Source organism: Eutrema salsugineum, unplaced genomic scaffold (genome assembly GCF_000478725.1).
Source record: "Eutrema salsugineum unplaced genomic scaffold, Eutsalg1_0 scaffold_4, whole genome shotgun sequence".
NCBI lineage: Eukaryota > Viridiplantae > Streptophyta > Magnoliopsida > Brassicales > Brassicaceae > Eutrema > Eutrema salsugineum.
Genome location: NW_006256686.1, coordinates 5014517 through 5086605, shown reverse-complemented (window position 1 = coordinate 5086605; position 72089 = coordinate 5014517). Strand labels below are relative to the sequence as shown.

Sequence of the window (72089 nt, the reverse complement as noted above, 5' to 3'; positions counted from 1 at the left end):
CTCTCTCACCTAGGAACCTCGCAATGCTATGGCGCTGGTTACGGTTTTACAGGTGAATCTCGAATAGAAGCGAGAGCAAGAGAGAGAGCGACGTGAGAGCAAAAAAAAGAGAGGAAAAAGTGCCTTTTTGTAAAATTATACGTCTCAGATGTTTAGTACTTTTACCGGTTTAATGTTGTTCTTCCGCATGATTTAATTATTTAATTTTCGTAATCTGTATGAAAATTATCTCCAACTACTTTTACATAACTCTACCTAGAAATTCAATAATATAGTTAGGGATAGGAACCAAAAACGTTAACCGAGAAACCCAAACCGAACCAAATTGAAACTGAACCAGCAACAGTTTTTAGTATTACCAAATTGAACCGTACCGAATAAACTGAACTTATCAACAGTTTATTTTATTTTTATATTTTATATATGTAAAATAGATAAAATTTATTAAATAAATGATTATTTGTTTGTACTTTCAATATTTTTTTTTTTTGACAAAAACCGAATAAAACGTTAAATCTGATTTGCATCAAACTTGAACTAAATTACAAATGGCCTTACATGGATTCACTTTTTATAGAACTGAAACCAAATCTAACCATAAACCGGTTAGGTTCTTGTCAAAGATCTCTCTAATGCGGTGGTTAGATTTTTTTCGTTGTAGTTTGTACGATCTGAACTAAAATTCGTCTCTCTACAAAATATTATATAGTTTGTTAAAACAAAAAAAAAAAAAAAAAGAACCCATTCTTGGCCATTTTGATACTCCTCAACTTTTCTACGTACAGATTCTTAAACAACAAAAAAAGCAGGAAAAGGAAGAAAGAAACCTGTCTAGATTATTTTGAGCATCTATTTTGGTTAAGGTTGCTTAAGTTGACAAAAAAAAAAAAATAACAAAACAAAATGTATCGGTTCATCTGTACCGATCTAAACCGGCATCTTCAGTACGAGCTGACCCTCCATAACACTGCAACGAATAGTAAAACACATCAACAACATTGCCAAATCCCTAACTAATCGTTACAACAAATTTAATCATTTATGCATTAGGCTCACAAAGTCAGAATAAATCGATTACCTTTTGACATAGTAGTAGCAGAAGTCGGCAAGGATGAAGGTTTGAACGATTTCGGCTATTAGAGCCACCGGGAACCAAAAGTAACCAGCCCCGATAAGCCATAGGTAATGTCCACGAGTCTCAAAGACCTACATTTTTAGACCATTAGTGTCTTGAACTTAACAACCATAAAAGCTTAATGATTGATAATAAGGAAGAAGAACTTTACCTGGATAAGCCAATGAGCGCATGCCAAGAACCTAGCAATTCCCAGCGCAAACACGTAATGAGCTGTGAAAGGCTCTATGATCTGAAATGATTGTTCAAGAAAATGTTAAACTTGTTTTTCTAAGATCGAACACAAGGAAAGAAAAAATAGCGGATTTCATATCTTGTTAGCAATAGTAAGGCTTAAATCATCGTCAATTTCTTTAAATGTATTTTACTTAATACATGACACATATATTTGCTTATATAATAATTTGTTTTTTCAAATTTTTCTACTCTAACTTTGTAATTTCGATTTGAAATGAATGAAATTATTTGCCGGAAAAAAGATTAATCTTGCACCTAACTCTAGATTAATCCTGAAATCTATAGAAAAGCTGGACTTTCTTGTCACTTGAAACATCTACATTGGCTGGCCAACATCTAAATGTATAGTGCATAAGACTCCATCCAAAGTATTGACCAACATGACGAATGCTCATCCACTAGACCATCATAGTTGGTTAAAATGCTAAGTGCCTAAGTCTACAACTGGCAGATATAATTCATCATAAAGATATATAGACATATGTCGGCTTACTTGCGCATTCTGCATTAACCGAAGCTGAGGCAGAACAGAGACAGATTCTGAGTAAACGCAAAACGCCCACATGACACGGTGGATGTAATTATAGCTCGTATTCGGGTGTATAATCAACGCAAGGATAGCAGATGGTATAAGCTAACAAAAACAAAAAGAGACAAACATGTTATATAATCAAAGTGAGAGGACAAACAAACAAACAAATCACATTCTTATAATCAAAAGCCTTTACCACATAGTAGTTGTGACAATTGTCGAGATTCTTTATATAAGATGATTTCAGCTTGAACCGAATCATATAAATGACCCATAGAGTCGAAACCAAGGTGGCGAAATCAAGAACTGTATGTATATCACCTTCCATGTTTATGCTGCATATCAATCTCACAGCTAGAAACACTGCTGTTACTTCTTGAGACTTTAGAGAAAGACCTAATCACACCAAAACCTAATTATAAGATTCCAAAACATTGATATATTTACACAAATACCACTCAAATATCTATGATTCAGACATAAGTAATATGATACGGTCGGATTATTTTTACCGGAGCAAGTCTTTTGTCGGGTGAGTTTGTAGATGAGGATTAAGATTCCGGCGGCATGGATGAGCTCGGAGGCGACGAAAAAGTGGTTGTGATTCTTGACGGTGATTTTTAAGAACACGACGAGGATCAGAGAGAGGATTATCCCTAAAGCTATCTTAACCTTGTTTGATTGCTGTCTTAGCCACCCGAAAATCACGTTCACGGCGGAGACGCCTCTTCTCTTCCCCATATTTTGATTTTGATCGGAGATTATCGACTCTCTCTCTCTCTCTCTCTTTTCTCTCTTTTTCTCTCTTTCTCTGTGTTTTTGTGTGTTTCAGAGCTTTAATGCGACGTTCCTGAAATCGAAGGATACGTTTTGTTGAGTGAGCGGAGACACGACGAGGGCATGCGGCCGATGACGTGGCGATTTATTTTTCTGATCTGATCACCGAATCAGATTATGACACGTGTGGTTGATGGTGTTTTATTTTGGTATTAAATCTGGAAATAAAGTTATGTATTTGACTATTTGATTGCCCGTTTTGTAAGATTATTCATTATTATTGGAATAACTTAGAGGCCAAAATCAGAAAATGAAAATTTAAAATCAGAATCGTGGACCATGAAAAATGTTTAAGTTTTGTTTTCTTCCTAATTTGGATACTCAGATTGAATTTCCTAAATTGCTTTTTTTTTTTAACATCAACTAATTATATAATTAAATAAGTTGGATATTGTATTTTTTTCTGTTTTCATTTTAAATCTGTGAACATCAATATATAGAAAACTATCTATTGAAACAGAAAATTAAATAAACTAAAATTTTTTTATTGGATAACTAGAAAGTTCTGGATAGATAGGCCTTTTATATTTGTATATATCATAACAACCTTTTGGATTACATCAATATACTTTTTAATCAAGCTATCAAATTAAAAATTAGTTTTCAAGTTCATGTAATCTATGATGTTTTACGATTCAGCTTTTTGTTCACAGAAACTAAACTCAAATAGATTTATCTATAATCTAATTTATGATTTGGCTTAAATTCAAATTCACTCAATATTTATAAAAAAAAATTTGATTAGTATCATAAATATTTAATATGATTTTAGTTATTTCAATTCAGAGTGTAATTCGAAAAAGCGATCTATGTATATTTTTAACTTCTATGTTGCGTTCACTATATTTCATTATAAGTGTGGTTTTTAGATTTTTTTAATGAGAAAATGGTCATTTAAATCCTCAACTTTCAAATTCGGCCAATTTAATCACGCCTGGACTGTTTAAATCTTCAACTTTTGTTGACTTTTATTTAAATCATGTACATTATTTGACTCGGCCAAATTAAGTCCAACGTCAACTTCATTAATGGACTAGTTTAACAGGGTCAAATCCTCGTTTAGTCTTCCGTTAAATCAAAACGACGCATTTCCTCAAATCCTAAAAATCCCCAAATCAAATGCCTTTGAACGCTAACTTCTAAAATCGATTTCCCCCAAAATAGAAATCGATTTCTCTCTGTCAATCGATTATTCCATCAAAGATAGAAATCGATTCTTCCTGGTCGATTCTTGTCTGTTTTCATATTCCAATGAATTCGACTTTTGAACAATGTGGTGCCGTGAACCGTGGATTGCCTTCGAAGTGTGTTTTTGGATTAGATATAATGATCTTGACTTCGAAGACACAAGACAATCCAGATAGACCTTTCTACCGTTGCGTAAGAAACAAAAGAGTTAAGCCTTTGTTCAGTTGATAGCTGTTTATGTCTTTATACAAAAAGATTATCAATTGATATCAAAAAAAAAAATTATAGCCATCATACTTGTTTATGCAATAAGGACATTTGTTTAACTGGGTTGAGGATGCTGTGTTTGAAGAGGTAGAAGAGCAGTTACTTAAACTAGGAAACATTGAAAGTGAGCTTAGCAATGCCAAGTCCGATGTTGAGGAGCTGAAGGCTTCGATTGAAGTATTGAAGGAAGATATGGGATGGATCAAAACGGAAACCCATAAATGGAAAACAATGAGCACATTTTGTTTTGTGTGTCTTTGCCTCATGACCATTGTCATTCTTTACGTGGTGGTTGTTAAGGCTAAGGAAACAAAATTTGTTTCTAGTTACTAGTGTAAGGAGAATGGTTTTTTTTTTTTTAACTCAAAAACAACTTCATTGCACTAAGGATTACATATTTGTTACACTGTAATCATTCTCAACATAAGATTTGATCCAAAAGGGCAGAAGAGAATATAACTTAGGGACATAATTCAAAAAAGAAAGAGCATCATTTGCTATTCTGTCTGCAACGATATTTCCTTCCCAAGGAGAATGGTTTATGTAAGTTCTATGTGTGCCTCTGTATGAGTTTCTCTTTGTTTTCTGACTTTGTGAAAGTATTCCATAACTTTTTCCTTTGTTTGAAAATGTGTTCAATCTGATTTTGATTGAATATCTTAGATTCTACATTTACAAAGTACACATGTTTAGTGATTCAATAAAGAACATGATTCTTATGATTGTCAAAGAGAAGAAAAACCTGTTCACCAAATAGATTGTAAAAGATAAAACATGATTGTCAAAGAGAAAACATAATTGTCAAAAAACAAAAGATGATTGTCAATGACCAACATTGTTCAGAATCCGATACCAAAAACTAACAAAAGGTTCAAAACTATTATCTGATACATAAGATAACCAAAACAACAAAGTGATCCGATACATTTAAAAACTTAAAAACCAGGTTCACAAACTAGAGATCACCACCTTGTCCCTGCGAACACCTAAACCAACGTGCCCAACCTTGAGATGCTTGAGCCCCTGTTTGTGATCCGTGAGACTCGGTTTAGGAGCCATGAGCTTGTTCTTAGGAGCCTTGAGCTTCTCTGGGAACCATGAGCTTCTGGTTGGGAACCATGAGCTTGACTTTGTGAACCATGAGCTTGTATTTGTGAACCCTGAACTTGTCTCTGATACTCGTGAGCTTGTCTCTGTGATGTTTTTGGTGCTTGTGGAGCTTGTGAAACTCTTGGTGCTTGTGAAACTTGTTAAGGTCTTTGTGCTTGTGAAGCTCTTGGTTCTGAAGCGCCTTCAAATGATGCTTCCTGATTCACATCGAAAACATAAATGAGAAGAGGAAATTCATCAATCAAATTGGATTCCACAATTGAAAAAACTCACAAACCTGATATTTTCTTGGTCGATCCCTTGGTTTTTTTAGAGGAGGTTCAACCCTTGGATCTTGACATCCTTGCTTGTTGTGTCCATCCTGCAAACAGTTGGAACAGGTTATCGCCCATAATGCATGTGACAGCTTCGTTGTAGTTGAGGAAGATGCAGCCTCATATCTTTCCCTCTTCCTTGCATTATTGTTTAGCCTGCCATGGTTGCCTTTTCTCCAAGGTGGCGGTAAGACAGGCAACCTTTCCAATCTAAGCCACAATTTCATGCCTTGAACAGGTCTGATACCTTCCATATATGTTTCCTTCCACATTTGTTTTGTGTAAAAGTCATGCACAAAGTCTTCAACCTTTCATTTCTTTGCTATTATAACACATGCAGCATGAACACAAGGTATTCCAATCATCTGTCACTTCCTGCAGCCACACGTATATGTATTCATATCCATATAATTCAACCTCATGGAGGTCATTCCTAGACATGTGTCTGATGCAATGTTGCGACCTTGCAATTATTTTTCTATCTCTGCATGACCTCTCTTGGTAAATCTTGTCTTCAACCTATCCGCAAGAATATCTCTCTCCTCATTACGGATCATACATTGTCAACTGATGTCTTCTAACAAATCCAACAAAAGTTTTTTCCTTGCTTGGCGACTGGTTTGTTAAATGACTCACTCAGATTGTTCGAAATGTCATTACAATAAGAACCTATCCTGAAGTAAGCCCTAGACCATGTTTGAGGATTAGTTTTTAGAAGACAAGCAGCATGAGGATTGTACCTTGTCAATGCTTCCATATGTTCAGTAAATTCTCCCATGGTGTAGCTGCAGGCTATCTTCCAAAACAGACTTTGGAGCTCTCTATCATGTCTGTCTTTCTTCCAATTATCCATCATGTGTCTAACACACTGCCTATGTTCAGCTTCTGGAAGAATATTCTTCACAGCATTGACAAGACCCTGCAAATCATACAAAAAAGCTTCAAATAAGTTACCATTGTCTAATTTGACATAACAAGGGGACAAAAAAGCATAAAACTATATCCTCTTCTTATCTGATATGATTGCAACACTTCTTCCATCACCAAGATTCAGACTTCGAGAGAGTTGCTCAACAAACCATGCCCAGTTCGGATCATTCTCCACTTCGACTACTGCCCATGCAATTGGGACAATTCTATTATCTGCATCTCTTCCCACAGCAGCCAAAAGATGGCTTTTTATATCCCATGTCAAAAATGCACCATCCAATCCAATGATCGATCTACATGTAGCTTTCTAAGACTCTCGTTGTGAGTGAAAACAAACATAACACCTAAAAACCTTTGCTTGCTACCAATTGTCGGCCCTGGAATAGTCTCAATCTCAAACTTGGTATGGTCATTCGATCTAAAAACTTCTGCTTGGTAATCCCATACGCGTGTGAAATGAGCTTCATGACTAGCTTTTATTTCCTTCATCACTTTTGTTTTTGCCTTAGCACATTGGTCTTCAGATACAACCAAAATTATATACATTTTTGATGTCATCAGCCATCTCTTGTTTAGTCAGCTTTGGATTTACTCTTAATCTTTCCGAGTATAGCCAGAAAATTGTTGATACCTTCAACATCTTAATGTAACCCGATCTCAAACAACAATGCTTATTTATGAACACCTTAATCTGCATCTTATTTTTTCTCTTCTCATAAGAACAATACACTCTCCATGGAAAGCCAACTTCAGTATCAAAGCACTTCGCACCAACTTTCATATAATTTGATTTGTAGATTGTGATGTCATATCGAGTTTTGAGTGACTACCTTAACACTGCAATCTTGAAATCCTCTAGAGTGTTGAAAGTTTTTCTCAATGCTAGTAGTTCCTCAGGTTCTTTGCGATCTCTCAGCCTTTGCATTTGTTCTGCCTGCTCATCGTCGTCTTCCTTGGAATCAGATGACAAGAGATCGGGGATCTTATCATCATCCCATATATTTTCTCCACTATCTGCATCACTCCTAGCTTCTAAATCTCTCGCTGCCTCTCCAAAATATTATACTAAATCTTGGCATTGTTTTCTGGTATAGCTTCTTCATCTTCTCCTTCTTCTTCTCCTTTTACTCCTGCTGCGTTTTCATCTCCTTTTTCACCAGCAACTTCATCAGAAATCTCATTGAAATCCTCATCACCAACAACCTCGCAATCATCACCAGATAGAACCTCACGTTCAGGCTCATCATCATTGCCCATATCAATTTTGGGATTTTTTCGTCGCGATGATAAACTCTTCTTTTGTTTTGTTTACGACATCATAAGATAGAAACAGGCAAATTCCCAAGAGTTTGAGAGTGTTTGATTTGGGGATTCGATTTGGGAATTTCTGGTAAAATTTGTGAAATTAGGGTTTGAGAGTGTTTTGATTTGGTGATTTCTGGTGAAGGTGCACGATGTCGTTTTGTTTTAACTGAGGTCTAAACAAGGATTTGAACCCGTTAAACTGGTACTTTAATGAAGTTGACGTTGGATTTAATTTGACCGAGTCAAATAATATCCAAGATTTAAATAAAAGTCAACAATAAGTTGAGAATTTAAACAGTCCAAACGATAGTTAGTGATTAAATTGACCGAAATTTAAAAGTTGAGAATTTAAATGACTATTTTCCTTTTTTTTAATTGTTTCATAATAAGAGTATTTTTATATTTTCAGTGCAAATTTTGGCACAAATATCCTATTTATTTTTTCTTTCACAGAAATTAAAACCAAATAGATCTATTTATAATCCATCTAATTTTCGTTTGGTTATGATTTAACTTAAATTGAAATTATATTCACTCAAAATATCTAAAATATGATTTGATTAATATCATAAGTAAAATAGTAAGTAAAGTAGTAATGCTTTGTTTCCAGTCCACCTAAGCTTGTCAAAGGTCGTTTTCCCCTCGAATTTTGAAGACAAATAACCACAAGAAGAAGGTTCTTCTTTAGCCAGTTATAGCTAAGACTTAGAAAGATAGCTTAAAGCGGCAACAATCCATTGGCGTGTAGTCTCGGATATACTCAGGACCTGCAAAAGTTCAAGCCCTTGGCTCAAGACTGACTACGTGGTTTCCAATCAATCTTACTACAATATATCAAGCAAGCTGAAGACTCTCCCTCTGTGGGATGTGTATTTGTGTTACCTGCTGTTCGGAAGCTACTTAAAGTCTCTAGCATCAGTGCTAAGTTCTTATTCTTTCTCTCACTCCAACGAAATCTCTAAAACACAACCTTTCTCACTAACACTTCCTCGAGGATTCAAAAGATGGAAAACAACAAAAACCTTTCAATCAAGAGCCACGAAGAGGAAGAGGAAGAAATCATTGACTTACCTCATGTGGATAACTCCCAACTCATCACTCGCTTTAGCCGGAGTCTGGTTGGACGCATGTTCAACCAAGAAATGCGAAGCACAGAAGCTCTCATCGCGTTCATGCCTTGCCAAAATATCTAGGATGTGGAAGGTCGTGTACACGGAATTGAACTTGGTAACTCGCGGTTTTAATTCAACTTCGACGCCGAAGCTGATCTGCAGAGAGTCCTAACGAAGAGAATTTGTCATTTCAATCGGTGGTCCTTCTCCCTGGAGCGTTGGATCCCACATGCTGGGGATTTCTTCCCTAATAACATGATCTTTTGGGTAACAATCTCTGGAGTTCCTACCCATTTTTGGATGGAAGAGAACTTCAGAGCAATTGGAGATCGACTTGGAGATGTGAAATCTGTGGATGCTCGAACTGCTCGGATCCAAATCTCTCTGAATGCTGATGAACCGCTGCGTTTCACGGCAAGCAGTCGCCTGCAATCCGGCGAAGTGGTTCGGATAGAGTCGAAGTACAAAAAGCTTGATAGATGGTGTCTCACCTGCAGACACATTTCACATGATGAAAGATCATGTACTCTTCTCACTGATGAACAAAGAAGAGAAAAGATGAAGGAAAGAGAGGTGGAAAGGAACTTAGCCCAATCATCAAGAGAAGATCTGTCGAGAGACAGGGATATCCTGCAGATGAGAAGACAAGCCGAACAAATTTCTTTACCTCTCCGTGACAGACTCGCTCCTCCTCCTCCTAATGAGGAAAACCACAAAGTCTATCAGGTCCCCAAGGGTGGAAGCTATGACCTGCAAAAGGAAAAAAAAGGGACTCTGGAATCTGAAGAGAAGTGGACTGCAGACAGAAGACCCGAAAGTGTTTGGAACCGTATTGAGCCAAACTCTGGTTATCGTGCAGAAGCCAGACGAGTTGAAAGGAGATATGAACCTGAAGAAGGTAACCATCCTATAACAAGAGCTGAGACAAGAGACACAGAACCTGTCTATCGCAAAAGAAGATACGAAAAATCCTTTGCGGCAAGCAAAAACAATCTGGGAAAAAACAAACAAAAAGCCATACTCGGAAAAGACCATCGATCCGCTAAGCCCCCTTTGGCGAAACACACCTCAAAACCGGCTAAATCATATGACTCTCAGAGAACCATCTCTGACCCTCCCCTCAAAGACAAACAAGGTTTCTCCTCCCCTGATCACACCCGTAGTCGTCCGTTCCATCTCTCCCTTCTCAGCAAGTCAACAACTCTGGGAAAAGTGAAGAATTCTGAGATTGGCGAGTCGTCTGAAGCTGGAAGCTCAGCAAAGAAAGCTCTCACCTTTGAACCTGCAAATTCAGAAGACCTGAAGTCTAATGTGGCTCCTTTTCTGTCAAACCACGAAAGAACTCTTCCTCCCTTGGAACCACTTACCTACAAAAACTGGTATGAGCAGACACTTGAGGAGGAAGTAGAAGAAACAAACCAAATAACGGAAGACCCCCGAAATGAATCCCTCGAGGCTCCGATGGAAGAGTTGATGGAGACAGGCGGCAAGCTGATGAACAACGCCCAAGCTGTGGAAGACGATTTTCTGGAGGGTGTGCTCATGGAGAATCCAACCAATTTCGCTAATTCTGACACAATTGAAGGTATTGCAGATAAAGATGAATGGATGAATGACGATGACCTTTTCGATGAAGGAGAACTCGATGAACTCTTCAAGGATGCTGATATCCCCGCGAAAGATCAAAATGAGGGAGAACAAGAGATGATCAAAGACCTTGAGATGACCGAAGATCTAGTGCTGTCTGTGGCGGATCCATTAGACTTCCCCGTTGCTTCGTGGTTGAGAAGCCCCAAAAAGACAGATGCTGGTGAGGAATCAGCGTCGGAAGCTGAGAAAAAAAACAGGACGACCGGAAGAAGAAACCGGCGTTGAGATCGCCTGCGGCTCGCGGGTTATCGCTGAAGAAGAGAAACTTTCCTCTGGGCCGAGTTTCTCCAAAGGCAAATGGAAAAGGAAAAGGCCCAAAGTCGAACCCAGGCCCAAATGACGAAAAGAAAAAGAAGCCCAAGGGAGATAAGAGCTCCAAGGCCCAGAAACAAAAGCAAGGTCTTTCTACGGGGGGGGGGGGATGAGTCCCAGAAACCGGCCAAACCTTAAACATGAATGTGATAGGCTGGAATCTTCAGGGGGAGGGAGCCGATCTGACGAAGGAACATCTAGAAGAATTGCACTTTTGTTTTTCCCCTCGTTTTTTTTATTTTTAACAGAAACTAAAAACAATCGGTCTTTTATGCAAGATATGCAAATGTATTTTGGCTATGACCATGTTTGTACCGTGGAACCGAGAGGTCGAAACGGCGGTCTAGCTCTTTTTTATATGGATAAACTTTTGGTTTCTATTTCTTGTTCGGATGAGTATTTGATAGATGTAGTAACCTCTCTAGACGGACATAAAATCTTTATGACATTCGTCTATGGAGATCCGGTTGTAGAAAACGAGAGCATGTCTGGGAACGGCTCACACGGATAGTTTATGATAGGAGACTTTAATGATATAACCGGAAACCATGAAAAACGGGGGGCGAAGGATATCAGAACTTTTGTTCATTCCCTTTCAAACTATGTTGCATAATTGTGGCATGCTAGATTTTCCATATAAAGGCGTTCTGGAAAAGTCAAGTGCCGTCTAGATAGAGCCCTAGAAAATGAAGAATTCCAATCTAAACTTCCCTACACTTCAGTGGAATACCTCAAATTATGGGGCTCGGATCACCGTCCAGTTCTAGCAATGTTTCGAGATGATAATCAACGGAGGAAGAAATCATTTAGATTTGATAAAAGATGGCTGGGAAAGCCAAGTTTATAAGAGGCGGTTATCTCTGGATGGGGCTCTTTTGATGAAATCTTGCGTCGTGATTTCCACCAAAAAATAACTTTCCTGTCGTAAGAGTATTTGTACTTGGAAGAAATCTCTCCCAACAAAATCGGAGAAGATGATATAGGAATTAAAGAACCAACTGGATGCAGCGCAAGATGACGAGAACACAACGACAGAAGAGATAGAAGATATCAGGAGGAAACTTTGCTCAGCGCTTCGTGAGGAAGAAACCTATTGGCAACAAAAGAGCCGAGAGCGATGAGACAATGATGGTGATAAGAACACCAAATTCTTCTATGCTCTTACTTAACAAAGGAGAAGCCGGAACCGAATCATTTCCTTAAAGGATAATAATGGGAATTTGGTGGAGAATGCGAAAGATATTGAAAGGGTGGCTTCCCAATACTTTCAAGATCTGTTCACTTCGTCTCAGCCCACAGAACCAGAAAATGCGCTCCGTTTTATCACTGAGAAAGTTACAACTACTTCTAATCAGATCCTGCTAAGGGACCCTTCGGAAGCAGAAATTAAGGAAGCCCACTTTGATATATATATCCGGATAAAGCCCCTGGATCAGACGGGATGACAAGTAAATTTTATCAAAAATTCTGGCAGGATTTTTGCCATGATATAGTTAAATTGGTAAAAGACTTCTTCGTCTCGGGAGTCTTTGATCCTCGACTAAATCAAACAAATATATGCCTTATTCCCAAAAAAGAGAAGCCGAGAGCAATGGTGGAATTCCGCCCGATTGGTCTTTGTAATGTAAGCTACAAAACTATATATAAGCTTACGTGTAAAAGACTAAAAAAGACACTACCAAATTTAATCACGGCAACTCAATCGGTCTTCATGGCCAGGCGTCTTATAACAGACAATATTCTGTTGGCACAAGAAAATTTTCATATCCTCCGTACCAACTCTGTTTGTAGAAAAGACTTGCCATCAAGACAGACATGAGTAAAGCATACGATCGAGTGGAATGGAGCTTCCTCGAAGCCCTCCTGCTCAAACTAGGATTCTCTGAGAGATGGGTCAGACTCTTGATGTTCTGTATTTATTTCCTCGGTATCATACCAAGTCCTCATAAATGGAGAGCCGAAGGGAAAAATCATCCCTTCAAGAGGATTGCGGTAAGGAGATCCCCTCTCCCCATTCCTCTTTATTCTGTGTACCGAGGCTCTCATCTCACTTCTCAATGGAGCAGAGGGGGAGGAACGTACTTCTGGGCTGAAAGTAGCCCAACCGAGCACTCCGGTTTCACACCTTCTATTTGCGGATGGCAGCCTTTTCTTCTGTAGAGCGGATGTTCAGCAGGGAGCCGAGATCTTCAGGATCATTAATACATATGGATCGGCTTCTGGACAACAACTCAACCTGGGTAAATCTTCCATCATGTTCGGGAACAGAGTAGAATCACATTTAAAGCAAGGTATCAAGAATGCCATTGGAATATCATCGGAGGGCGGCATGGAAATATATCTGGATCTCCCAGAACAAATTTGTGGATCAAAGAAGAAATTATTCTCTTATGTCCATGACCGCCTAACTAACCGAGATAACAATTGATCTGCAAGACTTTTTTCCAAAGGTGGAAAAGAAATACAAATAAAATCGGTCGCTCAAGCTGTTCATACGTACGTCATGTCATGCTTTCTATTATCAAAAGACGTGACCGATAAACTGCAAAGTGCCATTGCTAACTTCTGGTGGAGCTCAAAGCAGAATAGCAGCGGGATTCACTGGATTGCTTGGGACAAAATTTGCATCCCTCAGGATATGGGAGGACTAGGATTTAGAGACTTACAAGACTTTAACTTAGCTCTTCTAACAAAACATCTATGGTGCCTTATCCAGTACCCGTCATCTCTCTTGGCTCGTGTCTTAAGAGGTAGATATTATAGACACCTCTGGAGGACAGAAACGTCTACTCACCATCATATGGGTGGAGGAGTATAATGGCCGCAAAACCATTCCTAAAAATGGGCTTGAGGAAGACTATTGGATCGGGCCTGAGCACGAGAATTTGAAGCGAACTTTGGATCCCGGATATTAGAGCTCGACCACCAAGAGCTGCCCCGCAGATCGGATTTCAAGACCCGGGAACATTTGTATACTCGTTTATCCGTCAAGATACGAACAATGAAACTATCCCCTACTTAGAGATTTTTACCATCTTGAGGATGTTTCTCTCATTCTTGGGTTGAGACCCAGCGAAACCTGTACTTTGGATAGATATGCTAATTGGCACCATTCCAAATTGGGACTTTATTCGGTTAAGTCAGGTTATGATCTGATTCGAAGGACAAGGATCAAACGGGAAGCTCTTGCGATGAGGGAACCGAGCATCACAGCCCTTCAATGACATGTTTGGAAAGTTTGTACACCTGGAAAGATGAAACATTTTATGTGGCAATCCTTATCAGGGTGCGTTGCTATATGTCAGAATCTCACATACCGACACATGGGTTCGGACAAACGCTGCCCCCGATGTGGGGATCCTGAGGAGTCCATAAACTATCTCCTGTTTTTATGTCCCCCAGCTTTACAAGTCTGGGCGTTATCGGACTTTTCGTCCCTTCCGGGTCTCTTCCCGAGTACATCTATTTATCAAAATATGAGGTTCCTCTTTTGAAAAAAAAAGAGACAGGCATGACAGATCCACAAAAGGATATCTATCCTTGGATCCTATGGTATATTTGGAAAGTAAGGAACGAGAAAACATTCAAAAGAAGAGATACTTCCCCGGAAGACACTTTGTCCCACGCAAAAGTGGAAGCTGAAAGTTGGAGATCTGCAAACCAACCTGAAGACGTTGACGACGGGAACGGAGTGGCGGTGGCCCCCCCCTCCGACATTACTACCTGAGGAACCGCAGATCCCGATATGCCGTACTGATGCCTCCTGGATCAATCACGGACATGTTAGTGGCATTGTGTGGAGCCTTGAAAATGGCAGAGGAAATGAAATTTTTGGAATCCAGAGATGCCGTCGAAGCCTGTCGGTTCTTCACGCCGAGATGGAATGCCTCCTATGGGCTATGTCAAGATTGAGAGAAAGAGAAATTTTATCAGTGCACTTCCATACTGATTGTTCGGATCTTGTGAGCATGTCTGAATCTCCAACAAATTGGCTGTCTTTCGGGACATATCGCGAATGCTTCTCTGAGTTCGCCCTATCTCATATTCCAAGATGTCGAAATATCCGGGCAGATAGTCTTGCAAAAGAAGCTCGAGCTAGAGGAGTTATTTTTTTCCAAATTGATCATAACGAGCCGCTCAATGATGGTCTTCAGACCAACTCTATGATGGGCTAAATATGATTGAAATAGTTGGGTAGAGGGAAAAAAAAATAATATCATAAGTATTTAATATGATCATTGTTATTTTAAATCAGAGTGTAATTCGGTAATACAATATATGTATAATTTTAATTTTTATGTTGTACTCACCCTGTTTCGTTATAAGTGTGGTTTTGGAATTTTTTTTAATTGTTTTCATAATAAGGATCTTTTTATATTTTCAATGCACACAAATACATGATTTAACATCATTTAGAAGAATTTCAAAAATCATAATATATTTTAAAGATATCATTGAATTTCACAAACAAATAAAAATAATTTATACCACTAAATACATGAACTGCATTCGAAATAACAAAAAAAAACTGTTCATATATACAACACCATGTATTTATACGAATATGTATATCAATTGGATCCTATCAATTGCTTGGTTTCATACAAAAATTAAAAAAAAAAAGTCAAAATGTTGGTCGAAGCTGTATTATATATAGAAGAAGGATCAATGTAAAAAACGTCATGCGAGGTTTATGGGCTACGTTTGCACCGGTTATAATAACTGCAACCACGACGATAACTGTTAACAGGGACACGAGGCTTATTCTGAGAACCATGAGGATGGCATCCTGCTGGAGGATTAGGGCCAAGACACGGGTTAATCACGCCTGGATTTAAATACTTTCGGCCTTTGGCAGCTTCTGATTGCCCCACAATCATAGAGACACAAATCACCAACATCAATATCATCCATGCCTTCATGTTTTCTGTTCTTAGGAATATGATCAATCCTTCTTCTGTATGCTTTTTGTTTTGTTTGTGAAATAGGTGAAAAGTTGGTATTTATAGAGAGATTAGAGCTAACACTAAATTTAGCTTATTTATATTGGATAACCCATTATCTAAACCAAAGATGTTAATATATATATATATATATACATATACATACATATATATAGTTTGGATAATATTTCGAGGTTGTTTTTAGTTTTAATTCGATTCCTTGATTTGTTTCAAAGATCAAATCAAAATGAGGAGGAAAAGAGTTTACTAAAGATGCATTCAAAATTTGAACTCTTGATTTTTTTTTTTTTTAAACGTAAGTTTAGAGTAAATTTTTGAGATGACATACAATAAAATATGTATATTTAATAAAATGGAAAAAAAGAAAAAATTAAGAAAATGGTTTTGAGAGTACTATGCTGAGTACTTAGTGTTCGATGGTAATTACCATATTTTGTAAACACATCATATTGACGAATAATCAGGCAAGACGCTCCTTCATGGAGATGCATGCCCCATAACTTTCCTCATTTTCCCATTAAAAGTATTTCCAATACGAGTTACAAAATATGGTTTACTTAGAAAACATATAAAATATAGAAAACTCATAATACTATCTCATAACATAATAAAAACGAAAAATGAAAATAAAAATCATCTATTCAGGTTGGAGATTTAAAAATTCAGTTTGAAGAAAAAGAAGAAGAACTCAAACAAGTGAAACATAAACTTGAAGAAACCAAAAGGTGTCAAAATGCTAAACAATGGCACATCAAAGCTTGCTCATCTCTTGAAGAGTTGGGCATCAGCCTCAAGGTCTTTGATATAAAAGCAATGATTCATCATCTAAAACTGTGTTTGTTTCAGGTAGAAGATAAAAGTGCAATGGTAAAAAATTTCACAAAAATCAGAAACGTTTTTCTATAACTCTCCACCCCATATATCAACAACATTCGGTGAGATAGGTCACATCAGACCTCGTCCTTTTACATATATTCGGTGTTACATGTCGAGAAATTACAAACAAGAATGAGTAGAGAAATGTGATCTCTATAGTGGTAGTATTCTTTTTGAATGATAATTTCCTTACGGCTGATTTAGTTGCTATATTTTTATTAGAGATTTTGCTTATTTGTTCTTGGTTATACCCTCTAGTTTATTAACCAACTTGTTTAATAAAAAATATGATAACCAATAAACCAAATCATTCAGCGTAACATTTTTGCAATAATAAAAATTAGGCTTATCAAACAAAAGAACCTAAACACGTTATATAGCAAATGGCTTTTTAGATTATACGAAACACAACTCTGGAAATAGTAATTAAGGCATTTTCTACGAGAATTTCCCGATATTTGAACTTCTCTATTAGGCTTAAACCCAATATCCAATTTTCTATTAATATGATATTGTCCATTTTACACTTAAGTGATAAAACTTATATGAATTTGTTTTTCGGCTCCTTTTATCACACCCTTCTCAGTTCCTCAATCAACACTCCTTTCTAGCACACTGCTTTGGTATGACCTGTGGTAAAGGCCCCAAGCATGATACACTAACAATATCGATCGCCTGACTTTCTGCACCTCCAAGACTGACTTTCGATATAGGCACCAACATCTCAATCGCAAGGTCACCTTAAGGGTTCTTTCTCCCACACTAAACAGACAGTCCACACCCACTTGTCTAAATCCACCTTTTTCAGAAAATTGCTCTAATGCCAATTGTTGTTGGACTTTTCAAATCCATGTTCAATTCCTTATTAGTATGATATTATTCGCTTTGGGCCCAATTGGCAAAACCCGCAAGAATTTATTTTTTTTCTTATTTCTAAAAGGTTTCATATTAATTATTTTTGGACATAATTTATATACTAGACCATCTTGGTCTAAATTTCCGATATGAGATTTGAACTAATATCCCAACACTCACAAATACACCAAACTTATACAATCAGGTGGTTAAACCTAGTCTTACAATTGACTAAGTATTGAGCAGAGACCAACTAAGCGTTGAACTAGTGGTGAGCAGAGTTACATATGAGTAAGCCACTGGAATAATTCGACAGGTACTCTGAGAGGTCGATCTCATGATAAATGCTTTGGAGTTTTTTTCTTTCTGTATTAATATTGTACTGTGCATATTTTGGCTTGAGGAGCTAGCCTAATTCTATATCAACCACAACTGTTCAAGCAAAGATTTTGTTTTTATCTTGAGGTTGTACAATGACAAAATTTATCATATGGGTTGATACAATGTCGTGCCTAGCTTTTAAGGGCCTTAAGGAGAAATTAAAGAACGAGGCCTCGTACTTATTTTATTCTAAATATAAATGTATTAAAAGAACCATTTTGATGAAGAAACGTCAAACTTATTTTATAGTAAAAAAATATCGATATTATGACATAAACCATATTTAGGATTTTCAGTTTTGAGACAAATCAGAAATTGTCATATATACAACACCATGTATTTACACAATTGTGTATATCAATTACCTTTTTATATATCAATTACTTTGTTTCATACATATTAATATGAAACAAAAAAAAAATGTTAGTAGTTGTCGTATCATATAGAAAAATGATCAATGTAAAGGAAAAGGAACGTCATGTGAGGTTCATGTAGCACGTTTGCACCGGTTAATTATAGTGCAACCACGACGATATTTGTGAACAGGGACACGAGGCTTATGATGAGAACCATGAGGATGACATCCCGCTGGAGGATTAGGACGAAGGCATGGGTTAATCACACGGCTGGATTTAAATACTTACGGCCTTTGGTAGCCTCTGATTGCCCCACAATCATAGATACACAAATCACCAACATCAATATCATCCATGCCTTCATGTTTTCTATCCTCAGGGAATATGGTTGATCCTTTTTCTGTATGTTTTGTTTTTGTGAATTAGGTGAAAAGTGGGTTTTTATAGAGAGAGATTAGAGCAAACAATAAATTTAGCTTATCTATATTTGGAAAATAGAATTTTTGGGTGATTTTCTAAAGTTGTTTTTGGTTGTGATTTGACTCCTTGATTTGCTTTTGAATTAGGAATGAAGTAGTTTACAAAAGATGTATTCAAAATTTGAACTCTAAAAAAAGAGCTAGTCTGCCTATAAATTTAAAGAATGAAAATTAAGTATAGTGAAAAATCTGATAAATTAACTCGAAACAAACCAATATCATCTAGAAGATTGGAGAAAGCATGGCATCCTATGGAAATTGGAAATTGAAACGTAACCAATTCAACTTTGTCTGTTTTCAAAGTTTGACAGTTTATCATTCGTATGAAAATATTCTACATAGTCTATGTATATAGTAAGTGTAGTAATGCTTCTATCTCCTTGTGAAAAGGCGATAAACTACTACAAAGATTGTTTAGTTATAAGAGAGTCTGGCAAACTTTAAAATTCTCCAAGAAGAAAACTTAAAGCTCTCGCGAAAGTAAATATTGACCAGAGACCAACTAAGTGTTGAACTAGTGGTAAACAGAGTTATACATATGAGTGAGCCACTGAAATAACTCGACAGATAAAAGATGAAAAAACTTCGCACTACAAAAAAAGCTCGATTTCCTACCGAAAATTGTTGTCAGAAAATTGTAAAATATTGGCTTTTTTTAGCAATTGGTCAATTGAGATGTTAGAAACTTGACTGATTTTTAACCAAATTTCTATGTTTTATCTACCTAATTTTTACGTTTTATTTACAGGTATTAATTGGTAGAAAAGTTGTTAGAATTTTTTAAAGAATTTTCTACCATTCTAATAGTTAATTTGGTCCCACTTATTTTCTACCAATTTCAGACAAAAATTTTTATATAGATTATCAAACCGTTTTCTAACTTTTTTTTGTAAGAAATTTCCAATTAATATCTTACCATTTTTCTAATTCGTCATAATTTCATAGGAATTTGCTAAAAAAAATTTCTACCAATATTTCGTAAGAATTTTCGTAGAAAATCGAGGTTTCTTTTTTAGTGTCAAAATGCATAATAAATGTTTTGGAATTTTTTCTTTTTACAGTACTGTGCATATTATGGTACGTGGAGCCTAATCCTAGATCAACCACAAGTGTTCAAGCAAAAACTTTGTTGTTATCTTGAGGCTATACCAACTACAAAGCTTTTCAGATAGGTCGATAATCAGATTTTGTTGGTTAGATCGTCTTTTGCAAGTAGGACACAAGAACATGCATGGTATACCATGTTATCTTTGTTGTACATCTTGATTTACGGTATAAACTAGGAGTTAGTTGTAAATCTAAAATTGAATTGAACCATACGGAAATGCTTAAACCAAAACAAAATATACACCATTAGTTATATTCTCTTACTCCCAAACTGAAATCGCAACAGATTTTAGTATAACTGAACCATACTTTATTGGATAAACCAAAATTTATGGAAATTTCATCATGACAGAAATTTAGTATTTTACTTACTAAAAGCCAAACTGGAAACTGCGTCAAACCAAATCGAATTACAAATGGTTTTGTTTGGTTTAGTATTTATAAAATAAAACTAAAAATCTAAAATAAAACCAGCTAAAACAAAATTATTAATTAAAAGGGTGTTGCTTGTTTATGTATTTTTAATTTATTTGTGTATATAATTTAAAAATTCTTTTAAAATACAGTGATTTAAAGTCTAATATGTGAATTTTAATGATATATATAAATCCATAAGTTGGTAAATCCCTAGGATTGATTAATATATTATTTGAATTAGTAATTATAAATCATAGAACCAATAATATAAGATTTGAACATCGAATTTAAAATCATAAGCAATAACACTAAATTCGGTTTGGATTTTCAAATCTAATAAAATATACAAATTAACAACCCACAATGAGTATTTCTTACATAAAATTAGTTATTATGTAATAGGAAAACCATTACTGTTTAGTCGTTTTCAGTTCTCGATTATTTGAAAAAGATATTATATGGATTCAATTCGTCAAAGAATTGTGTGGATGAAAGTGGAATATATTTTTTGAGTGGGGATTGAGAACCATATGTCTCTCCTCTTTCTTTCCAGATCATTATTCAAACCATCGATGCTCTACATATATATATATTGCATCGAAAAGGCATGATCTCGAGAAAGCTAGATAATTATCGATACACAATGGTTTAGAGTAAACGGTACAACTCGGGGTCGAGCCGAGGCATAACCAAGACTTCAACCGCCTTGATCTTTGGCAAGGCTAAACCGGGCCCTTCAGCCATATCCAGCTGTTCACTAGTCACTTTGCGCAACTCAAATCCCTGAATCAACCGAGCCAACGCGAAATGAACAACTCTTAGGCCAAGATTCATCCCTGGACACGACCTTCTTCCCGAACTGAACGGAATATACTCGAAGTTGCTCTTTTGACACTGTGATTTCTCCTCCATGAACCTCTCAGGCTTGAAGGTTTTGGGGTCAGGCCACATCTTCGGATCCCTATGAAGTTTCCAGATGTTAATGAGCAAGCGTGTGCCTTTCTCAACACGGTATCCTCCAAGATTACAAGCTTCACTCGCTTCGCGGATTCCTGATCATCCATCATTTTGTATTAAGCATATAGGTTTACAAGATTAGCAGAAACAGATAAGATTCTTTGCTTAGTGACCTGTAAGAGGAGCTGGTGGGTAAAGCCGGTGAGTTTCCTTAACAATAGCTTGTAGGTACTTGAGGTTTTGTAAGTCGGATTCTTCAACCCATCTACTTTTCCCTACACTATTGTCAATCTCTTCTTGTGCTGATTTTAAAGCGGTCGGATTATTTAGAAGCAGTGACACCGCCCATGTCAGAGTGATGGATGTGCTGTCTGATCCTGTTAATGTAAGAACCTACAACAAGAAACAAAACATTCATGTTGGTTCCACTATTACATGATAATCTACAAAACCAATTGGTAAAGAACGGTTATAAATAATCAGTACTACAACATTTTGTCGATGTGAGATATCCTAAGATTTATCCAAATTAATTTAACGAGGGTAGAGAAACTTTGCATACCAAAATAGTTGCCTTGATGATTACATCACGAACATGTCCACATATTACAACATTTTCTGGTAAGATGTCAAGCAATAGATCCATGATAGTCTTCTCTTGATGATCCTTGTCGTTTCTTGATCTTTTCTTGAGATGTTCTTGGAGCCACTTGGTGATGACCGAGTCAAGCTCCTTAAAAGTTTTCTTCATTTGAGAGATTTTCGCGAAATCCAACCATCCAAGCCATGGAATGACGTCACCTATCATGAAAACCGCAGCCAAGTACTCACTTTGGTTCATCGCTTCCTTATAACACCACTCTTCGCTCTTCACTTTGCCGAATCCAATCCTCTTACCAACCATCTTCGTAAGGATTATATTGAAGGTCAAAAACTCGAACAACATGTCGATCTTCACCATCGAAGTACCATCACTCCCTATGTATAGATGTTTAATAAACTCGTTTATTTCGGAGTAACGAATGTGGCCAAGCATCTCCATGCTTTGGTTCGAGAAGAGATGGACGGTGGAGATCTTACGTAACTCACGCCAATAGTCTCCGTATGGAGCCAGCGCGAGAATTGCATTGTTGTAGCCTACGTACCTACCAAAGGCTATATTGGGTCTAGTGGCTAGAACCAAGTCGTTGGTGGTGAAACAATCTTTGACGATCTCGGCGTCGCTGGCTACAACCAGCCTGTAAGACCCTAACTTGAGGGAGAAGATAGGACCAAGTTTGTCGGATATGGCAGCTAGTTTCTTGCAGACGAGTTCTCTACCGCGGAGAAGATGGAGGTGGCCAAATAGAGGCAAAGCTCCCAGTGGCTCGGGGATGGTTAAGCTGTCAACTTCACATTTACTCGGTTTCTTAAAAAATAAGTAACCGGCGATTACAATAACCAAAGAGAAGAGCGAAATTTGGAGAGTACTAAAGAGAAGAATCATGATGAATATTGTGTTTGAGGTATGAATATAGCTTTGTTTTACGCTTATATATAGTACACAAGCTAAGGTAAAATTTCACATGTATGGTATTATGAATAACATTAAAAATATGATTTAAGAATCACGTCCTCTTACATTTCAGACAAAATATAATCATAAGTTAGCGAGGTACAGAGTTTGCTAAATTGAACTATATTTTCAGCGAAAATGTCAGTCTTAGACGGAAAAAGGTAAAAACAACTAATTCACCATGTGATACGTACCGCTGGGGGCCTAGAGTCTGAAGATTGGCTAGCTATGGTCCTATGGAGCTTAGTGCTTGAGATAGGATCCAAAGAAACCATCAATTTTGTGGAGATTTGTTTAGGCCTAATACAAATTGAGCCATTAATACTATCAGAAAATATATTTTGAATTTTCGTTGATGACGACTATTGAGTGAAAGTCCATATTAACGTAAATCACACCATATATGACAATTGACAAGCAAAAGCGACATGAACATGCATGGTCCATTATTATCTTTATGTGGCCATCCTTAAATGTCGGAAGTTTCACATTTGAAATATTTTTCATAAATATCAATTTCGAGGCATATATATATATATATATATATATATGACGCATGAAACGTTTTGTTATGATGTTACGTAGTAGGACAGAGCATGCTATGTCTATGTTTCATTAGTCACCAACGTGAAACATGTGGTCTGATTCGAATGTGACCCCAACGAATGGAGTCGTACAGTGGATTTAAGAAACATTAATATATAAAGCAGCAATAAATCTTTAGGGTTTAAAACAAACTCTCTTTGTATTAATGTTGAGGAAAATAAACTCAAAATCTAAACTCCCAAATTTCATAAGTGAAACCACAACTTTGGTGACTATTTATATAGGGATGAATTAGCTAACTCCTAATCCTAATAGAAAAACAAATTCCTTTATTGTTTAGATAACTCCTAAAAATATTTCCTAATTAGTTTTGCCTCTTATCTCTTAACTAACTTAATAAAATATCATGGGCCTTAAGCTATTGAAGCTTACCCAACATTCACCCCTTTAAGCTTCAAGTTACTATCTGAGAGATCTTGAACTCCAATCAAACTCCTCATCTGCTTGAAGTTGTTTCTTGCAAGGGCTTTAGTTAGTATGTCTGCACATTGTTCTTCTCCAGGTACATGTTCAACTTCGATCTGGTTGTCCTCAACACATTCACGGATGAAATGGTATCGCTTGTGAATATGTTTACTTCGGCCATAGAACACTGGGTTCTTGGTCAGCTCAATGGCCGACTTATTATCAATGCGAATGATGGTCTTCTCTTGCTTCCATCCTGTAATTTCACTTAATAATTCCTGCAGCCATATTGCTTGTTTCGCAGCTTCTGTCGCAGCCATGAATTCAGCTTCACATGAAGACAAGGCCACCCTTTCTTGCTTTTGTGAACACCATGTTATAGGAGACTCACCAAAGTAAAACACATGACCTGTAGTACTCTTACCATCATCGAGATCAACATTATGCGAACTATCACTATAGCCTATAATCCTCCTTTCTCCACCTTTTGCAAATGCTAGATCAAAGTTCAACGTTCCTTGCAGGTATTTAACGCAATTCCATGTGATTCTCTCGGGTTTTGCATGTACCTGTTAAGTACTCCAACTGAGAAAGCAAGGTCAGGCCGAGTATGGATAAGGTACCTTAAGCAGCCAATTCTTCGACGGTAGATAGTGGCATCAATCTTGGGATCTTCTTCTTTTCCTTTGGAGAAAATCAAACCAAAGTCCATTGGTATGTGGGTAGGGTTGCAGTTGTCTAACCCTGCTTCTTTTAGAATCCTTCGAGCATAAGCCTCTTGTTTGATTTCTATTCCTTCTCTGTTTTGACTGACTTCCATGCCGAGATAATAAGTGAGCTTCCCTAGATCTGACATGTCAAAGTTTGAAGACATTCCAACCTTGAAATCTTCGATGATCTGCAATGTGTTCCCAGTCACAAAAAGATCATCTACGTACACAGCGACGATGAGCAGATTCTCCTGTTCTTCCTTCCTGTGTACCGAGCTCTATCTGATCAAGCTTTGTGTTCCAGGCTCGTGGGGCTTGTCTCAAGCCGTATAAGGCTTTTGAAAGTTTAAAAACTTTGTGCTCTTCTCCCTTCCTTTCAAAACCTTAAGGCTGAGACACATATACATCTTCATTAAGTTCTCCATGTAAAAATGTCGTTTTTACATCAAGATGATGGATCTCCCATCCATGAGAAACAGCCAAACCGATGAGTAGTCGAATGGTCTCAATGCGAGCCACAGGTGTAGAAACTTCGTCAAAATCAATCCCTGATTGTTGTACATAGCCTTTTGCAACAAGCCTCGCTTTGAATTTGTTTATTGAGCCGTCTGCATTCCTCTTGATCTTAAATATCCACTTAAGACCAATAATCTTTGCTTCAGCTGGTCTGTCAACAAGCACACAAGTTTTATTCTTGTTGATCGAGTTAATTTCCTCTAGACACGCATTTGTCCATTCCGAGAAGCCCTTTGCTTCTTGGTAATTCGCTGGTTCTTCATTGATTGATAACAGGAGTATCTTGCATTCACGATCAGCTAGGAGTACAAAGTCTTTGTGATGACTCGGGTGCCTGATTGTTCGACCTGATCTTCTAGGTTCGACTTGATCAGTCCCCTCTTCGGTACTTTCCTCTGCCTCGTCGTTATCTTCGACATGAGGCTCATGTGTCTCGACTTCGACTTCATTCTCTGTTTCGACTGCGGCTTTGTTTTGAGTATTATCAGCTATAAACGGACCTTGTCCCTCATCGATCACTCCTCCCCAAGTCATGTGGAACATTCCCGGTTTATAGGTGGCGTTTTCTTCGGCTCCCTTCCACTTCCAGCTTTCCTTTCATTGAAAACAACGTCTCTGCTGACAACGATCTTCTTGGTTTTTGGATTAAAGAGCCGATAGGCTTTAGATCCTGGTTCTGTTCCGAGATGAACCAGAGTTCTTGATCGATCATCGAGTTTCTTCATATTCACCGGTTCAATTTTGGCATAATCAAGGCAGCCGAACACTTTAAGATGGTCGATGTTTGGTTTCTTGTTCCTTAGACATTCATACAGTGTTTGGTTCTTCAAAGCTCTTGTGGAATTCGGTTTATCAGATACGTTGAGTGACGAACAGCTTCCGAAAGCCTGATTCTTCTCTGTGAGCAGAAATATCCACATATATCTTGTATAATCATCAACTATAACAAAGATATATCTGTTTTTCCCAAGGGTAGGTGGCGATATAGGTCCACATAAGTCAGTGTGAAGGAGTTCCAGTGCTTGTGTGGATCTATATTGCATTGCTTTTGGAAAGGCAGTACATGTTTCTTTTCCGACCAAGCACGACTCGCAGATCTCTTTCTCGCATTCCATCTTGGGCAGGCCACGAACTATCTCCATTGTTGACATCAACTTCGTAGTCTTAAAGTTGACGTGTCCAAGTCTAGCGTGCCATCTCCAGGTACCTTCTTCGATTTTTGAGTGTAGACAGACAGGATTTTCGATCTGAAGCTGTATCTTGTAAAGTCTGTTTGGAGATCTTACTACCTTTGCCAAGAGTCTTCCGCTGGGATCTCGAAGTGTCAGGTAATCATGTTTCATTCTGACATCGCATCCATATTTAGTCGCTTGTCCTAAACTTAGGATGTTGCTTTTTAGCTCTGGAATCAAATAGATATCTGTGACAAGTTGTTGTTCTCCAGTTTTTCCTTGAAACAATATTGATCTTTTTCCTCGAATCTTGACACAGGATTCATCTCCAAACTTAACTTTCCCTTTGATATTTTCGTTTAGCTCTGAGAAAATCGATCGTACTCCTTTCATATGGTTACTTGCTCCGTTGTCTAAGTACCATATACCTTCTCCCTTCTTCTCTGTTTCATATCGCTTAGGGATCAGGTTTTCGTCGTTTAAGAACATTGTTTCGTGCATGAATAGAGCTTCTTCTTCGTCAGCTTCCTCTGTTTCAGCCATGTTAGTTTCTTGAAGTTTCTGTAACCTTTCTGGACATTTAGATGCGAAGTGTCCAGCTCTATCACAAGGGCGCAGCACTAGAACCCAAAGAGTAGCTCGATCAAGTGATTCTCAATCGCTTGAGACCTACTTTCGCTCAATCAAGAGGTTTTGAAGCAAAAGCTCTTGAGACCGACTTCCTGATCGATGAAGTTAATCAAAATCGATGCAAGGGTTTAAGAGAAAATCCTCTTTGAATAATATTAATATCAAAAGTATCGTACAAAAAACTCCCAGCGTGGCTTTATATAGAGAAGCCTAAATTATAATGCAACTAGGAAAAGGAAATTTAACTTAATCCTAAAAGATTAGCAAAAAAGGAAAATCAAATAAATAAGTAAAAGATAATTAAAAGATTGAAATTAAAATGTTGTTGTGTTGCCGCCATTCAAGTAGATGCTGCTGCATCAGGTCCTCCGGGGTGAGAAGGATTCGCCCTCGAATCATTAACGTCATCTTGAGGAATGAACTTGGACAGGAACCATACATTAAAAACATATGAGGTGTTGATATCAGGTGGCAATTCCAGGCGATACGCATTGTCATTGATGCGCTCAAGAACCTTGAGAGGACCAATCTTCTTTGCACGAAGTTTGTTGTAAGCTCCAGCAGGCATTCGATCTTTAGTCAAAACTGCCCATACAAGATCACCTTCTTCGAAAACCAGACGCCGACGATGTGCATCTGTTGCAGCCTTATAGCGCGAAGAAGAAGACATAAAATTGGTGATAGTTTGCTCATGTACACCTGCAATTTCCTCCACAAAAGCCGCAGCATCACCATGGATACGAGTTCGATCAGGTAAGGTGGAAAGATCAATAGGAGCTCGCGGAATAATTCCATAGATCACCTGGAAAGGACTAAACCCAGAACTTCGATTAATCGCATGGTTGTGTGCAAACTCAGCTTGGGGAAGACGAGCATCCCACGTCTAACTGAACTAACGCACGCCGCGACATGTATCATCTAACAACAAACCACGTCGATTGCGAGTTGGGCATGCTGATTGTCGATGACCGGGCTCACCACAAGAGAAACAGCGAAGAGTGCCTGGTCGATTATTACGAACAGCAACGGTTGGAGGTAAGGTCGATTCTGTCTTAACCGGAAGAGGCTCGACTGCTGTAGCTGGAGCGTTTGGTGTGAACGGTGTACGAGACGTGCGAGAAGAGCTCCAGTTTGAAAAGTTGCTTCGCGTCTGGGCTTCGACGGTCAGCGCTTGTTGATGAGCTTCAGATACGGTGAGTGGATGAAACAGGTTAAGGGTGTGCTGAATATTTTGTTTCAGACCACCAATAAACCGAGCCACAAGTTGAGCTTCTGTATCTTGGATATCAATTCGAGTCAGGAGCTGAAAAAATTCAGTAGAATAATCCTCGACAGAACGATTCCCTTGACGCAGGTGATGGAGTCTCTGAAACATAATCTGGTCATAGTTGTAAGGTAAGAAGGTTTTTCGCAGCTTTGTCTTGAGTTTATCCCAATTCATGATTTTTGGTTTTCCCGAACGAGCACGAGAAAGCTTTAACTGAGTCCACCAAGCAGCGGAACGGTTACGAAAACGCATTGCAATGACTGGAACACAACGATCAAGAGGCACATGTTTGAACTGCAGAATTTCGTCAACAATGACGATCCAGTCCAACAATTCCTCTGCAACTTGATTACCATGAAATTCTGGAATTTCAAATTTGAAACTCTGCTCCCAGCGGTCACAATGATCTGCAAAAGGGTTGTCTGTGTGGATAGAGCCATCATCGTCGTCCTGGTTGTCATCGTGTCGTGGATTCTGACGGGCTAAATTGATGGCGTGAACTGCAGCTGTGAGATTCTGCACTTGAGCTTGAAGCTCGGCCAAGGATTGGCGAGTCAGCTCGTTCTCTGTGGGGGGAACAATTCTTCGGGGACGAGCCATCGTAGGAGGAGCGTAGCAAAGCTCTGATACCAACCTGGCGCAGCACTAGAACCCAAAGAGTAGCTCGATCAAGTGATTCTCAATCGCTTGAGACCTACTTTCGCTCAATCAAGAGGTTTTGAAGCAAAAGCTCTTGAGACCGACTTCCTGATCGATGAAGTTAATCAAAATCGATGCAAGGGTTTAAGAGAAAATCCTCTTTGAATAATATTAATATCAAAAGTATCGTACAAAAAACTCCAAGCGTGGCTTTATATAGAGAAACCTAAATTATAATGCAACTAGGAAAAGGAAATTTAACTTAATCCTAAAAGATTAGCAAAAAAGTAAAATCAAATAATTAAGTAAAAGATAATTAAAAGATTGAAATTAAAATGTTGTTGTATTGCCGCCATTCAAGTAGATGCTGCTGCATCACACAGCGATAGCAAATAACCTTTGATAAGTCCTTCCTTTCTCGACTTTGATTATTCTGATCTCGCGAACGATCCTGTGTATTCGACCGTCCTCTGCCCCTTCCTCTAAAACATCCTCTTCCTCGCGAGTTTGTCCTGAATTCACATAGAGTAGTTTCCCTTGGGTTTCATCGTTATTTTCCTCATTGAGAATACATTCTTCATACGCCTTGAGCCTCCCAATTATATCTTCGAACCCAATTGTTTTTAATTCAAGGACTTTCTCCAGTGATGCGATGATGTGAATGAACCTCTGCGCTGATACCAATTGTTGGACTTTTTAAGTCCATGTCCAACTCCCTATTAGTATGATATTGTCCACTTTGGGCCCAAGTGGCAAAGTGATAACACCGTATTTTGACCACTTTTGTGGATCGTTTTGAAATACTTTTTCTATGTTTTTAATTTCTTTTAAGTACTTTTATTACGTTTTTCTAGTATTTGTAGTTCCAAAACTCTTTTCAGGTAACTTTGGAAAAAGCTTAACAAAATGGATAGAAAACCATATTTCAGCTCAGAGTCAAACCGTCAGAAGTTCACCCCTGATTGAAGACCTTCTCACCGTCTGGTCCAGCTCAAATTTGGAGATCTTAAAGATGGAATTATTAGTTTTCCAGCACACTTTACAGCTTGGCAATCCAACGGTTCAATCAAAAGATACGCGAAGAGCAAGATGTCCCGTAAACCAGCCGGCAAGCGTTTCCACCCGCGGCCAACAAACCATTCCCCGCGGTCACAACCACCGCGATCGCAGCCAGCCACCCATTCCCTGCGGTCACACTCATCCCGACCGCGGCCAGCTAAGTCCGACTCCGAAGGCCCATTTATGAAGTCCATATCATTTTCCCAGCCTTGATTCCGGAACCCTAGACCCTAGAGATGTCTTGAGCACTATAAATAGATGTTTTATGAACCCTAATTCGTATGACCTCATATGTTCTTATTGTTTTAGAATACTTTTTAAGTTTTAGGTTTTAGGGAGAGAGAGAATTGTCTCTTGAACCCTTGTTCTTTCTTTTTCAATTTCGGTTTCTATTCTACTTTTTAATATTATGTTTTTGATTTTGTTCATCATGTCTGAGTAGTTTTATTGTTGGGTCTAAAGGATTTTCGATGGGGATTTATATGTTCGGTGAGGATTGCATGAGCTTTTGAGCCGAATCTTAGAATTTTTTCTTCTGAATTCGTTTTTACTGCATGAGAGTAGCGTCATGAACTACAATCTAATCCAGATGCTTGGTGACACAAAAGTGTTCATCCGGTGTCAGATCTAGTTTGGGAGAGCAAAACAAACATAGGAGTGGAAACCTACTTATGGGCAATTTGTGAATGTTGAGGAGTCTTAAACATAATGCATCTCTTCTTTTCCAGGGCCAGAGTGGAAACCTACTGGTCAGGGTTGAGAGAGATAGTTATCTATGATCACAACAGTGGCGTATTCATACGTCCGTGACTCCAGTTCGAAAAGTTTAAGCTAAGATCTTATCAAATTTACTCTCTAGCAATGTTTTGAATCGTTCATACCCCTGAGAAAACTTCCCTGAACCCCAGCACCTTTTTTCTTATAGATTTACACCGATTTTCATTCAAACTTTAGTCTAGTTTATTTACTCTTACAATCGATTTTCATTTAAGCAATTAGGTTAGCCATTTTTCTCGTTTTTACCCGTTTTCGTTAAGTTTAGTTATTAGGTCATTTTAATTCCCGTAGTTTCTCTTTTAAATTCGTTTTTACGATTTAAACACACCACCAAAACCCTCACAAAACTCACCTGGTTCTAGACTTCTTTACTTTATATTTCTTTTGAAGGCTTTTGCAGGGAAGATCCTCCTTCCCTGTGGATTCGATCCCTAAGTACTACAATCGATCAGCTGTGCACTTGCGGCTATTGAGTTCATTTAGGGTAAAACTTGACACCCTCACGACACACCACATCACAAAGCCCGCACGGATTTGTTTTTGGGCTCCTTTCCAAAAGGCCTCATACTAAACTGTTGGATATCTTACTTATATACTACACACTTTTGGTCTAATCTTCCTATGTGAGACTTGGATGATATCCCAACAATCCTCCCGTCAAGCCAAGAACCGCACAAACCTATGGTCTCCCCCAACCTTCCGCGAAACTTAGCACTCATCTTGTATCGCCCAACCTAACCATTCCCGCATCGTTAGGAATACTTTCGATACAAGGCACTGGTACCCCAATCGCAAGGTCACCTTAAAGGCTTTCTTCCCACACTGAACACACAGCCCACACCCACTTGTTCAGGTCCATCTTTTCCAGAACCTCGTTCTGATACCAATTGTTGTTCCAAGAGCAGCTGACTTTGATGCTATTTCTGATAGCTTTCCTGCGAAGTCATCGATTTTATCTTCATCGTTCATCCTGATTTTTTTGAATTCGGACATTAGCATCTGAAGTCTTGCTTCTTTGATGCGATCAGCACCTAGGTTACAAATTTTAAACACTTCTCACAGTCCTTTAAGAGAGTTTTGTTCGCCTATTTGTAAGATCAAAACTTCCGGTATGGATTGAAAGATTAGACCTGTCGCGATATCTTTTTTGATGGCATCTGTCGAACCTGGTTCGATCGTCTCCCATACCTTGTGAATTCGCAACATCACTCTCATCCTCATCGCCCATAGAGTGTAGTTTGTAGAGGTCAGCATCGGGCATTGAATAAACGATGGAATCGTCTCCTTTGTTTGAGTCGCTACAACTACGTCTCCCATCTTGGATTTTCTTCGTGGTTTGTAAGCTCTATTTTGGATCTTCTTCTAACTCAATCTCTGATACCAAAGAAAGCAGCAATAGATCTTTAGGGTTTAAAACAAACTCTCTTTGTATTAATGTTTAGGAAAATAAACTCAAAACCTAAACTCCCAAATCTCATAAGTGAAACTAAAACTTTGGTGACTATTTATATAGGGATGAATTAGCTAACTCCTAATCCTAATGGAAAAAAAAATTTCATTTATTCTTTAGATAACTCCTAAGAATATTTCCTAATTAGTTTTGCCTCTTATCTCTTAACCAACTTGTTAATGAAATATCTTGGGCTTTAAGCTATTGAAGCTTACCCAACAATATATATATATATATATATGTAAATATAGTCTTAAAATCTGTACCATAAGGGTGGGCCTATGGATCGGCGGTACTCGCGTGAGGAGAAGGGCAAAGACGTTGCAGGTTCCCACCGGTGGATTCGGAAGCCTCCCATCCGCCTCCCGGATGAAGCTAACACAGATCTCCCTGAAGCAAATCGGTCACGCTAATCGGCAGGTCTGGAAGATGGAAGACAAAATTGCCGGAAAGGATCTCGGTACTGAAAAATTTCAGTTCAAATTCCGTAACGAAGCCGACCTGCAAGCTGTGCTCAACGAAGCCCCGTTTCACTTTAAACGGTGGATGTTCGTTCTTCAGCGATGGGAACCGGTTATCTCCAACACTTTCCTGTCTCAAATTCCATTTTAGATCAGAGTTCATAGGATCCCGAATCACTGTTTCACAGAGAACAATCTCAAAACCATAGGTAATTTCCTTGGCACCTACATGGAACATGATATTGATGATGCGGCTGTTAGAGTTCAAGTAGATGCCATGAAACCTCTGATAAAACGAAAGTTGATTCAGTTCCCGTCAGGAGTAGAAGTTTTGATTGACTTTGAATACATGCGAGTCACTGATGCATGAGAAGGAGCACTGCCCCCAAGTTTTGAATGACTTTGAATACATACAGGAGTAGAAGTCGATTCGGTTCCTGTCAGGAGTGAAACACTGCTTCCTCTGTATGTCACGGATGCATGAGAAGGAGCACTGCCCCCAAGCTGCGAAATCTCGAGACCCCACCCACAAGCTCCTGCTCACATTAACAGTCAACAAACCCTGCTCCGTCTGGAAACTGATCGTCAAAAGAAAGAGGACAGAAGAGCTCATCCACCTGCGCGCTTTCCTGTAAAGAGATCTCTGCTTCCTCACAGAGCTTCCGAGCCTTCTCTTACAAATTCTCAGGCCCCCAGGAACCCTCCGCGCCATCCCAGAGATCAGGAAAACAGGAGCAGACGCCCTCCTACTCACCGTAGTAGAACCCCACCGTGCAGATACAGATCTCCCCCTCATTGGAGTCGCTCTCCTCCCCAACGCAGCCCACATGCCCCCCGTAGGGGTCGTTTTCCTCCTCGCCGCAGCTCATCTCCTACCGCAGGAGTCGTTCTCCTCCTCGTAGATACGTAGTTCGGGGCTCTCACTACCCACAGCGTAATCTCGAGAGACAGGAACGAGCTGATCACCTTCCCAGGTATGATGATGCAGCTTCTCGACATCAGAGAGGTACTACCCGGAGGTCTCCTAGAGATGATCGCAGGGACCATAATATCCCAGAGAACCACCCTCCATCCCCTTGGAGAATCTCTGCGTAGGATCAGCGAGTTTTCTCTTACCCAGAATCAGATGCAGACGTCGCAAACAGATCAATTCGTAACGATTTCCTTTATACGAAGAAGACAAGCAGAGAACCTCTGGGAGCTTCCCATTCCCGAGCAAGGAACGATGTCAGAAGCGATTTGCCTCCCCCTCGTAGAGAATCACCGCCTCGCGCCAACCCTTTTCGCAGCTCCCGCTCTCCTGCTCGGGACCCTGTTCGGGATCCTCTGAAGTCACGCCACAGAAGCAACCCTGATCAGTGCGTCAACACCTCTCTCTCCCTCTCGACACAGGTCTCCTACCTCCAAAAGCCATGATCGGCTCATCTCCTCCTCCAGCCGAATTAGGCGGTCAGCTTTGGAGAGATTTGAAGATCTAAGAACCCATCAGATCATCTCTACCACTGCTGTGACTGTTGCTCAAAGCAATGCGGAGGACCATGACTGGGTAGATAAAAATGACTTTTTGGACTCCGCCGAACGTGTGGAAGAGTCGTTTCCTCAGCTCGATGCTGCTTCCCAACCCAGAAACAAATTACAGCGTCAACATTCTTCCTCTGAGAACTCATCTGAAGCGACGGTACCGGATCTTCCCCCTCTGCATGGAGAGAAGATTCCGGCGACTTTCAGATTAGGCCCTCGCTCGATTCCGGTAAAAGAACGGCTTGAAATCTCGAAGAAAACTACGTCTAAGAGATGTCTCGTTAAAGCCGCATCAAAAACGGCCGCGAAGTCCACTGCACAATCAGCTTCAAGGAAACTAGCTCCTAACAGTCCAAACCCAAGTGGAGGTTTCAAACGCCGCACTATTTCGAAGAAGATCTCACCAAGAAAGAAGCTCTGTGTTGAATCAAACAAGCCTTCCTCTTCGAAACCGTCCAGAGTGGCATCTGTCACTGCTACTATCTCTAATGTTGATGCCTCTAATGGAAAACTTGTAGCTTCTCTTTCTAAGGTCTTAGTGCCTTCTGCTTGTAAGAGCTTGATGGTTGCCCAAAAACCATCCCAAACTCAATGATTACAACATGTTGGAACTGTCAGGGGATTGGAAACTACTTGACAGTTCGACGTCTAAGGGAATTGAGATTGATTCTCTTCTCGGACATTATGTTTCTCGCTGAAACGAAAAACCAAGATGATGTTGTTTTCAGCGTATTTCAGTGGATGAGTTACGATAACAAATTTACGGTTCCTCCGATTGGACTTAGTGGTGGTCTAGCTCTGTTTTGGAAGAAAGATACACATCTGGAGATTCTATCCTCTTCCCCGAACTTCATCGACACCAAAATAAAGTTCAAGGCAAAATCATTCTTTTTTACCTTCGTCTATGGGCATCCGGTAGCCCAAAGATGTCAAGAGGTATGGAACCAGATATCGGATTTGGGTGCAAATAGAGATTCGGCTTGGCTTCTCTCGGGCGATTTCAACGAGATTTTGGATAATTCAGAGAAGCGCGGAGGCCCAAAAAGACACGAAGGCTCGTTCATAAATTTCCGTAGCTTCATCTTCCAAAACGGGTTATGGGATGTCAATTTCTCTGGTAACCCGTTGTCCTGGCGGGGGATGCGCTACGATCATTTTGTTCGAGCGAGACTGGACCGTTTGGTCTGCAATGATGCATGGTTAGAAGTCTTCCCTTCTAGAATATCAGAGTACCTGCGATATGAAGGCTCCGACCACCGTCCTCTAGTCATTTTCCTCGACGACTCCCGAGTTAAGCGTAAAGGAATTTTCCGCTTCGATAATAGGCTCCACGAAAAAGAAGAGATCATGACTCTGATTGGTCAAATTTGGAACAATTCAGATCATGATTCTGTGGTAGCTAAGATTACGGATTGTCGTCGCGAGATAATCAGATGGGTCAAGGACCAAAATATGAATAGCGCGAAGCTCATTTCAGATACTCAAGTAGATCTAGAGAGGGCACTCTCTGCAGATACCCCGGACCCAAAAGTGATTGGCCGTTGCACTGCTACCCTGGAGAAAGCCTACAAGGCTGAGGAGCTGTTTTAGAAACAACGAAGTTGTGTTTTATGGCTACAAAGTGGCGACCGCAACACCGGCTACTTCCATGGTGTCACACAGAATCGGAGAACCTGTAACAGGTTCACGGTCCTAGAGGATTCTGCGGGTACAGCCTTTCATGAGGAGCATGACTTCTCTCGCATTATTTCGAAGTACTTCCATGAAATCTTCTCCTTGCAGAATACCTTCGATTTTGCGTTACTCCGTGACGTCTTGGAACCACAAATCGACGAAGAGACTAATGCCCGGTTGATAAAGATTGAGAAGCTGATTTGACCGCTGAATAGATCTCAGAGGGGTCAACTGTCCAAAAGATCAAAATAATAAATTAGAGAATTTGCGAGGAGAATAGTATAATAAGTAAAATATTTTTGAACACTAAGTAGTTTGGAACCTGCATTGCTTTTAGGATACTTCTAGTCATCTCCATCAGCGTCCTGTTTCTCGACTACACTATTTTGTTACAGTGTGTATGGTGCTGTAAGGTGCCTTTTGATCCCTGCCAGTTCACAGTACTCATTAAACTCTTTTGACGTGAATTCACCTCCTCTGTCAGTCCTGAATGTCACAATCTCTTTCCCAAGTTCCTTTTCAATAAGTTCCTTGTAAGCCTTTCACACTTACTGGCCCATCATTGGACCGGATGTTGTAAAAGAAATCCAAGAGTTCTTCCGGTCTGGATCTTTTCCGACTCGACAAAATGAAACTCATATTCGTCTAATCCCAAAGATTTTGGGCCCCAGGAAAGTCGCAGACTACCGACCCATAGCCCTCTGCAATGTCTACTACAAGATCGTTGCAAAGATCCTTACGAAACGACTTCAAACGATCCTCCCACGTCTCATTTCTGAGACACAATCAGCTTTTATTCCTAATAGGGCTATCTCCGACAACGTTTTAATAACGCATGAAAACCTTCATTACCTTCGTACCTCAGAGGCGAAGAAGAGATGTTTGATGGCTGTTAAAACTGATATGAGCAAAGCTTACGACAGGATTGAGTGGGGCTTCTTTAGAGCTGATAACACTGGATTTTGACCATTTTTATGGATCACTTTAATGTCTTTTACAGGTGTTTTTACTCCATTTTCAAAGGTTTTCAAAGTATTTCTATGTTTTCGGATTTTAAAAGACTTTTCAGGTAATTTGGGATAAAGAGGCACAAATTGGAACAAAAAGACTCTTTTGGATAAATGCAGACCGTCAGAACTCTCATGGAGAGACGAAGACCTTCTCACCGTCTGATCACCCTCAAAATTGGACAACTTATAGAAGAATCAACCAGCTTTCAAATGCACTTGGTTTGGAGACATTTCAACGGTTGGATCTCAAGATATTCCATTAGCCCCGGAGCCACTCGAAGACGGCCAGCAAGTCACGCGACCGCGGCCAACAGCCCATTCCCCACGGTCACAAGCCTCCCGACCGCGGCCAACCACCTATTCCCCGTGGTCACGTCACTCCCGATCGCGGCCGGCTAACTCCGAACTAAAGCCCATATTTCTGAAGCCCAAAGTCATTCTCAGCCTAAATTCCGGAACCCTAGAGACCATGGAGTATTGAAGACTATAAATACTTGTCATTTAAGTCGTTTTTAGACACCACCCTTCATACTTTACAGAAACCCTTTTTCCTTTAGCCATTTTTATGCGATTTTTGTAGAAGATTGTTCAAGTCCGAGTTCTTCAATAGAGAAGCTTTCTTCATCTCTTTTCTTTACTGTTTTTGATTACTTTTATTGAAACCAATGATTATGTCGACCTCAGCCATGTCTGAGTAGATCCCGAGTTGGGCTTAGGGTTCCCGAAAGGGGCTCTCATAATCGATTAAGACATCTAGGTTTATAGATCTGGGATTTCAACTTTGTTCTCTGTTTATTCTTGTTCTTATTGCATGTATGCTTGATTGATCACCTAGTATCTGATCTAGATAGTTAGTGTTGCGAAAGTTTTCATTAAGTATCAGCCCTAGAATGAAACAGGCGATTTTTCCGTAGGAGTGGAAACCTACCTGCGGCGAGATCGTGAGTATTGACGAGTCTTTTGCAGCTCTTGCGTTCTCTCCCATCCAGGGCCAGAATGGAAACCTACTGGTCAGAGTTGCGAGAAACAATTGGTTATGATCACGACAGTGACGTAGTCATACCGCCGTACTCTAGCTCTAGAACCCTATATATTGATATCCGTCAATCCCAATCTATCTACCTTAGTGTTAAAACCGATTATGATCCCTTAGAGTTCCCAAAAGCTCAGCGTTTTTAGCCATAGTTTACAAACCAATCGATTTTTACTTGCTTATTTAGATCTGCATTTCAATTGCCTTAGTTCGATATTTTACTTGCTTTACTTGCTTTCCATTCGATTTTTCTACTTGCTTTCTAGAATATATTTATTTGCTTTCTTTAAGTTTTAGTTTAATTCGTGATAAACAACCAACCTTTAAAACCAATCTAGTCTAGACATAAAGATAAAAAAACCGTAGAAGAATACCAGGCACACAAATCTCTGTGGATTCGATCCCTAAATACTACAACTGATTAGCTGTGCACTTGCGGATTTCATTTGTTTTTGTTAAGGGTAAACCTTGTTCCCTCACGCAGTTAACATGCATCAAGTTTTTGGCGCCGTTGCCGGGGATTTGTTTCGCTGCCTTTTGTTATTTTTCTTGTTTTAACTTCTGTTCTAGACACCTGATCTCTAGTTCTTTCTTAAAGTTTTGCTGAATTATCTTTCCCTTCTTTTGTTTTTCTCTGAATTGCATGAATACCAGGCGCAGACCTGTAGAAAACATTCCAATTCTAGACGAGATAGACAGACACGAAAGAGAACTTCGAAGACTTAGACGAACGCAAGGAATGGCCAATGACGACCAGCCTGGAGATCCTATGAACCGAGCTTTATATATGGACCAAGACGGGTCCGAACATGGGGAAAATGAAGAGAATGATCATTAGAGGAGGTGATCATGCTCGACAAGATAGAGAGGAGAATGAGGTTCCTCCGAGAAACCACCAGAACCGCGAGAAAGAAGAACGTGAAGACCTTGATGCACCTATCAATGCAGCCGATGGTGACCACCAAGGAATGCAGCCGAATGGACGCGTTAACCGCCTGTTCAGCAAGCAAATCAACAACGAAGACAAGCCAGAAACCATCGCATAGCTGATTTTGATGCACCTACTCAAAATTTTCAGAACCGATCTGCAATTCAAGTTCCATTTCCGAACCGAAATGAGTTTGAAGTCAAGCCTCAAATCATCTCATTGGTGAAACAAAACCAATTCCATGGAGTTCCTTCTGAACACCCAATGGACCATATCGAGCTCTTTGAAGAAATCTGCAGCATGATGAGAACAAACCAAGTTCCAGCAGACTATTTAAAGTGTAAGTTGTTCCCTTTTTCATTAGCAGACAAAGCTCACCGTTGGTTGAAATATTTGCCTGCAGGATCGATTACTAATTAGGAAGAGTGTAAAACTGCTTTCCTGAATCACTTCTATACTAAGTCAAGGTTGAACTTGTTGAGAACAAAGATCTCAAGCTTTCAGCAAGGACCGACTGAATCTTTCTATGAAGCCTGGGAACGTTTCAAGGAGTATGAACGTGATTGCCTTCACCATGGATTTCCTGGATCAAGCCTGCTGAGCACATTTTACCGAGGTTTGCAACCAAAATACAAACTTTCGCTTGATACAGCTAGCAATGGAGATTTTGGAAAAAAGACGATAGCACAAGGAAGAGCCCTCATCGAGAATTTGGCTCAAGCCAAAAGCAATGATTGTCCTGAATACGATTGCTCGACGAAGCAAACCGGAACACACAACAAGGAAATAACCGAGTTGAAGAACATGATGAGCCAGCTTTTGAAGAGCAACAATCGCCCAATCCATGCTTGTGAGACCAAAAATGGCGCAGAAGATGAATGACCTAGTGATATTGATCACATTAATCAAGCCTTTCAAGCAGAAGAGGTGAACTATGTAGGAGCACTAGTACCATATCAAAATCGCTTCAACAATGGTTTCAACAACAACTTTCGGAATGCAAACTACATCAATATCTCTTACCGCAATCCAAATGTGGAGAATCCTCAAGATCAGTACTACCCACCACAGAAGAAATCATTCCAAAACAAGTTCCAAGGTGGAAACTTCGGAGGGACAGGAGCTTAGCAACCGCGACAGCCATACAACTACCAAGGAGTCACGACGAACCAGCTAGCTTCACAAATCGGTAGACTTGAACATATCCAACAGCTCGTTATGACGAACGAAAAAAGCATATAAAGACATGAACGTGAAGTTTGATTGCATGTACAATGACCTGAACGGGAAGTTTGAAGCTTTATCTTCGCACTTCAAAAAGCTAGACGTGCAAGTCGCCCAAACAGCCGACTCTATGAAGAGGCAAAGTGGAGTTCTTCCAGGAAGAGTTGAAGATAATCCTAAGAGGTTTGCAACGCCATAACCACATTGCCCAAAGAAGAGACCATAACCGATGTAAAGAAAGAAGAAACCCCAATCTTTGTACCACTTTACAAGGATGTCGATGCCCAGCAGCCACCATTTAAGGTACCTCAACGATCACCATTTCAAAGGCTTACAAAAGCCGACGATCCGGGACGTTTTGTTTTCCAATGTTTCATTTCAGGAATCAAGTTCACAGACTGCCTGTGCGATTCCGGAGCCAATATCAACATCATGTCATAGACGTTTGCCGAAAAATTGGGCATAAAAACCTTAAGGACATCAACAGTCAAGGTTATTTTTGGAGATTCATCTCAAAAAGATACTGAAGGGGTGATTCATGATCTACAAGTTCTAGTGGGAGACAAGATTGTTCCAGCAGATTTCCAAGTCCTGGAGATGGATAAAGACAAGGAGAGGCCACTCATTTTCGGGAGACCATTCATAGCTACCGTAGGAGCAGTAATCGATCACGCAAACCGGCATGCTATTTTCCTCAATGTAGATCACAGAAAGTTTTACCCGACTATTCTGGATGATTTTCCAAGCAAAGGAAACCGGTCAAAAGAGAAAGAAAAGGAGAAGCCGAAAGCTTTTGCAAAAATCAAGATCATCATTCCACCGGATGCAACAGAAACTAGTGAGGACCAAATCCAGGAGCTGATCGAAAACACAAAAAGGGTTTTAAACAATGTTAAAGTCCGAAAGAAGAGTAAAGGAAAGAAGACGGCTCCTCAAGAAGAAGAAGCAAAACCTCCAGCGACCGGAAGTGATAAAGGCACATCAAGTGGAGTGCCATTCAAATCAGCCTGATTCTTCATGCCTACGTCGAGCAAAACGACTTAAAACAAAAGCGCTTAATGGGAGGCAACCCATTTAGGTACTATTTCTTTTAGTTTTCTTTTCTTTTTTACAATTCATGTTTTCTTTTCCTTTTAAGTTTCAGATATTTTATAAAACAAAAACACAAAAAAAAAACACAAAATTAGAAAAACCAAGAAAAAAAGGGTAGGTTTTTAGCTGCTCGGCCTGGCAAAGACCAGAAAGTTGGACAAAGGCTGCAGGAGAAAGAGCCGCAGTCGCGACCAACCGACCCGCGGCCAAGGGAGCATCGACCGCGGCACCGTGAATGTGACCGTGGCCGAGCCCTCAATCGCCGTGGTCGCGCGTCTCCTGACCGCGGTCGTTGGTCGTTGAGATGAGAATGCGGATTTCCACCGCTTTTCGAAAGTTCCCGGAGTTTCCCAGTGATTTCTGGAGTATTCCCGGTAAATCCCATTAAGATTTTCCGTAAGTTTTAAACCTTCCTTGCGTGCAAGATAAGAAAGCAAGAAAAATAGAACAACCCAGATCCCGAAGAAGTCGTCGCACTGGTGACATCTCTGAGGACATTCCCGATGATGCTACTCTAGGAGAGTACATGCTGAACCAAGCCAGACCGAGAAGAAGAAACTATGTGATGAGATTGCTCCAGCACTCAAGAGAAACACGAGCAACTCCTGAGCCACCACAGATCCAATACATTGGCAAGGAGATAAACCCGAGAGTGGACTATGCAAGACGTTTCAAGAAGCTTAACATCAAACCCACGCCTTGCATTGATTATCATACACTTGAGATGTTTGAGATCAGAGAAGATGTAATCTGGTACATCGATGCACTTAAGCTGAGACCCTATATGGAGCTGAATCTTCCAACTTATCATGAGCTAGTTCGCGAGTTCTTAGCAACTATTACACTCCACCACACGAAGAGGAGGAACCCTAGAGCATCAGATGGCATCTTGTCATTCTCTATCCGCGGACAGCCTTACTCGCTCACCATTTCTGAACTTTGCGAGGCTCTTAAGCTTCCATACACCGATGGCATTTACCTTGAAGATGAACCCGATTTTAACTTGTGGAGAGAGATGGGTCATGGAGTCTATGATAGCGGGAGATCCAAATCAGCCTTCTTACTCATCCTGCAGTGAGATTTGTGCACAAACTCTTAGCACACACGATTTTCTCTAGAGCCAACATGGGATGTGTTTTGAAAACCGAGCTCATTACACTTCAGATGCCATTTATGGACGACCCACGACTTACCTGCTTTGCCTGAAGCATGATTTACATGGTTGCGAGGACGCTACTCCAGCTTACGGGAGTGCTATTACAGCGATACTACAGGCTGTAAGATTCGATTTTTCATCTGATGATCCACTTCCTGATGTCTGGTATGACCTACTTTATCTCTCTCGCGATCACACTATCTCTCGTGCCGTTTTCGATCCAGACAGGTTTGGTTACAAGTATTGCACTGGCACTGAGGAGCACCGAGTCAGCTTGCCTTCACTATCAGTCCCGAGATTGTGTAACGGAGGACGTCCGCGATGGACTCCAGAAACCAATGATTTTCTGCCATCTGTACCTCGTCTACCATTTACCATTGGCCAATACATAGCGGCCAAGGCAAAACGCAATGCAGCTGTGGCCCGTGCTCACTTTCAACCATCTATTTCGACCGTCCACACCTCATCATCTACATCATCGCACACACATTCTGATCTGGAGCGCAGAGTTGAGAGACAGGGACGACGCTTTGAGCGCGTTGTCACCGTCCTACAGGAGCAGCACCAGTTCGCAGCAGACACATCGGAGGATGAGTGATTGATCAGAACTTCACTGCCATCACGGTTCTATCATCATTTTCTTTTATTTTATCTTGTTTTATTTCGCTTTTATTCACCATCTTCTCACCAACTTTTTCACACTGGGGATAGTGTGATTTAAGTCTGGGGGAGGATGTCTATCCGTACTAATCATTTTCTTGCTTTCGCTTTCAAATTTCAAGCACTTTTAAATTTTAATATGTAACCTATTCGACATTGAGTATTTTTCAGGAATGTTTGACACCAAACTATGATGATTTAGACCTGCACGCTTCTACACTATGCATATAGCTCATTTGTGGTTAACACTGGATTAGGCGGTAGCTAGAGTACTTGCACTACAAACTCCCACCAGAGGACTTCTATTCATGGAGATTCTTTCTGACAGGATATACTAGCTCATTTTATTTGACCTTAATATTGACATCTAATTTTCTCATCATTGATTTTAGGCAGACATCGACATACACATCTAGGACGTCTTTTACCCTCACTTTTACCACTCTTTGTCGTCCTAGATGACCAGTTTATCTTTATCTGGTACCATACCCTAAACCCAAAACCCCTGTTTTCAATCCTCATGCATTCTCTCTTTAGTTTATATCAGTAGATATGTGCAAAAACGTCGGAGAGAAGAGGAGCGACGCAGTTTTCAGTCACTCACAAAGGAGACTGAATGGAATTGGGAAGGAAGAGAATCAGAAACCTCATGAAGCTTTACAAGACAGATTTTAACTGGTAATTTCGTGCTCTCTAAGACTCTATATCTAAAGGAGTTCCCTCTCTTCTAAAAAAAAAAAAAAAAAACGAATGAAAAGAGAGAGGGAAACAAAAAGCCTAATGAGTCCTAGATTGTCGAAATTTGTGAAGCAAGAAGCAACTACTAAACATTTATAGAGCTATGTTTTTGAAAGATTTACAAAAATCTAAGTCTGGGGGAGTTAGGAGAGAACCTGAGGAAAAAGACCAGTAATCTATGGCAAGAAGAAAGTGACTGAAAACTGTGGATACCAACAGCTTCACTCTCTCTTGCGTTTTTTCGTAATATCCTGGATCCTCCAGATCTTCAGGTAACCCGTAAACACTTTAAGCCTTACCCCTAGAATAACCCTTTTTGACACCTAGCCTAGTTTGCCTTGCCTAGCCTTTCTTTGATGAGAACCACCAAGATTTTTAATGAATGTTAAGAGCTAGTTGACTGGAAGTTAGATCTTAGTGCATAGATTTCTGCATGACGGATTAACGGACTAGTTATGCTTGTATTGCTAGTGAGAATTTTCTAGGCTATTCCCGATTGATGCATACTGATTGATATTGGTCTAGAAGTTTGGTCTCTGAGATTTTGTTTAGTTCCTGCATTTTCAAACCTCTCGCCGAGATTTAGCCTTTGTTTTGTTTGAGGACAAACAAAAGACTAAGTCTGGAGGAGTTGATAACACCGGATTTTGACCATTTTTATGGATCACTTTAATGTCTTTTACAGGTGTTTTTACTCCATTTTCAAAGGATTTCTATGTTTTCGGATTTTAAAAGACTTTTCAGGTAATTTGGGATAAAGAGGCACAAATTGGAACAAAAAGACTCTTTTGGATAAATGCAGACCGTCAGAACTCTCATGGAGAGATGAAGACCTTCTCACCGTCTGATCACCCTCAAAATTGGACAACTTATAGAAGAATCAACCAGCTTTCAAATGCACTTGGTTTGGAGACATTCCAACGGTTGGATCTCAAGATATTCCATCAGCCCCAGAGTCACTCGAAGACGGCCAGCAAGTCACGCGACCGCGGCCAACAGCCCATTCCCCGCGGTCACAAGCCTCCCGACCACGGCCAACCACCTATTCCCCGTGGTCACATCACTCTCGACCGCGGCCGGCTAACTCCGAACTAAAGCCCATATTTCTGAAGCCCAAAGTCATTCTCAGCCTAAATTCCGGAACCCTAGAGACCATGGAGTATTGAAGACTATAAATACTTGTCATTTAGGTCTTTTTAGACACCACCCTTCATACTTTACAGAAACCCTTTTTCCTTTAGCCGTTTTTATGCGATTTTTGTAGAAGATTGTTCAAGTCCGAGTTTTTCAATGGAGAAGCTTTCTTCATCTCTTTTCTTTACTGTTTTTGATTACTTTTATTAAAACCAATGATGATGTCGACCTCAGCCATGTCTGAGTAGATCCCGAGTTGGGCTTAGGGTTCCCGAAAGGGGCTCTCATAATCGATCAAGACATCTAAGTTTATAGATCTGGGATTTCAACTTTGTTCTCTGTTTATTCTTGTTCTTATTGCATGTATGCTTGATTGATCACCTAGTATCTGATCTAGATAGTTAGTGTTGCGAAAGTTTTCATTAAGTATCAGCCCTAGAATGAAACAGGCGATTTTTCCGTAGGAGTGGAAACCTACCTGCGGCGAGATGGTGAGTATTGACGAGTCTTGTGCAGCTCTTGCGTTCTCTCCCTTCCAGGGCCAGAGTGGAAACCTACTGGTCAGGGTTGCGAGAAACAGTTGGTTATGATCACGACAGTGACGTAGTCATACCGCCGTACTCTAGCTCTAAAACCCTATATATCGATATCCGTCAATCCCAATCTATCTACCTTAGTGTTAAAACCGATTATAATCCCTTAGAGTTCCCAAAAGCTCAGCGTTTTTAGCCATAGTTTACAAACCAATTGATTTTTACTTGCTTAGTTAGATCTGCATTTCAATTGCCTTAGTTCGATATTTTACTTGCTTTACTTGCTTTCCATTCGATTTTTCTACTTGCTTTCTAGGATAGATTTATTTGCTTTCTTTAAGTTTTAGTTTAATTTGTGATAAACAACCAACCTTTAAAACCAATCTAGTCTAGACATAAAGTTAAAAAAATCGTAAAAGAATACCAGGCACACAAATCTCTGTGGATTCGATCCCTAAATATTACAACTGATTAGTTGTGCACTTGCAGCTTTCATTTGTTTTTTTTAAGGGTAAAACTTGTTCCCTCACGTAGTTGACACGCATCAAGAGCCGTTTTGGATCGCCTGGGTTTCCACCACAGATGGGTCAACTGGATAATGGAGTGCGTGATGACAGTGTCCTTCTCATTTATCATCAATAGAGGACCGCAAGGAAGAGTTCTCCCATCCCGAGGACTTAGACAGAGGGACCCTCTCTCTCCCTATCTCTTCATTCTCTGCACGGAAGTTCTAGCGGGTCTCTGCCGGAAACCTCAGGAAAATGGTTCTCTGGTTGGTATTCGGGTATCCCGAAACAGTCCACAAGGTAACCATCTTCTATTTGCTGATGACACCATGTTCTTCTGCAAATCATATCCCACCTCCTGTGCTGTACTATCGTCTATTCTAAGACGATACGAGGAAGCTTCGGGTCAAAGCATTAATCTAACCAAATCCTCCATCACGTTCTCGGCCAAAACCCACCGCAATCAAAGAGCAGCGGCGAAACGTATACTCCGCATTCACAATGAAGAAGGAGCCGGAAAATATCTAGGACTGCCGGAAAATTTTGGCCAGAAAAAGAGAGACATTTTCGCGAGCCAAGTGGACTGTATTAGACAACGCTCATATAGTTGGGCGTCTCGCTCCCTTTCGGCTGCCGGAAAACAAGTCCTTCTCAAATCAGTGCTTTCGTCGATGCCCTCATACGCCATGTCTCGTTTTAAGCTGCCCAAGTCTCTCTATAAGCAAATCCAATCTGTACTTACAAGTTTCTGGTGGGATGACAAACCAGAACAGAGGAAGATGAGCTGGATTTCTTGGAATAGACTTGCGACTCCCCTGAATGCGGGTGGACTAGATTTCCGAGACATAGAGTGCTTTAACAATGCTTTGCTAGCGAAGATCGGAGCTCGCCTTATTGCACACCCTCAGGCTTTGATATCAAGAGTGTTGCTGGGCAAATATTGCCACTCTGCATCTTTCATGGATTACACTCTTCCATCCAACCCGTCTCATGGTTGGCGGAGCATTATTGTAGGCAGGGACGTTTTCCGTCATGGCATGGAATGGCTGGTGGGCAACGGTGAATCCATTCGGGTTTGGGAGGACCCATGGCTAAGCGTTACGATGTCCCTACGCCCCATTGGACCACCCACGCTGGCAACTAAAGACCTCCTCGTCTCAGATTTTATTGACCAAGTTGGGAACACCTGGAACTGGAGGAGAATTCAAGAGATTATTCCTGACTACGAGCACCTGATCCGCCTCCTCCCGATCAGTACATCTCACCCTCCAGACAGACTGGTTTGGCTACCAGCGAAGAATGGAAAATATGCTGTTCGTTCAGGCTATGACATCACCTCTACGGACCATACTCCCAACCTTCAAAGGGAATTCGCCTGGCAAAGGAACATCTGGAGACTTCGTACCGCGCCTAAGATAAAACATTTTCTGTGGAAAGCTGCCGTGGAAGCTCTTCCGGTCGGGGTCCAGCTCGCTAATCGAGGAATTCAAGTCGACTTTGCCTGGAAGATTTGCAGGGCCTCAGAAACCATTACGCATGTCTGCGAGACTGTCAGTTTGCTAGAGGAGTTTGGGAATTAGAGCCGCTGCGTGAAAAACACCACCTCACCACTGTTCATGTCCTTGAGTTCTTGGCTCGAATTCATTCTCTGACTAGCCTCCCACCATCAGGACTGTTTGCGGCTTCACTCCCAGCTTGGATTTGCTGGAATCTCTGGACAGCCCGCAACAGCTGGAATTTCTCAGATACAACTTTCTCTGAGCAGGAAGTTATCACGAAAGAGATTTTGGACTCGCAGACTTGACAAGCAGCTCAGGAATCAGCCTATTTTTCGATGCGTACCCCACCGGAAGCACCACCTGCTATCGAGCTGGCTGATATCAGTTGCACCGTAGATGCAGCTTGTGATGCCATATCTCGGTCGTGTGGTTTGGGCATCGTCTTCAACTTCAGAGATGAGAATCAGAGACTCACCTTCTCGAGCTCTCGACACCATGTCTCCTCGGCTCTCGCAGCTGAAGCATGGGCTATTCGCGAGGCTCTTCTATTAGCGACTGAACGAGGATGTGAAGAGATTCAAGTGCTTTCGTACTGTTTGTCCATCGTGAATTCTCTCCAATCTCAGAACTCCCTTAATGAGATCTATGCTATTGTCTCCGATATCCGTCGTTTGACGATATCCTTTTCCTCTTTCTCTATTGCGCATATCCCCCGGACTCTTAATACTGTGGCGGATTCTGTAGCCAAAGAAACTCTTCGAACTCTCTTAAACGATGTTCTCTGAGTTAATGAAGTTTAAAGTTTGAAAAAAAGGGTTGGTTTATGGTGAGAATACAATGTTTTAACCGTATATAACTCAATCACTTCCTTATAATGGCTCATGAGTCATGATGTTGCAAATGGCTACGGTTTTCTACTATTCTTTAAGGTTATGAAACTTAGCTTTTCATGAAATTCAGAATAATAGTAATGTATTTGTCATAAACCTAAAACCTAGCCCAAAAGCGAGTATTTATACATCACTGTGCTAAACTTAATTTTCTGTTTTAATAATCACAATTGTTTTACTTATTAATTTTGAAAATTGGGATATAAAACATCATCTACATTCATATAAACAAGATAAAAAAAAAGAATAATAATTAATATTTTCATTCATAATATGTTGAAATTTATAATATGTTGAAATTTATAATATGTTGAAATTCATAAAGTATATTTTTTTCAAACAAAAAGAACATGACATTTTATGTGTAATATTGTTGGGAGTAATTTATTCATTTGGGTTTAGCCCAATATGATTTAAAACCCATGACATCAAATTAAGGCAGCCTGCAAAATACACATCTAAGACTGACCATACAAAATGCATCCAGCAATAATAAATACAGGAAAAATGAGATATTCTCAATAAAAAATATGAGGATAAGGACGTTGATTCCTACATCGAAGAGGGATAAGAAAACCTAAACGACGTGATTCTATAAATAACGGGGAAAGAATAATCCAAATGAGGCATTCAAGAAATTGAGAACAAAGAGAGATTCTCACAACCTACGGCTTAAGAATTTTTATAACAGCTAGCAGCGATTCAAGACCTCGGACCTCGTGGATTCTGATTATTTGTGCTCTTTGTTGTTATGAACGAATCATATTAATTAAAAAAAATTGTGATTGCTTCGTCTATTTCTTCTCTTTGCATTTTGTAGTATTATTGAACGAATCACATAATTTACCTTAAACAAATATCAAAAGACATTGTGAATGATTTCTTATATTACATTTTCCAGCTATTTTTCTTTGTCAAAATTCATTTTTTTGTTATCAAATTTGAAAACTATGGAAGTAGTATATAATCATTTTATTATCCTAATTGTACATCTTTACACAATATCTATTGACAAAAAAATGATAATCATTAAATTCTAATATATTAGGACAAGACAGTTTTGGTGTCGTTTACAGAGTAGGACGTGATGGCACCTTAACTTAGTGATGTGATTATAACTTCTTTTCTACTGATCAAAAATATAAAAAGCAAAATAAATTAAAAAGAGAAGAAAAACAAAATAAATAGCAATCAAATATAACTGTAAGAGAGAGAAGTTCAAGAACGATTTCAGGTCACATATATTGCTAATTTTACAACATTATCTGTTCTTATTATTTTGCTATCTTTCGACCAGAGTTTAATATCATGATTCAGAATCATTAAAACAAACGACATGTTCTATATAGTTGGATATTACATTTTGTGTATTTCAATGACGATCATGACACATCATACATAACCGGATTAACTTAAATTTTAAAAGTAGTATAAAATTGTTATCGGAAACAAATTGGATATCACATATTAGTATATGCATTGTTTCCATCTCCGGTATGACCTAAAATATTGGCAACTACGAACAAACAACAAATTTGGACTCTGACATGTATAATTAAATGGAATTGCTTTGTATATATATATATATATATATATATTTTTTTTTTTTAAACTATCTTTTTTTTTGTGTGGTTGTCTGTGATTTGGTGGATGACAAAAAGCTGAATTATTCAAAACTCTGGAAAGCCTTTGGACAACATCCTCCTTGCTGGTCTACAAAGTATTCCTTTGGATACTGCAAATGGAAAGGTGTGGAGTTCAACCGCACACCAGGTAGTCTCCACAAGGATTTCTAGTATGTCACTCTGTGGTGTTATCTCACCCGCTATAAGTTCTCGGCCTGAACGCCTGAACTTGTTGAGGTGGATCTCCGAAACAATAAGCTCGCGTTTTAGCTATAGTTACAAGGTGGTGAGATACCAAAGCTTCCAAAACACGTCAAAGTCATTTACAAACCAGTAAACAGATTTCTCAGACGAAACTAAGAAGACAATGGATTGACTACATTCATTGGGAGCATAAACGGAGGAGTACTTGCCTACTTATCTTAATTGGCATCAGTGTCATGGTATATGTTTATCAGCTCAGGAAATCTAAGATGACAAATATTGAGAATGGTAGAACTGGGATTGTTCTTAGGGCATTGATCAGTGGTGTGATTGCAGGTGATGACAACAATTTTAGCAAGAACATTATATTAGGACAAGGCGGTTTTAGTGTTGTTAACAAAGGAGTAGGACGTGATGGCATCAAATTACTATGAGTGGGAACTTAGTTAGTAGCTTCTACTCGACGGTTCAAAGAAAAAAACAAAACAAATACAAATTAAAGCAAAATAAAAGAAAAAGAGAAAGAAAAACAAACAAAATAATAAGAAAAGCAAAAATATATATATCTACAAAGAGAGAGGAGCTCAATAACGACTTTTCGTCAAATACGACCAATAATCCTTCAGTTTAATTGATAGATAGGACTGGACTAGATAGATCAGACTTGAAATCTGAAAACCAAAATTATATCCTTATTTACCGGGACTGATCTAAGGGTATCTCCAATCCACTTCTATTTTTTATTTTAAATACTATGTTAGAGAAAAATTATAAAATTATCTTCAACTCACTTCTATTTTCATCTCTAAAATAGCATTTATCTATTTTTTCTTTATATTTGGAAAATTTCTATTTTTTTATTCTAAAAAAGTGTTGAACTTTTTTGTTTATAAATTTATCCTTTAAGTTTTAAATTTTTATATTTATGACTAAAACAAACAATATAAATGATATAAATTCAAATTTAACAATAAAATTAACAAAGTTAATTTCAGATGTATTATAGTTCAAAAAGTCAGTATTTGATAGAATATTATACTTTTATTCATTTTGACATAAAAAAGACTAGTGACTTAATACATAATATAGTGATAGTGATTTTAAACCAAAATTTACTAATTTTTTTAATTGATATAATGAATTTTTATTATTGAATAAAGGTTTCTTTTTAAATTATATCATAATGCATAAATTTTTTTTAAAATATAAAACAAGTGGAGTTAAATTGTATTTATTTACAAATAGAAGGCATTATTAATAAAAGAAAGATAGAATATACTTAAAATATTCTCTTTTATAGTTAAAATTAGAAGAATACATTAGAGTAAAACTTACTTCTATATTTTTAAGTAAAAAATAAAGGAATATATTGGAGATTGTCTTAATAACAAAGAAACACAATATATATTAAAAAAAAATGTGGGCCGGGAATAAAGTATTATGGCTCAGAGTAGAACTAAGGGAGAATGAGTCGATTTAGTTATAGTTTCGATGTTGTATGAGTTTCTCTTTTGGGCTTGTGGTTCTCTTTTTAGGCATTTTGGAGATTCAACATTTTTAGCCGGCTTTTATAATTAAAAACTCAGTAATAATAATCAATCAGATGATTAGAAAAAAAAGGAGAGACAGATGATGTTAGCAATGACATAGCACACAAAATGATGTTAGCAATGACATGACACACACAAGAATTTGTTTGTCTACATTTTCAATATAAATGTAAAACATAAACAAAAGTATAATCATGTTGTTGTTGTCGTTGTTGTTTTGTTTTGTTTTTCTGGTTTTTTTTTTACTAATGTTAGGGTAAATAGCTTAATCGCGACAGCTTTTAAGTTATTAAATTTATAATCACTAGAGAGTTACGATATATGGCTAAGATTTATTTCAGACATTTATTGTATATACTTTTACTATATAAAATACTCGACTTACTTCATCATATTAACTCAAATAAAATATGAATTAATCAATTTTAAAAAATTTTGAAATCGGTCGTGAAACTATTCTAATCCCATTTTAAGTCCTACAAAAAGAATAATGGATATATTTAGCAAGAGTACAAGAACCAGCAAAATAGGTCACATTTAAAACATTATGGTTATAAGTAACAAAAACAAAAAAAACCGATGAACTAATCACCACAGTCAAGTAAAATTCAGTTCAAATCACAGTCACTAGTAATAATCCTATTATTTAAAAAGATCTACCACATTCACTCACTTCACCAATAATATTGTTTTATCACGATAGCACTTTGGGGTGGCTTTTTAAATCCATCCGATTCTTATTTCCACTCTAAAGAAGTATTGTGTCCAACGTTACCGTCTCCACCACTACGTACCACCATTCACTCACTTCTCTTATATATATATATATATATATATATATATATTATTAGGTAACAAACTTATAATTAATAAACAAATATTCTAAATCTTATTTTTCTATAAAAGGCGTGAGCTCTCCACAAGCCTTCTCATAGAACAAAGTTCACGTACTAAAGCATTCACTAGTTACTAAGAATTCAACACCATGGCTTCCAACGTTGAGCTTTCGGAGAGAAGCAGCCCAAGGAATCAGAAAAGCCGTCCAATAGGAGAAAAGGAGGAAGTGGACTACATGCAGAGAGCACAGTGGTTAAGAGCTGCGTTGCTTGGAGCCAACGATGGTTTGGTCACGGTCGCGTCGCTCATGATGGGTGTTGGTTCTATCAAAGAAGACGTCAAAGCAATGTTGCTTGTTGGTTTTGCCGGCCTTGTAGCCGGTGCGTGCAGTATGGCCATTGGAGAGTTTGTATCTGTGTGTACACAAAGAGATATTGAAACTGCGCAGATGAAGAGAGCTATTGAGACTAAGACATCATTATCAGCAATCGACGAACAAGAGGAGGTAATGTAGTGTCTCAACACTAAACCTTACTCTCACCTTTTAAATGAAAAGAAAGACTGATACACATTTTCCCATAGATATCTGTTACGATTTAGTGACAAATTGGTTATTACCGTTACTAGTATTATTATTATTTATTTTATTTTATTTTTCCATCTGAAAATTGCATCTCATATCCATATGTGTAAGAGACTTAAGTCTAAATTAATTGTTTGTTTGTGTTTGTGTTTGTATTTGCACTAACAGATGTTTTTCCTACATGTCTCTTTATGTGTTAAACCAAAGTTCCTTATTAGTTAGCATTGTTTGCGTTTGAATTTTCAGCGTTTGAAGAATGCATCTATTGTTTCTGGAAAAATATTGTAGGATAAAGTCAAAGGTATTTTATTTTAACAATGTGATTTTTTTTTAGATGTGATGCTCTGTTGATAAATTGGCGTTTGAATCAGTTATACTCATAATATCATCTCTGAGTCACATATTTGTTGGCATTGCCAACTGATTTTGTGATAGTTTAACCTTAACTTTATTCAAAATTATCATATTTCTTAGTGACATGAAACTTCTATATGAGTATATATTCAAGAAAATGTAACTTTGATGGCAGGATGAGAAGAAAGAACGGCTGCCAAATCCCGGACAAGCCGCAATTGCATCAGCATTAGCGTTTTCAGTTGGGGCAGCAATGCCGCTTTTAGCTGCTGTATTTATCGAGAATCATAAGGTCAGAATGGCGGTGGTAGCGATTGTAGCCACCCTGGCATTGCTGGTGTTTGGAGTGACCGGTGCGGTCTTGGGAAAGACAAGCGTTGTTAGGTCGAGCGTTAGGGTGGTGATTGGTGGCTGGATGGCTATGGCTCTTACCTTTGGTCTCACCAAGTTCATTGGCTCCGAAGCCATGCAAATCTAGACGCTCTTTCTTCAGTGATCTTCTTGTTTTCATGCTATCATTTCGTGTGTCCGTTAAGTTATGTTTGTATTTTAATCATCACATTCATCTCCCAAACTATATATGTGATGTAGACTATCAATATAGTGCATTAGTGCTAACAAACACCAAAAAGGTTAAATAAATGGTTTGTTTATCGATCTTCATTTAATTCTCTAATAATATATTGGATAAGTGAAATGTGGCTAGACATCTACAAAGTCTTTTCGTATAATTCAGGTCATGCAAGCAACTAACTCTTGAAAATTTACCCAAAACGCGACTAGAACGCCTGTTTAGAAAAATATTTGTTTTAGTATACTTCTATATCTAAAGTCGAGAGTTGTTTAAAACTTAGAGAAGAATCGCTTAATCCGCCATAACTATTATTAAAGCTTGGATACTGTTGGAAATCACGAGAATCAAAGCTAGAAGAACGTCAAAATCTCATTAAAAACGTATTTATGCAAATACCCGTTTTTAAAAAAATGTTAGGATACCACACATTCCTCTGCTCGCTAAAAAAAAGGTTCCATAGCAAATCCATAACAGATTTAAGTGACATAGAAACAACAATTATGGACCTAACTATGGGCAAAATAAATAAAATCTATTTATACAAAAACAATATAAAAGTCAGAAAATAAAGGAACTATTTACTGTTTGATGTTTGATAGCTTGAAGAACATCATCCACGATCCAAAAATCAAGTTACAAGGAATGACTACAAATATTAACGGTCCAATAAATGTTGGAACGCATAGGGTTACATCAAATATAATTTACTCAAGTAACTTTCGGTAGACATAATACAAAGCATCCTTGTAATTATTCCACAAACCACTAAACACGGTTGATACCATTTCGATAAATCCTTCAAAAACTTTTGGCCATTCCTTCAGAAATTCGTCAAACCATGGCATTCCTTTCTCCCTCACATTACCAATTGTCAATGAGATCGAATCTAATATTCTCATGGCTCGTCCTTTCGCCAGATCAAAGAAGATTGTAAACCCTTCACAGATTACATCAACACCTATTTTACACAATTTGGGAAAACAAGATTCTGATGTATCTCTTACCAGCTTGATCAAGGCATACATGGCTTCTCCTGGAATCTTGAAGGTTTGAACAAATAGAACAAAAGAACAAGCTGCGGCGTGGAAGATCACATAAGAAATCGAATTGGACAAGAAACATACAGTCGAGAAGATCAAATTTGCTAAAGCAGCTATCATCTTCTTTGATTTTTTCTGCTATGTCTTATGGCATTGAATGGGAAAGAAAAAAAGAAATAAAACCGACGTGCTTGGATAAATAAGAATGTTTCAAAGGTGTTTGGGGACATATCTACAATTTCAACTGGGAGATTATATTTATTACTTTGATTAGTAAAACTGGTTTTAGTTAATTGACTTTGAGGATTTCAAAGATCAGTTCTCATTACGTTCGTTTGTTTCGTGAATTCTACATTACAAGTGAAATATGACATTCAATTCGATTTCTTATCTGATCTTCCACATGAACTTAATATTGTGTTGTATCAAAGCCCGCATACACGTTATCTAATTAGAACCAAAGACAATAGGCCATATTAGGAATCTTTACTTGAAAATAAACTAAGGAGATGTTATTAGGGAGTTGATTTATAAAAATTTTTAGAGTTTAAGATTCTATAGTTATTATGTAAAAAAAAAAAAAAGATTTTATAGTTATTGGTTTTGTGGATTTTTACATTCTTAATAGATTCGACTGTTATTCATTTATAGATTATAAAAATCAGTTGTTATTGATATGATGATTTTTATAGTCTAATCAAAATTTATTGTTATTCAAAAAGTTTGCATTTTAATGATTTTATAATTTTGTTATAATCTAGTGTTATTAACATAATGATTCTTTACAATTTAATTCATAAATTATGATTCTCAAAATACTACCTATATCCCTTGGATTCTCAAAATCTGTCATATTAAAAATATTTTGTAGATTATTTAAATCCATAAAACTCTCTCTAAGTTTTACAAATTCAACAAAACTCTTAAAAATTTGACAAATCTCATAATTTTTAAAATCAGGTAAAATCTTTATAAATCCAACTCCCAATAACCCTTCTAAGAGATGTGGCCTTAAATTGATATGTATTCCTTTTCTTAATTAATTTCAATATGGAACAACAACAACAAAAATACACTAAAACTCTGACCAAGAAATGCCAAAGACAACCATCTTTTATTCAGTGTCTGGGCGTTCTGATATCTGTTCGGATTTGGTTAGATTTTTTGGGATTTTTGGTTTTTGGATTAGAGATATAAACTTCATTCGAGTATTTTAGAATTTTTGTTCGGGTTCGGTTTGGTTATTGAATTCGATTCACTTTCAAATATCCAAAAAATTATAAAAATAATATAAAATTTGTTAAATTTAAATTAATTAGTTAAATTTAAATAAAATTTGGTTAAAACATAACAAATATAACTAAAAACTTTCATATATGTTAGTTATTTGGGTCTATCAATCATTTTGATCTAAATATAACTCATATCTTTGAATTATAATCGTAATTTTGGGCTATTAAATTTAATAATATTTTAAATATGTAATTGTATTTCGGATATTTCAGATATTTATTCGGTTTTTAATTTAGTTCGGTTTTAGTTTTGATTATTCAAGTATAAGAATCTAGGATCCATTTTATCGATTTTAGATTTGGTTAGTTCTTCGAATCCAGATATTTTGCCCAGGTTTTTAATTAAACAAATTCAATTTTTTTTAACGTCTTGATATTATTTATATAGATGAACACATATAGTCAGAGTGTAATACATTTGTTATTACATTAGAAACGAAATAATGAAAAACATAGGAACAATTAGGTGGTAGAGGTGCTGAGTAAATCCGCAGCCTGATTGTTCTCCCGATACATCCAAATGAACTCGATGTTTTCAAATCTCTTTTTCCACTCCCATGTTTCTCTGATCCAATAATGGCAGCCAAAGTTGAGAGATTCCTTGTTGAGAAGACTAACCAAGTTCTTGCAATCTCCCTCAAAGGAAACTTTCATATAACCTTTAGCCCAGCAGAATTGCATTGCCATTATAAGTACTTGTACTCCGCTTTTCAGAGGTGATTGTGCTGCTCTGTTTTCTGCTTAACCTGTGCCTAGATATTTTCCTTCATCATCACATAAAATCCAGCCGCTTTTGCACTTCTAACTTCTTTAACATAGGAACCATCATAGTTGCACTTTATCCAAGAATTCTTTGGACGAGTCCAAAAATGGTGCCTCGTTTGTAGTTGAGGGTTATTGATTGGGTCATCTTATTGGTTATATTTATCCACCAACTGATGTATATCCAACCATTCTTTTGCATCATTTTCCGCCAACTTCATCGTTGTTCTCCATGGAATCTGTTTTGCTTGAAAAAGCAAGGTGTTGCGACTCTTCCATAACCTCCAGAGAATCCAAATTGCATGGGGCATTATGTCACTTCGTTTAATAATGGATTCTATTCTTGTCTCAAAAGGTACTCCCTAGTTCTATTCGGAAAACCAGGTGCTCTCCAAATTTGTTGAGCATAGGAACACTAAAAAAAATAATAGATGATTGGCCGATTCCTCTGCATTGAGACATCTTGGACAAACTGATTGTCTGATGATGTGTTGTTTCCTTAGATTATCCCCTATCGGTAGTGCATCAGAAATCAACCTCCAGAGGCAATTCTTTATCTTTGGAGCAGTATGGAGTTTCTAAATTTGCTGCTTTAGTGCAGCATTATCAGGAGGTGGAGTGATTTGTTGCTGATGTTGGTGAGAAGCCAACCAATAAGCAGATTTAATTGTGTAGACACCCGATTTGTTCCAACCTAAAAGATCTTTTCTAGAACGTGAATTCACTCTTAATGATAGAATTATGTCTGCATCTTCTGCAACTACTAGATCATGGATTTTCTCTTCATTCCAGCCCGAGTATTCAAAAAACATATCTTTCACCAAGCAATGAGTGATATTCATATCTCTAGGTTGGGTGGCCTTGGAGGATCGACTGGTAACCACGGATCACACCAGAAGCTAATTACTGAGCCTCTCCAATAACAAAATGCATACCCTTTTTCATGAGATCTCGGCCTTATAAAATTGACTTCCATATATACGAACTTTTCTTTCTTTCTCTTGCAATGATGATGTTTTTATCATAGAGATATCTGTCTTTGAGTACTCTGGCCATTAAGCAATTTGTATTTTGCAGAATCCTCCATGCTTGTTTCCCCAAAAGAGCTAGATTAAATTTTTTAATGTCTCGAAATCCTAATCCGCCTTCTTTCTTTGGTAAGCTCAATCTGTTCCACTTAAACCAATGCATTCCTCTGTTATATTCTCTATTACCCCACCAAAATTTAGTTAGGGTACTATTGATGTCTTCAAAAATACCTTTAGGAAGCTTGAAGACATCCGTAACATTAACCGGCATTGATGTTGCTACTGACTTTAGAAGAACCTCTTTCCCTCCTTGCGAAACAAATTTCCTATTCCGTCCCTGAGTTCTTTCAATGACTTTGTCAAGAAGATACTGGAACATTCCTGTTTTTCTCCTGTCAAATTGCTCTGGAACACCCAAATATTTCATCAGAGTTTTACTCTGTGTGTGCACTCTGCTTCCAAAGATGATTGCAGACTTTCTCAGATAAACTGCTTGACCTGAGATCGATTCATACAACTCCTAAACCTTTTTGATTGCTCTCCCAGATTTTGGATTTGCAAGAGAGAAAAATAAGGAATCGTCAGCAAAAAGTAGATGATTAACAGATGGAACATTATTACTAACTTTTATTTCTTGAATCTTCTTATTCTTTGCAGCATGTGTCATCATATGTGATAAGACCTCAGCACAAAGAATAAACAAATAAGGAGAGAGCGGATCTCCTTGGATCTCCTTGGCGTAATCCCCTTTCTGATTGTATGAATCCCTTTGGTGTGCCGTTAATTTGTAATGAGAAACTGACTGATTTGACACAGAGCATGATCCATTGAATCCATCGATGATCAAACCCCATTTTTCTCATCGTTTCCTCCAAGAAAATCCATTCTAAACGGTCGTAGGATTTTGTAATTTCAGTCTTGAGGGCCATATAGGATTTTGATTGCCTTTTCTTGACCTTCAGAGCATGAGATACCTCGTGTGCAATAATCACATTGTTTGTGATCATTCTTGCTGGAATGAAGGCCCCTTGGTTCTCAGAAACTATTTCTGCTAGATGTTTCTTTAAACGGTTCACCAAAATTTTGGAGATAACTTTGTAACTTATGTTACATAAAGCTATAGGACGGAAATCAGCCATTGACACAGGAAGATTTATTTTTGGGATAAGACAAAGATTTGTATGGTAGTGTCGTTGATCCATTATTCTTTCGTCAAAGAAATGTTTGACCTCTAAAAAAAGCTCCGAAAAAACCATCTGGGCCTGGAGTTTTATGAGCTCCGATTGCAAATACTGCATTTTTGATCTCCTCAATGGTGACTTCTTTTATCAAATCCGTATCCATCTCATCTGTGAATTTTCTTTCAAAGTTTGTGAAGACTTCCTCTAAAGCAGCTTGTGAGACCCCCAGAGAAGTGAATAACTCTTGGAAAATTCCCCTGCAGGTACTGCAATATTGTCATCACCTCTCTGTATGATACCAGCTCTGTTTTGAATTGAGGTCAGATGATTCTTCGCTCTTCTCGTGTATGATAGAATCTCGTGTTTCTATCTCCAACTCTGAGCCACTTATTTTAACTTTTCCTTTTCCATTAAATTTCTTCCTCAATATATGCTGATTCAACTGAGCTCTGATGTTATCTCTTTCCACTGTGTTTGAAGAACTCAAAGACATTGCTTTATCCAATCTGTATTTGAGAAGGGATTTTTTTTCTTTGGCATTAGACCTATTCGTTTGCTTATAGCGTGAGATGTGTTTTCGACAGTTGACAATATGTTGTATCAATGTAGCGTCTTGTTGGTTTGACACTATTCCAACCTCTATTCATAACTTGTTGAAAACCTTCTTCGGAGATCATTCTATCATCAAACATGAATCGACCTCTTTTTCCTTATGGCTTGTCTCCAATAAAGCTAAGTAATGGTCTATGATCTGACTCTCCTAAATCCAAGTAATGAGTTTCAGAATCTGGAAAGAGCAGATGACATGGAGTGTTAGCCATAGTTTTGTCTAGAAAAAATTGTACATAATGACTGCCTCGTTGACCTGCCCATCCCAATCAAACGTAAGTCTGTGAAGTCACAATGACGTACCATTCTTCTGAAATCCTGAAAAGAAGGTTCTGGTCGAATTCTTCCTTCTATTTTTTCTTCATTACCCAGTAGCTCACTGAAATCTCCCAAAATAAACCAATGATTTTTTCTGTTTATAGATGTTCTTTTCAACCTTTCCCATAGATCATTTCTAAAAATAGGATCTGGATTTCTATAAATGAGAGACAAATAGAAATCAATTACACTATATTTCACAAAACAATCTACAAGATTAGGGGATTGAAAATAAATAGATAGATCAACAGAATTTTTCCAAAAGATAGCTAAACCACCGCTTAATCCTACTGGTGAAACTGTTACATAGTTAAAGAACCCCATTTCACAGCCCAAATATATCATATAATCATTCCTTTGCTTTGTTTTAGATAGGCAAATGATTTCCAGAGAATAATTTCTGTGTATCTCTTTTACGCGTGGAACCGTCGAGTCACTGACAATATCCCAAAAGTTTTAGCAGAGTGTCCTCATGGTGGAAGTGATGGTTCAGGGCCTACCGTGCCTCCCTTGGTCGTAGAAGAAGTCTCCTCCGGAGACTTACCACTACTTTCACTTATCTTTCTAATCTGCATCTTGTTGCCCAACACATCATCGTTTCAAACAGGAAACTTACGTTTACGAAGCCCACTTTGTACCATTGGTATTGCTGATGGTGTTGCTCCAAAGTTAGCATAATCTCGCATCATCTCTTGTTCGGGAATAGATAACTCGCCTGGCTTCAAATCCCTACCTAAACATTGTAATTGAAAGCGGCAAAATGTATTGTCCTTGTGTGAAATGCAAAAATAGGAAACATATTCCTATTGACACTGTCTGGCAGCATTTATTGAATTGAGGGTTCACGCCCCAATACTTTATTTGGTATCAGCATGGAGAGGGATATGGTCAAAGTAGTGGTCAGATGGCTGCACGGAGTAGTAGTAATCATCAAGAACATGGGGATTTTGAAGCGTCAAATGATTATCAAAGTAGTCAAGGTCAGGGTGAAGATCAGGATAGGATGCATGAAATGGTTACTGATGCATTTCCACTACAAGAAAACAATCGTTTTCCAACGGCCCATTACGACGGTTTTTAAATCGTCGCAACATTACAACGCGTTTATGACGATCTTACGTCGAATTTTAAAACCGTCGTATAACAAAATCGTCGTAAACTCGACGTACAATTTACGATGAATTACGACGATTATACATCGATAACTAGAGATTTGCTAGTAAATGTAAAATCGTCGTAAATTCGATGCAAAATTACGACGAATATACGACGACTTCATTTTGATGTACATATTACGACGATTTTAAGTCGAAAAAGAAGTTAGGTGAAAAACATTTAAAACATGTTTACCTAACAATTGTAGATGAAAAATTTTATCGCAAAATCGTCGTAAACTCGTCGTAATATTATTGTTGAATGTAAAACCGTCGTAAAAAATCGTCGTAAAAGCGTTGTAAAGCCCGAAATTTTCCTATAAATAGATCTTCATTCCTTCATTCAATCACAACACATCATCATTCAAACATAAGAGCATCTTCATCTTGGAGACCCATTGTAGGTCTCTTAAATTTTAGTATAGTGTTGTAAATCCTTATATATTGGGTTGTCCATTGCTGGAAACCCGAATTAAGAGTTATATTACTTTGAAAAAAAGAAGTAATAATATTATAAGGTTAATTTACTCCATTCACGTGGCTAGACGTGACACAAGAGACTACCTCCTTTATTGTCTAATCAATAAAAAGAGATAGTATTGTGAGTTTATTTTCAAAATGTCTATATACGAGCTAAGAAGTTGGATGTATATGCGTAAAGATTCAGATGGGGCGTTGACAGAAGAGTTCAAGAACGGGTTAGAAATATTTATGTATCAGGCTACAAATATGGAGAGAACGAAAGATAGTGGGAAGATGTTTTGCCCTTGTTTGAAATGCAAGAATACGAGGTATATACTAACCAAAACCGTGTGGACGCATTTATTAAATAGAGGGTTTATGCCGCAATATTTTGTTTGGTATCTACATGGAGAAGGATATGGAAATAATACTCATGGGAATGCTGGTAGTAGTAGTAATTATCAAAGTCATGTTGATATTGATGAATCGAATTATGGTCATCAGCCTTATCAGTATCAATATGACCAAAATGTAGATCATGATAGGATGCACGAAATGGTGACTGATGTATTTCATGAAACGCATACGGGTAATGCTGTTGAGGAACCTAATGTAGATGCCAAACGATTTTATGATTTGTTAGACAATGTTAATCAGCCAATCTACGAAGGATGTAGAGAAGGCTTGTCTAAATTATCGTTGGCAGCTAGGATGATGTCAATTAAAACATATCATAACCTGGCTGAGGTTTGCATGGAGGATTGGGCTGATCTTCTGAAGGAGTATCTACCGGAGGATAACTTGGCAGCGGGAACATACTATGAAATTCAGAAGTTGATTTTTAGTCTTGGTCTACCTTCTGAGATGATAGATGTATGTGTTGACAATTGTATGATTTTTTGGAAAAATGATGATCAGCTGGAGGAATGTCGATTTTGCCAAAAACCAAGATACAGGCCGCAAACTGGTGGGCGTAAAAGGATACCGTACCAACGTATGTGGTATCTCCCTATAACTGATAGGTTAAAACGGCTTTATCAATCTGAAAGGACAGCTGCATCAATGAGATGGCATGCAGAACATACACAAGTGGATGGAGAAGTTGTTCATCCATCAGATGCAAAGGCATGGAAACACTTCAATATCGTATACACAGATTTTGCTAAGTTCAAACGGAATGTCTATCTTGGTCTGTGCACTGATGGTTTTAGTCCATTTGGTATGTCTGGTAGACAATATTCATTATGGCCAGTAATCCTAACTCCTTATAACCTTCCTCCAGATTTGTGCATGCAAAGGGAATTTATTTTCCTAAGTATTTTGGTTCCAGGTCCAAATCATCCGAAGCGAGCTCTCGATGTATTTCTTCAGCCACTCATACATGAGTTGAATCAGTTATGGTATACTGGCGTTCGTACATATGACTGTTATACGAGGAAAAATTTTACTATGAGGGCTGTGCTTATGTGGACAATAAGCGATTTCCCCGCTTATGGTATGCTATCAGGATGGACTACACATGGGAGGCTATCTTGTCCTTATTGTCTTCATCGAACTGATGCGTTTCAGCTAAAACATGGTAGAAAAACTTGTTGGTTTGATTGTCACCGGAGGTTTTTTGCCGGATAACCATCCATATCGGAGGAACAAGAGGTTATTTATGAAGAACAAAAGTGTATATGTCCCTCCACCCGTTAATTTAACAGGAGCTGATATACAGGCGCAAATCGATCATTGGAGGTTAGAAGAAACAGTAACTCATGGGGGAAACTGGCACACTCCTGCAAATATGCCTGAAGGTTATGGAGTTCATCATAATTGACACAAGAAAAGTATCTTTTGGCAACTACCTTATTGGAAAGATCATCTGCTCAGACAATGCATACAGTTATGAACGTAGCAAGAAGAACAAAAGACAATGGTAAGTCAAGATTGGACTTGCCTGATTTATGCAACAGAAGTGAGTTGCATCTACTGAGAAACGGGAAAGCACCAGTTCCTGTATTTCGGTTGAGTGCAGATCAAAAGTCAGCATTGTTCAGATGGGTTTCTTTTGATGTTAAATTTCCTGATGGGTATGTCTCTAATCTTTCCAAATCTGTTGAGAAGGGGGTAAAGTTTGCTGGGATGAAAAGCCATGACTGCCATGTGTTTATGCAACGATTATTTCCATTTGCATTTGCTGAACTCTTGTCCAAAAACGTCCATGAAGCTATTGGAGGCATTGGTGCTTTTTTCGGGATCTTAGTACACGAACATTATCAGTTGATGTAATATCACAACTGGCATTGAATATTCCAATCTTGTTGTGCAATTTGGAAAAGATCTTCCCACCATCATTTTTTGATGTTATGGAACATCTTCCTGTTCATCTCCCACACGAAGCAGAGCTCGGTGGACCCGTTCAGTACAGGTGGATGTATCCGTTCAAGCGTTTCATGAAGCATCTTAAAGGTAAAGCCAAAAACCTAGCTAAAGTGGAAGGCTCAATTGTGGCGGGAAGCTTGACGCAAGAGACTTCACACTTCACTTCATACTATTTTGCACCGAAAGTACGAACACGCAAAAGAGCTACTCATCGATATGATGATGGAGGAGTTGGCCATACATATGCCGTTGAAGGTGTACCTGACATATTCTCGCCGATCAGACGTCTTAGTGGAAAACTAAAAGATGTTTGGTCGTCCAATGAAAAAGATTATCACAGTGCACATACGTATATCCTGTTAAATTGTGAAGAATTGTCATCGTATGAAATGTACCTTTTTAATTAATAATATCTTTATATGAGTTGTCAGTATTAATAACTATTTGTTGTTTTTCTCAGCACATTTGTTGATGAGGTTAAAGAATGCATATCTGGGGTTTCTGAAACTGAAATCAATGATCGTAAAGATCAACACTATGCCCAGTGGTTAAAAGGGCAAGTACGTATTAAATTTTAATTAAAAGACTACTTTAATTTGCTATATATCGAAATCAAGAAATAAAAGCGGAATTTTTTTCTTATTAGGTGGACCCGAATGATCGGGATGAATTTCCAACATGGTTCCATGAGTTACTAGTAGGTCTGATGGCAAAAATAACTACAGCCTCAATGTATTTCACTCGGGGCTATGTTTTTCACACATACCGTCACGGTGCAAAGCGGGCGACAACTAACTATGGAGTTTGTGTGAGGGGTGAAATCAATTTTTATGGAGTTGTGCAAGAAATAATTGAAGTAGAGTATCCTGGATTGTTAAGGCTGAAAACTGTTCTCTTCAAATGTGATTGGTTTGATCCAACTGTTGGACGAGGGGTACGTCTAAACAAGTTTGGAGTTGTTTACGTGAACAAATCACGACGGTACAACAGGTTTGAGCCATTTATATTAGCTTCTCAAGCAGAACAGGTAACGTTTCTGCCATACCCTCGAGTTCGATCAACAAGAATTTCATGGTTAGCTGTAGTTAAAGTGGCTCCGAGGGGCAAGATTGTAGGGGTTGAGGATGTTCCACTTCAACAGGACACTTGCGTAGATTTGTCTGAACCAGATGTTGATGAGGAGATTTTCTTAATAGACCCTCGGAACAGGCAAGTTGAAGATCTTCCCGATGATACAGAAGAAGAAGGTGATGATGATGAGTTTGCTGAAACCGATGATGACGATGTGGCGGAAGAAGACGACGGTGATGGTGATGAAGTAATAGAGGAAGATGAATCTGATTGAGTTTCATGCATTGTATTTAGTGAATGTTTGTTATTATGTAATTTGTAACTTTGTTTGTTTGAATTTTTTAAAAACCCTAAAATTCGATTTTACGACGGTTTTACGACGGTTTTTCTAAACCCTAAACCCTAAGTCTAGGTTTTAAGTCCTGAATGAATAGGGTTTCAACATTACGACGTCTTTACGACGAACCATCGTAATATCATCGTAACGTTACGACGGTTTTATGACGAGTACACTATTTCGTCGTAAAATCGTCGTAATGTTGAAATCCAAGAATTTGAATCTTTTATATCTTATTGGTTGTAAGGTATTTCACAAATGTTTTTGATTGGTTATCTTATTTTATATGAAATGCTATCAATCTGATCAAAATCAAAAATTTGAAAAAAAAACATACATATTTACAAGTTCATGCATGTTTTCGTAAATGTTAAGTGAAAGGTTATATATTAGATTACGGAATTTCAATTTTTACTATCTCATGTCATAAATCCATCATACATGCAAAGTTGTAAACCTTTTGTTATATGTTAGAATACAATAACCTTTGCATTGTTCTTTATACAATATCCCATTTTTTAGGGTTTACTCACTTTTGTAAATTTACGACGGTTTTACACGATTAAACACAAAACCGTCGTAAAGCCGTCGTAACGTTTGCACCGGATAGGCTCTTGATCCGAGGTACGAGGTTATAAATGTTTAGACGTTACGATGATTTTACGATGGTTTTGGGTTTAATCATCGTAAAACCGTCGTAACGGTCAAATGCTCCCATCACGACACGTGTCATGTCATGCAGTGGACCGACTGTTATACAACCGAATCGTCGTAAAACCGTCGTAAAGTTACGACGATTTTACGACGATCACAAAATCTGTATAAGGGACGCGAGATTTCCTCATTCATCGCTCATTCCTCTCTTCCTCACTCTCTCTCTAGAAATCTCTCTATCTCTCTAGAAATCTACCTCTCCCTTCTCTCCCTACTCTCCAGCCAATTAATTTGTAAGTATTTTTTTAAATTAATTTCATTACATATTATTTTAGATTTAGGTTCGGAATTTAAAATTAAGTTCAGAATTTAGATTTAGATTTCAGAATTCAGTTAGGCCCGGATTTTGGTAAATTTAAATAAATATTTGAAAAATTAGTAACTAATTTTTTTAAATTTTGTAGATTCTGTCGATATGGCTGCTCGGACTAAGAGATTTCACTACTGACAGCTCGTCGATTCTGACGGTACGGCCCCGTCTACCTCGGCGACTGGATCAGCCATCCCGGAGTCCTCGGGAACACAACGGACGGTTTCCCAACCGGTCGTTGTTCCGCAGCCGGTACCGCCTCCACCACCACCAGCCGAACCAGCGGCTCCCGCACAGGCCGATCCTGAGGCTGATCCGATCCCGCCTCTACCGTATGCCCAGTTTACGGTACAGGATCTTCTGGCGCAAGCCGGTCGTGAGACCATGAACAAACTCGACCCGGATCGAGCCCCGGGCACCTTTTGGTACGTAATTTTTTTCTTACAATATTTTTAAATTAATTAATATTTATTCTTATATATTTGATATTAATTTACTTTTTCTCTTTCCATTTGACTAGGTTTACGACCGACAATGCAGTCGGTCGTAACGTTGCGGATATCATCAAAGGGTTTTTCGTACAACCCCATACCAGCTGGAAGAAGCTGGATCAGGCCACACTTGACACTTGGTTCAAGTGTTTTGCGGTAAGTAATTTACCATTTCGTTTAATTTTAAATTTTAACTTTTTACAATAATTACTAACTTCTTCTTTTTTTTTCCTTAGCAAAACTGGCATTGGGAAACATCCGCACACGGACGTGGGAGACGGCCTTCAAAGAGAAGGTCAAATTCCGCCTCAACAACATCGTTTCTGACTGGAAACGGAAGTGGGAGGTTGACGGCGACAAGGCCAAGCCGGCGCCTATGGCCAATACCGTCTGGCGGAGCCTTGTCCAGTACTGGTTGGATCCGCACAACCAGACTACGGCCGCCAAGTGTTCCAGATCTAGGTAAGTAGTTAATTCCAATAATATTTACATTATTTTTTTTCTTATAATAGATTCTCATGAAAATATTTTTCAGGAACGCTACTGACGATGCGGGAAATCAGAAGAACGTCCCGCACACTTCCGGCCAGAGTCCTTTTGCCGGAAGACGGCTTATGATGGTAAGTAAATTAAAATTACTAATTTTTTTGTTTTCAAATAATTAACTCTTATTTATCGATACTAATTAATTTTTTCATTTTGATTTTGTAGGTCAAAGATAACGGAGGAGAACTTCCTCCGATGATGAAGGTTTTCGCGGAGAAGCATAAGAAGCGTAACGGCGAATTCACGGATCCTCGGGCGGAGGAGATCTACAACGCCGCCTATGCGGCGATCGAGGAGAGACAGACGCACCTGACTCAGCAGGCGCGTCAAACGTCTCCCGGAGGTAGCTCGGTCCAATCGACCCCGGCGCTGACGGTGGCGGAGATGGACCAGATCTTTGAAGAGGTAAATTTAATTACTATATTTAATTAATGTAACTTTAGTTTTAAATTAAATTTCTAACCATAATGTTTTTAAATATTTGTAGGTTGCCCCAAAGAAAAAGGGGCGGGTATTAGGGATGGGGTCCATCCGTGATACCCCGAGAGCTACGGCGACTGGTCACGTCCGGGTCCCGGATCCAGTTATCCGCCAGGAGATCGATCAGATGCAGACCCCGTACGAGACGAGGATTAACCAGCTCTACGGTCTCTTCGAGATCATGGGAGCCGACAACCCGGTACTCATGGCGCAGTTGGACAAGCTGCGGGCTGATGGGGTTGTCAGATCGTCTGCTGCCGGGTCATTCACTAGGACGCAACCGCCGGTGCAGACGCACGAGGAGATGTTCCGATCTCTCGGGGTTGAGCCTCCTAGAGCCGGAGATCAAGCGCCGGCGGAAGCATCAAACCGAAAACCCGGCAAGGAACACGTCCAGGACGATGGGGAGGAGGCCGGTGACGGGATCAAAGATTTAGATTTAGATTTAGATTTAGAGCTGTAGGGTTTTTATGTAAATTACAATTAATTTTAATTTCAAATTTTAATAAATTTTAAATTGTAAATTATTTTTTTTTAATTTAAATTTTAATTCGAATTAATTTTTTTTTTTAATTTTCAATTATATTAAACGTCGTATAATCGTCGTAATAGCTTTATTAAAATCATCGTACATTCGTCGTAAATATTACGACGAATTTACGACTAAAATCTACGACGACAAATACGACGATTATACGTCTAAGCTTTACGACGATTTTATGACGAACTGATTAAATACTTTACGATTGAGTTACGACGATTTATGCGTCGTACATTTTACGACAATCTTAAGTCGACAATTAACGACGACTTAACGACGGTCCAGGCGAAGACCAAATCGACGCAAGTCGATGTAAAATCGTCGTAAACTGTACGACGCATTTACGACGATTTTGTTTCCCTCGATGTTACGACGAAACGAAACCGTCGTATATTTTACGACGATTTTACGACGATTTGTCTATTACGACGATGACTTTACGACGATTTCGAAATCGTCGGTAGTCCGTCGTAATGGCCCTATTACGACGAAATAACGACCATTTCGGCCGTTGTAAAATGATGTTTTTCTTGTAGTGTTCATGAAACACATGCTGATACTGTTGAGGAGCCCAATGCAGATGCGAAACGCTTTTATGATATGTTAAACGCAGCAAAACAGCCTCTTTACGAGGGATGTAGGGAAGGTTTATCTAAATTATCATTGGCAGCTCGGATGATGACAATAAAAACTGATCACAATCTATCTGAAGTTTGCATGAACGATTGGGCAGATCTTATTAAAGAGTATTTGCCAGATGATAATTTGGCTGCTGAAACGTATTATGAAATTCAGAAGCTGGTTTTTAGTCTTGGATTGCCTTCTGAGATGATTGATGTTTGTGTTGATAATTGTATGCTTTTTTGGAGAGATGATGAAAAGCTTGAAGAATGTCGTTTCTGCCACAAGCCAAGATATAGACCGCAAATTGCTGGGCGTAAGAAGATTCCTTACCAACGAATGTGGTATCTTCCTATCACTGATAGGTTAAAAAGACAATATCAATCTGAACGGACAGCTGCGTCGATGAGATGGCATGCAGAACATTCACAAACAGATGGCGACTCACCCGTCTGACGGGAAATCTTGGAAACATTTTAACACCGTACATCCAGACTTTGATAGATCTAAGCGAAATGTTTATCTTGGTCTTTGCACTGACGGATTTAGTCCATTTGGTATGTCTGGTAGGCAATATTCATTATGGCCTGTGATTTTTACGCCATATAACCTTCCTCTAGATATGTGCATGCAAAAGGAATTTTTGTTTTTAAGTATCTTAGTCCCTGGTCCAAATCACCCGAAGCGGGCCCTTGATGTGTTTTTGCAGCCACTCATACATGAGTTAAACCAGTTGTGGCATGTTGGAGTACAAACATATGACTGTTCGAGTGGTAAAAATTTTACGATGCGAGCGGTGCTTATATGGACAATAAACGATTTCCCGGCATACGGAATGCTATCAGGTTGGACAACGCATGGGAGGTTATGATGTCCTTATTGTCTTGATAGGACTGATGCATTTCAGCTTAAACATGGTCGGAAAACCTGTTGGTTTGATTGCCACCGTCTGTTTTTACCACCAAACCATCAATATAGAAGAAACAGGCGTTTGTTTATAAAGAACAAATTGGTTCGTCGCCCTCCACCAGTGTACCTAACTAGGGTAGATCTTAAAGCGCAAATAAATCATTGGGGTGGACTTGAAACGGTCCCCCGAGGAGGAAATTGGCACACTCCAGCGAATATGCCTAAAGGATATGGAGTTCATCATAATTGACACAAAAAAATATATTTTGGGATCTGCCATAATGGAAAGATCATCGACGTAAAATCGTCGTAATATACCATCGAATTTACGTCGAAATATAACCCCTAAATCTTATAATCAATATTTTCTGAGGTTCATGATGGATTTAGATAAAGAGAATGATATGGCTTACCATCTCATAAGCTAATACACCTTCTAAACCAAAAAAAAAAAAAAAAAATTCAAAATTTGACATATATGTGTTTATCAAGTAATCTTAAGGAGTTATATACATTTATGGAAAGATGTAAGGCTTTATCTTAGATCTTACCAAATTCATCATTAAGTTATTTAAACATGCTAAAAGTTATACAGAACACATATATGATGTTTAGGGATGCTTGTAGGTGCTTATGGATGTATCATTTTTTGAATTCATCAGTTTTTGTCTAAACCATCGTAAAATCGTCGTAATATTACGATGATTTTACGACGATATGTAGATACGCAGCCGTTATAATTTCTACTAGATTTTAACCCCGTGCGTCTGTAGGTGCTTATGAATGTATTATTTTTTATTTTTAATATAAGTTGCATTTATTTTTTTTGTTTAGATATAATTTGTTTTTGTTATTTATTTTTTTTAAATCAAAAAAATTATAATCATATTTTAATTTTAAACAGATAAATTTGTATATTAGTAGAATAAGAGTATACATTAATTAAGTATATATTGATCTAATGTTAATTATAAAACTTTGTTATTATGTGAATTTAGATTTACACATAAACAATTTTTATATCTATGAATTTGCTAATCCATCTGTTTAGTTGTCTTAAATCATTTTTAATATCTTACATGTTTTGACAAACTAACCCATATAAAACTATAATTATAATTGTATAACCCTATAAATATTTACTAATATAGAATATTTGGACCAATTGATTATGAAAAAATATAATAAGATATTTATTTACAATTTGTGCTATTAAAAATGTATATATATATATAAAAACGGATTAACTTGTTAGTTTAATTGTCTCAAATCATCTTAATATCTTACATGTTTTAATAAATTAACTCATGGACCTTAAATATATATATATATATATATATTTGATATTTTAAACCGATTGTTTATGATAAAATACAATAAAATATTTATTTACTCTGCACTTTTATAAAAATATTATTTAAATTTTAAATTTTAAATTAAATCTTTCCTGTATTTAAGAAATTATAAAGTATTAAAATTATTATCTAAATTTTCGTAATAAAATTTAATTATATTTTTTTTTATTTTTTTTTAATTTAAATTAAATTGAATGAAAATTTTTGTAACTAAATTTAATTAAATTTCTTATAATTTGAATTAAAGATGACCTAGATTTTAGGAAATCTAAAAATATCTAAATTAATAATTAATTTTCGGAAATTAAATATAAAAATAAAATAAAATATTATAAAAAAAAACTTTGGGAGTGTTTGGATGCAAGCAGTAAATGTGCTTCTGTTTTAATAAAATAGATGATTTATACGATGTCGTCGTAAAATCGTCGTAAATTTACGACGATTTTACGACGAATAACACTGATCGTCGTAAAATCGTCGCAAAGCCTAGATACAGCCACATGTGTTTGTCTTATTCGCTTTGTGGTACGGTGGGACCTATGCAACGATTTTACGAGGAATTATGAATATAAATTCTATATATATGGACGCACCCCCTCCTCACTTCG

The 72089-nt window shown here is 38.3% G+C and overlaps 7 protein-coding genes, 1 non-coding gene and 1 pseudogene across 9 annotated transcripts in view; 3 read left to right on the top strand and 6 right to left on the bottom strand.

Annotated features, from left to right (window-relative positions):
- LOC18013524 (putative G3BP-like protein) overlaps positions 1-121 on the bottom strand; it is a 3079-nt gene extending 2958 nt beyond the window's left edge. For both annotated transcript variants that reach the window (XM_006418593.2, XM_024153951.1), the window contains exon 1: positions 1-121. This exon is cut by the window's left edge and continues 66 nt beyond it. The gene's annotated coding sequence lies outside the window, so the exon portion shown is untranslated.
- Positions 122-746: 625 nt separating this feature from the next.
- Positions 747-2720, bottom strand: LOC18013523 (putative ER lumen protein-retaining receptor C28H8.4). Its single transcript, XM_006418592.2, has 6 exons — positions 2417-2720; positions 2101-2300; positions 1866-2006; positions 1287-1367; positions 1079-1206; positions 747-967 (listed from the first exon to the last, which is right to left on the bottom strand). The coding sequence occupies exons 1-6, from the start codon at positions 2643-2645 to the stop codon at positions 928-930; spliced, it is 819 nt and encodes a 272-aa protein (XP_006418655.1). The 5' UTR covers positions 2646-2720; the 3' UTR covers positions 747-927.
- A 12900-nt stretch (positions 2721-15620) lies between these two features.
- On the bottom strand, positions 15621-15851 carry LOC18013522 (protein RALF-like 26). The gene has a single exon (XM_006418591.2). It carries the CDS (start codon positions 15849-15851, stop codon positions 15621-15623), a length of 231 nt encoding a protein of 76 aa, XP_006418654.1.
- Positions 15852-18310: 2459 nt separating this feature from the next.
- On the bottom strand, positions 18311-18725 carry LOC18014136 (protein RALF-like 26). The gene is given in 2 exon segments (XM_024153923.1): positions 18311-18636; positions 18639-18725. Coding segments are annotated over 2 exon segments (231 nt in total). The 3' UTR covers positions 18311-18492.
- A 2141-nt stretch (positions 18726-20866) lies between these two features.
- On the bottom strand, positions 20867-22824 carry LOC18014135 (cytochrome P450 82G1). Its single transcript, XM_006418589.2, has 3 exons — positions 21884-22824; positions 21495-21714; positions 20867-21416 (listed from the first exon to the last, which is right to left on the bottom strand). The coding sequence occupies exons 1-3, from the start codon at positions 22805-22807 to the stop codon at positions 21013-21015; spliced, it is 1548 nt and encodes a 515-aa protein (XP_006418652.1). The 5' UTR covers positions 22808-22824; the 3' UTR covers positions 20867-21012.
- Positions 22825-33547: 10723 nt separating this feature from the next.
- On the top strand, positions 33548-47581 carry LOC112084399 (annotated as a pseudogene).
- Positions 39211-39315, bottom strand: LOC112084913. Its single transcript, XR_002898569.1, has one exon. It is a non-coding gene; the product is annotated as a small nucleolar RNA R71 (small nucleolar RNA).
- Positions 47582-47611: 30 nt separating the features above from the next.
- Positions 47612-48061, top strand: LOC112084398. Its single transcript, XM_024153524.1, has one exon. The coding sequence runs from the start codon at positions 47612-47614 to the stop codon at positions 48059-48061; it is 450 nt and encodes a 149-aa protein (XP_024009292.1).
- Positions 48062-52476: 4415 nt separating this feature from the next.
- LOC18014134 (vacuolar iron transporter homolog 2.1) lies at positions 52477-53914 on the top strand. Its single transcript, XM_006418588.2, has 2 exons — positions 52477-52887; positions 53495-53914. The coding sequence occupies exons 1-2, from the start codon at positions 52531-52533 to the stop codon at positions 53795-53797; spliced, it is 660 nt and encodes a 219-aa protein (XP_006418651.1). The 5' UTR covers positions 52477-52530; the 3' UTR covers positions 53798-53914.
- The last annotated feature ends 18175 nt before the right edge of the window (positions 53915-72089 follow it).

Bases quoted from the DNA above. Each gene is read 5' to 3' on its own strand.
- LOC18013523 (XM_006418592.2), bottom strand. From the start codon at position 2,645: ATGGGGAAGAGAAGAGGCGTCTCCGCCGTGAACGTGATTTTCGGGTGG. The intron at 2,301-2,416 runs GTAAAAATAATC...TGGTGTGATTAG, and splicing joins CCGACAAAAGACTTGCTCCG to GTCTTTCTCTAAAGTCTCAA. The intron at 968-1,078 runs GTAATCGATTTA...TATTCGTTGCAG, and splicing joins TGCTACTACTATGTCAAAAG to TGTTATGGAGGGTCAGCTCG.
- LOC18013522 (XM_006418591.2), bottom strand. From the start codon at position 15,851: ATGAAGGCATGGATGATATTGATGTTGGTGATTTGTGTCTCTATGATT.
- LOC18014135 (XM_006418589.2), bottom strand. From the start codon at position 22,807: ATGATTCTTCTCTTTAGTACTCTCCAAATTTCGCTCTTCTCTTTGGTT. The intron at 21,715-21,883 runs GTATGCAAAGTT...TTCTTGTTGTAG, and splicing joins TCATCAAGGCAACTATTTTG to GTTCTTACATTAACAGGATC. The intron at 21,417-21,494 runs GTCACTAAGCAA...ATGGATGATCAG, and splicing joins CCCACCAGCTCCTCTTACAG to GAATCCGCGAAGCGAGTGAA.
- LOC112084398 (XM_024153524.1), top strand. From the start codon at position 47,612: ATGCGTACCCCACCGGAAGCACCACCTGCTATCGAGCTGGCTGATATC.
- LOC18014134 (XM_006418588.2), top strand. From the start codon at position 52,531: ATGGCTTCCAACGTTGAGCTTTCGGAGAGAAGCAGCCCAAGGAATCAG. The intron at 52,888-53,494 runs GTAATGTAGTGT...CTTTGATGGCAG, and splicing joins CAATCGACGAACAAGAGGAG to GATGAGAAGAAAGAACGGCT.